Below are 72089 nucleotides of genomic sequence, written 5' to 3' on the forward strand. Positions count from 1 at the left end.
CCAAGTGTCATTTTTGCCAGAACCTTTCACCCACCCTTGGAGACCTGCTCCTTCAAGTGGGGCACAGTGGGCAGTCTCTCCCCGTCAGGCAGTTCTTGGGATGTTTCTGCAGTGCGAATGGAATGCGTACCTCAGGCTACAGGGGGCTGGCTATCAGTCAGGCACTCACTGTTCCAAGGGCTTTACACATGTTAATCCATGCGTTCCTCACCACAACCCTATGAAGCAGGTACCATTTTTACTCCCTGTTTTACAGATTAGGAAACTGAGGCCCAGAGAGGTTAAGTAAAATGCCAAAGGTCATACAGTCAGTAGTGGGGAGATCTGGATCTAGACAGCCTGACTCCCGAGTCCATGCTCTTAACCACTGCATAATCAGAGTGTTTTTACAAGCAAGCTGTGCTTCATGAGGCAAGCCCCTTAGCCTCTCTGGGCTTCTGCATCCCAGCCATAAAATGATCATTCTGAAGGAGCTGGCACACAGGGGAAGCCTGAGCAGCAGCCACCGGGGCTATTTGAAGTTACTGAAGCACCAGCCTATACAGTAGGTGGTTGCTGGCTCCCTTGCTAAGGAAGTGTGGTTTCTGCTGTGACCCATTTCTCAGGCTCTCACACCACCCACATCTGCATCACTAGCCCCATATACCCATTCCACAACTATTCCATGCCTGCAGCCCTGCGGGCCAACAGCTTGGGCTGGGGACAGGGAAGGAACCTATATAGTGAACACTTTGCTCACACTGATCTGATTTCATCATTGTGGGGAGGGAGGTGGTCTCTCGTACCCCATTTTACAAATGAAGAAACTGAACTTTAGAAAGGCATTTTGCCCACAGACTTGTCTCAAAGCTGGAAAAGGGTCTTACTCCAAATCCCTTCTCTCCCCATCTACTTGATACCCTCTCCCACGGGGTCCTTGTCCACCCTGCTTGCAGTGCCTGGCACATGGCCAGGGCTCAGGAACCAGTTATTGAATGAATGAATGGATACCCACACATCTCACTGCTAGGAGTCACTGTGTCTATCCCCCTGCTCTCGGGTCAGTCTGCTGCGAGGTACAGTGGGGCAAGCCTCTTCTTAATGAGCTCTGCAGACACCATCTCATGCCTTCTCATTCCCCTGCTTCCCCAGCATCTAAAGTGTTCTTCCTTGTGTCTATCCCACACCCTCATTTCATGAGGGCCAATTCCTAAGACAATCTTGGGAAAAAGGAAGAGAGAGGGGCTTGAGGAAGGAAGTCACAGCTGTGGAACAATCTATACTCCCAGCAAGGACCAAGCAAAGGGGACCCCCTCCTGCCTGACACCTGTCAAAACAAACATGGATGTGCTTATTTCTCTCTATTCACATCTTATGCTCCCCAGGGTGGTACCTAGTCCCCTTCAGTGCCACCAGCTCAGGGCAGTCCCAGGCAGGCGCCACAGGCTGTGTAGGATGCTTGCATGGTTATTCTTGTTACTCTTCTGGATAATAGCAACTGACATGTGAGCATGTCCGATGGACACAGTGCTGGAAGTACTTCACTCACTGACTCAATGAACCTACACCCTCTGAGGAAGAGACTGTTATTATCCCCATTTGCCCAGGGTCACAGAACTTGAAAGAAGCCAGAACTGTGTGGGTTTGAATGAACATATTCCTCTTGGCTCATCCTCACAACCACCCCATGCAAAGTATAGATTATGATTTCCATTTAGAGATGAAGCACAGAGAAGTTAACATTCCCAAAATCACACAGCTATGAGTGGCCAAGACTGGATGTGAACCTGGCCTGACTCCATGGGCCTGGGACATTGCCACCAGCACTGCAGAGCACAGGGACTGGAGTCAAAGCCATTTGGGAACCTCTTATTTCCTGTGGAAGCCCTGGCTTCCTGCTGGTGGCCTGGCAGCAGCCCAGGGTGGCAATGCTGCCTCCTCCCTCACCCATGGTTGCCCTGGGACCAGGAGCTGTTCCCCTTCACTAACGTGGGGCAGGGCACAAAAATCTCCCAGTAGCACCCCAATCTTTGGATCTGGAGACCAGGCAGACACCTTTCCTCAGTCCTTCCTGAGTGCACTTTAGATTGCAAGAGTGGGGAGTGAGGGGAAAGATATGAAGGGAGAGACCGGGACTGAGGGGTCTTTAGCTGCAGAGAGGCCAAGCCTTGGGGAGGCCCACAGCTGAGATCTCAGGTCTGAGTGACTGAGATAAGCCCCTTCTGGACTGGAGAGATCACTGGCCCCTTTCACAACAAAAACACCCTTGTTATATAGATTCCAACTTATGGCACAGCCATGCATGACAGAGTAGAACTGCTCCAGAGGGTTTTCTCGGCTGTAATCTTTATGGAAGTAGTTCACCAGGCCTTTTTTCCATACAGTGGCTAGGTGGGTTCACACCACCAACCTTTAGGTCAGCAGCTGATCACGAACAGCTTGTGCCACTGAGAGACCTCATTCACCCAGGGCCCACGTTCACATTTAAATTAGATTCTGGAAAGAGTGGTTCCAGACAGCTGGCCACAAATGGATGCATGGAAGGTGTGGTGCTTGGACATGAGTGTCAAGAGGCTCCCCACAGGGGATCGAAGGGTGGGATGGTGCTGGAGCCCCAGCACGCTCTGATCCAGGGACTAAGGAGACCTGGCTTCCTGTGATTCCATTCATTCATTTAGTCTTGAGAGGCAACTGCTTGGAGGGGACCCAAATGCACCAGATGCAGCGGCCTCCCTGCCTTTTCCCTACAACAGCCCATGCTAGTCGCTACTTGGACCCCGTCCTTCAGAGAGACAATCTGGTGGAAGTGTGGTCATTTATCCCGTCGGGCTCCCAACTCCCTCGTGCACCAGCGCCGGCAGCGTCCTCTCCCAGGCAGCCGGGCTGTGGGAAGGCGGGGCCGGGGGGGGGGTGGCGGCCCGGCGCCGCAAGAACGGTGCCGGGCGCCAACCTGAGGCTCCCGGCCTTTCTGGGAAGGTCTCTAGTGCCAACTCCTCGTGACCGGGAAGGGGACGGGCTCAGAGACCCGCCTGCCTGCCCAGGGGCCGCTGTGCTCGCCCGCCACCCCACGGTAGAGGTGTCACTCTACGGAAGGTGAGACGACAGCAGGCCGGGTCTGCTGGCTCCTTGCTGGCCAGCCATGGCTCCTCACTCACCTGCGCTCATGCCGGCTCCTCGCGCTCATCGCTGGCCCCGGCGCTGCGCTGCCCCGCCGCGAAGGCGCGATCCGTGGCCGGGGGGCGGGGCGGCGAGGCCGGTGCACCTGGAGGAACCACGGCCAGAACGTTTAGAAGCTGCCGCAGTCGGTGTCAGAATGCCGCCAAGCCCCGCCCGACCGACTGCGGATCCACGTCCCCAGGCCGCGCCGCTCGGGATGCTGGGACTTGTAGTCCGAGCCAGGCCTCCTGCGGAGGGGTTTTGGGGTAAGGGCTGGTACCAGGCGAGTGCACACACAGGCCAGAATCCGGGGACACAGACAGGACAACCTCACACACACAAGTAGGGCATCAGAGACAGACAACAAGTAGGGCATCAGAGACAGACAACAACCCTTGACACACAAACACACGGGTTATTTCTGCGGTTAGATTCTATGGAATTGGGTCTGACTTACAGCAACAATAGAATGAAACATTGCCCAGCCCTGCGCCATCCGCAATGTTGCCATGTTTGAGCCCATCGTTGCAGCCACTGTGTCAGTCCATCTCATTGATGATGTTCTTTTTAGCAACTCCTCTGCTTTACCAAGCATGATGTCCTTCTCCAGGGATTGGACCCTCCTGGTAAAACGCCCAAAGTACTTGAGACAGAGTCTAACCATCCTCCCTTCTAAAGACCGTTCTGGCTGTACTTCTTCTGAAACAGATTTTTTTTCATTCTTCTAGCAATCCATGGTATATCTAATATTCTTTGCCAACACCATAATTCAAAGGCATAAATTAGTTATTTTTCAGTCTTCCTTATTCATTGTCCAGCGTTCACATGTGTATGAGGCTATTAAAAGTATCATGGCTTGGGGGAGGTGCACCTTGGTGCTCAAAGTGACATCTTTGATTTCTAACATGTTAAAAAGGTCTTTTGCAGCAGATTTGCCCAATGCAATAATCGTTTGATTTCTTGACTATTGCTTCCATGAACGTTGATTGTAGATTCGAGTAAAATGAAATCCCTGATAACCTCAACCTTTTCCCTGTTTATCATGATGTTGCTTATTGGTCCAGTTGTGAGGATTTCTGTTTTCTTTATGTTGAGGTGTAATCCATACTGAAGACTGTAGTCTTTGATCTTCATCCATAAATGCTTCAAGTGGAGCTTCCAAACTCAGACAGATTAGGAAGAAGGACCGGACAATGTACTTCCGAAAAAACTGGCCAGTGAAAACCTTAGGAATAGCAGTTTAACACTATCTGATACAGTGCCATAAGATGAACCTCTCAGGTTGGAAGGCACTCAAAATATGACTGGGCAAGAGCTGCCTCCTCAGAGTAGAGTCGACCTTTTGACATAGATGGAGTGAAGCTTTCGAGACCTTTGTTTGCTGATGTGGCGTGACTCAAAATGAGAAGAAACAGCTGCAAACATCCATTAATAACTGGAACATGGAATATACAGTCTGAATCCGAGAAACTTGAGAGTTGTCAAAACTGAAATGGAACACATAAAGATCGATGTCCTAGGCATTAGTGAGTTGAAATGGACTGGTATTGTCCATTTTGAATCAGACAATCATATGGTCTACTATGCTGGGAATGACAAATTGAAGAGGAATGGTGTCACATTCATTGTCAAAAAGAACATTTCAAGATCTATCCTGAAGCACAACCCTGTCAGTGATAGGATAATATCCATATGCCTACAAGGAATACCAGTTAATATGACTGTTATTTACACATGGTACACAACCTCAAATACACACACACACACCCTATGTGTAGAGCTGGCCCCAGCTGAATGCCACAGTGGTTAGGGGCACTTCATGCTGGTTTCAAGCTGGCCTCTGTCTCTTCCAGATTGTGTAACCTTACTACTTAACCTCTCCGGGCCCCATTTCCTTATCTGATGACATTTGCAGTGCTAGCTTTATAGTGTTGTTGTGGACGGTCACCTGAAAAAATACATGTAAAACACTTGGAGCAATGCTTGGCATTGGTGGTAGCAGAGGGAGCTCAATAAGGAAGACCTACCTGCCCAGAGGCTCACACTGACAGATACAACTCACAGAAATACCTGTGGACATGGGGGACACCCTGTGGTGATACTCAGGAGGTCTCTAAAATGACACAGAAACAGCAGAGCTATAACCCAAGCCCTAGAAGCCTCACAGACACACCTTCAGACATACCTGCACAGGTGGGATACATGGAGATCCCTGAAATGTGCTGGAGGTGCCATTCTTGTATGTATCATTTACTGCCTGCCCCATGGTGACAGACATGGACACTGTCTTCCTCTGACCCTGGGGACATTGGCCTCTGGGCAGAGAAGCTCTAAAGGAGAAGGGTGGATCAGTGAGACCCCGAGCCAAGGATGGAACTAGGCCTGATCCACCAGTCAAATATGTGATATGAATTTATGAAATGCCAGACACTGTTCTAGGAGCTGGGGACCTGAAGGCGAGTAAGAAAGACATGGCCCTGGGGAGCAGCCAAGACAAGGCAAGCAAAGGAGAGCTGACAGTTATTTCTAAGTGGAAAGTGCTAGAAGGAGACAGCTGCAATAGAGAGTGATGGTGGGAGGGACCCCAGAAGAGGAGACAGGGAAGGCGTCCTCAAGCAGGCCCAGCCAAGCTGAGTCTGGGAAGGAGCAGAGTTCCTTGGAGAGGGGACAGAGGTGAGTAGGCCTGAGAAGGGAAGGGGCTTTTTTTTTTTAGCAGAAACTCATGAGGCTAGAGGCTGAAGAGAGGAGGAGAGTGGAAGACAGGGAGGCTGGAGCAAGGAGGCCAGGTCGGGAGGCCCCATGGATCTTGGGGGGGCTGGAGTTTCATCATACGTGCAATGGGAAGTCACTGAAGCAGTCACATTTTTATTTTGTTAATTAGTCATTGTAAATATGTATGTATATAACACAAAATCTGCCAAATGAACATTTTTCAGGTGTACAATTTCATGTCATAAAGCAGTCATTTTAAGCAGGAACATGATATATTGACGTGACTTACATATTTTTCAAAAATCAGTCTGGCTTCTGTAAGAAGTGACCAAAGGTGGAAGCAGAGGACCAGCAGGGTGTTGTTGCAACGAGCCATGTGAGAGGAGGCAGTGGCTCAGACCAGGGCAGTGGTAGGGGAGGGGTGAGAAGCGGACATGTTTGGGAAACTTGGGAGGGACCTGCTTCTCCACCCCCACCAACGCCTCCACACCCTGTGACCTCTCTGACTACAGCTGTCCCCCCTCACTCAAGCCATCCCAGCTACACCAGAGTCCCAGATGATCCTAGAAAACCCCAGGCCCACTCCTGCATACGTGCTGCCATCTCAAACTTGGACACGAGCTGTTCCTGCTGTCCCATATCCCCATTCATTCATTCACTGAATGTTTATCAAGGGCTTTTTATCTATTCTGTTCATTGCTGTACCTCAAGGACTTTGGCAGTACCTGAGATATCATAAGAGCTCAATTAATATTTGATAAAGCCTGAGGAAGAACTGATGCAAATTGTGGTGTTGACAAATACTGAATATACCAGGGACTGCCAGAAGAATGAACAAATCGGTTCTGGAGAAATTACAGCCTAATTCTCCTTAAGTGAGCATTAAGTGAGGATGGTGAGATTTCATCTTGCTTAACATCATCAGGAGGGTCATGATGTTCCTGGAGGACATCATGCTTGGTGTCTTAGGCTGGGCTCTCTAGATAGAGGAGTAAAACCAATGAGGTGTATATAAGGAACTCCGGTGGCGCAACGCCTAAGGCGTTTGACTGCTAACTAGAAGGCTGGCGGTTCAAACCCACCAGCCACTTTGCAGAAGGAAGACTGGGCAATCTACTTCTGTAAAGATTTACCACCTCAGAAAACCAAAGGAAGTCTCTATGAGTCAGACTCGCAGCATATATAAATAAATAAGTAGAGAGAGAGAGAGGGATTTATTTCAAAGAAATGCCTCATGCAGTTGTAGAGGTCAGCAAGTCCTAAATCCATGGGTCAGGCATCAGGCTGGAGGCTTCTTCTGACTCATGTGGTTGCAGAGACTGACATCCCAAAATTGGCAGGTCAGGCTGCTGGCTTACATCCCAAGAACCAGAGCTCAAAGGATGATGAGTTAGATGTAAGATTGAAAGTGAATTAGCTTTGCCAGAATCTCCATACATATTGGATGCAGGCCACACCCCCAACGAAATTCCCCTTACATTAATTAGATCACAGAATGGAGGATAATTACATAATACTGGGAACTGTGGCTGTCTTGACCCTCTACTGCTGCTCTAACCAAAATACCACAAGTGGGTGTCTTTCACAACCAGGGATTATTCTTTTATAGTTTGGGAGGCTAGAAGTCTGAGGCCAAATGCCAGCTCAAGGGGCTGGGTGAAGGCCCCTCGACCTTGGGCTTCAGCTTTGCTTCTTGCTCCCTGCCCCTGGAGCTGGAGGCATCTCTTACTCTCTCTCTTTTTTTTTCTTTAATTGTGATTTGGGTGAAAGTTTACAGAGCAAATTCATTTTCCATGCAGCAGTTCACATACACTTTGTCTCATGATATTGACTGCAATTTTCTACAATGCAATAGCTCCCCTCCCACTTCCTCCCCATGGTTACTTCTTCCCTGTGTCCTTCCCTCCCATGCACTCCTGCCCCCCCCGAGCTGTCTCCCTGTGCATACACAGCCCTTCTGTTCTCCCATGACTGATCTATCCAAGGTGTGTATCTACCTAATGTCAATGTTCAGCTCATATGATTGTCTTTTGTTTGGCTGGAAGTCACAGGAGTGGGTTTAATTCCAGATCTGCAGGGCAGCTAGGGCCATAGTCTTAGGGGTTGCATCAGGCTCTATCAGACCAGCAAACCTGGTCCCCCTTTTTCTTTTTCCTAATGATTTTGAGTTTTGTTCCACGTTATTCTCCCATTCTATCCAGGATCTCCTACATAGATCCCCCCACCCCAAGTGGTTGACAGTTGTAGCCAGACACTATTTAGTTCTGGTCTCATAGTCATATAGGCTGAGGATCGCATGGTATACCAGTCACTTGGCCTAATTGTTTCCATGAATCTTTGGTTTTCTTCATTCTTCTTTGCTCTGGATGAGTAGACACCCATTGTTGCATCTGGATGGCAACTTGCAAGCTTTTAAGATCCCAGTCGCTAGTTGTGGAGGCTCTCTTAACTCAGGCAGCTGCTGGCTGCTGAGGCTGACCAACCTAAGGTCGACAAGTAAAATGGCACAGTCCCAAGATTAGCAGGCAACATGTCAGGCTGCTGGCTCAAGTCCAGGGACAATCCCAAGATCGGCAGACAACATGGCAGGCCATTGAGATGAAGACTCGGCCAAATGCAGGCTCCAGATGTGCCAAAAAGCTAGAGACCTTCCTCAAAGCTTCTCCTTATATACTGGAAGCAGACCACATCCCTAAGGCAGCTAATCAGCTGCTCACAGTAGGTTGCACCATGGAGCTGATTATCAGTGTCATCACGGAGAATAACTACATCCAGCTGCCCAGCCACTCAAAACCAGGCCCAGCCAAGTTGACACATAACAACTATCACACTTGGTAAAGTAGATGAAGGGTTAATAAAATCAAACCTCACAATAATTAACACTCAGCCAAAATGGAATGTTACAAATAATAATAAAAATATTCCAGACTATCAGACTTCTGAAAATAGTTAATGACTACTGTCTGACTCTTGTAAAATGTTATCTTTTTTTAAAAAAATTTAAGATTTTGATTTACATTCAACATCACATGTACATTTAGTTTCACTCTCCATTTACCATCCCCAGCTCTAACCCAGTCTCCTCCCCTCCCTGCCCAGTAAACCACCACCACCACCCAGCTACATGGTGGCTGTGACAATGGGCTCAAGGATCATGGAGCTGGCGCAGGATCGGGCGGTGTTTCGTTCTGCTGTGCATAGGGTCACTATGAGTCGGAGATGACTTGACGGCACCTAACAACAACAACCCCCCCATGCCCCTCATAATTATACACTCCTGTGTGTCCTCCATTTCCTCTGTGCGAATGTTGCCCCTCTGGTATCTTATGGGATACCATGACTGCAAGGAAGAAACAAACCGACCAAAAGGAAAGAATGGGCTGATTGTGGGACTTGGCTGAGTAAACCCTATGGTGTCTTAAACCTGGAGACAAAGGAATGAGAAGTTCAGAGAGAAGAATAAAAGACCCTAACTCAGACAATCGTTGGTTGGTCTCTCTAGCGTGGAGAGCCAGCCCATTTGCTTTGATGCTTGCATCTCTTAAATAGATTCTCCTTTTCTATTTCTCTGGCCTGGTTTCTCTCAGCATTGGCAACCCAACCTTATTGTAGAGGGTCAGCGAAAAAGAGTTGGATCCTTAGTGAGATGGATTGACACAGTGGCTACAATAACGGGCTCAACTAGCAATGATTGCGAGGCTGGCACAGGACCAAGCAATGCTTCATTTGGTTTATACACAAGCTTGCTATGAGTCAGAGCTCACTCAACAGCACCTAACAACAATAACAATGACAAACAATAAATGTTGGCAGGACTTTCAGATGGGGGTGTGGTGAGGAATGGGTGGAATCAGGGATGCCTGTCTCCTGGAGTTTTGCCCCGAGTAGCTGGGGACAGTGGAGCTGGGAAGGGCTGTGGGTGGAGCAGGTTGGGGGCCATTCCTGTTGCCCACTTGGGGAAAGTGCCCCAGCTTCACTCAGGTCAAGTGGGAAGACCCCTTTCATCCACAGGAGACACTTCCAGAGGGGGGCGGTGACTTAACTTCTCAGAGGCCCCATTTCCTCCCCCAGCCCAGTGCCTGGCAGACCACTTAGCCAGGGGAACTGAGACCCCCAGGGCAAGCAGATGGATGGGTTTAGATATCTGGCTCCAGTGGCCTTTCAAAGAGTCAGAGTGATACAGTGGCAAGGGGCTGGGCTCTGGCATCAGATAGACCTGGATTTGAATGTGCATGGTTTGCTTTCTGGCTGTGTGACCTAACAAAAGTCACTTTCCTTCTCTGAGCCTCTCCCCTCCTCTGTAAAATGGAGGCTGTTGAGAGGATGAAATGAGATGAGGCATGTACAGCAAGCTGCTTTCTAGACATCCTGGAGTTGGGTTATAGGCTTCATAAAAGTTGGGGGGTAGGGCTTGGGGACTGTACTGCAAGGTTGTCCCGTTATTCTTGGCATCACTAATGCTGCTTGGTATTAAAGAGGGTCCAACCCCTGAGTCATCTGGGAATGAGCTGACCACCTCAGCTCCACCTCCTTCCAAACTGCAGAGGATGTGGGAGGACCTGCCGTCTGCCCTGGTTACCTTTGGGGAAGTGGCTCTCACTGTGTGGTCACTGGGCGGTCTGTGGGCTGGGCTCTCTTCCCAGATAACCTTTTCTAAAATTTCCAGTCACATGTAGGTATGGAGTAATTGAGGTGCTTCCCTCCCAGGCTGCAACTCCCTCTGGGTGCGGGCATAAGGAGGACATCCTATGCCTGATCCAAGTGAGGAGAAGCCTGAGAAATCACTGACTCGGGCCAGTTTATTCCAGAACACAGCCTCACTTCTCAATTTCTCTAGTCTCATGAGGAGATTTGTGCAGCAAAAGAGGATTTTCTCCCCCAAGTGACAAGTCCCGTGAGAGGATTATGGCTGTAAAGTGGAGCTTCAGCACTTATATGTATCCTGAGGGCAGGAGGGGGAGGGACCCCAGAGAAGCTGAATGATGGGAGTCACTGGGCAGCACTCCCTGTCTACAAGAGCCTGGTTCAGTGTGACATGACGAGAAAGGAGCATTACAACTTCCGCAGAACTGGCATTTGCTGAGCAAGGGGCTGCTAACCCACCATTCACACCAGAAATACACCAAATTGCCCACTCCAGAAGGGCTGGGAATGAATCACCTTGGTAGTACCTACAGAAACGCTGGTGGCACTGTAGCTAAATCATTGGGCTGCTAACCAAATGGTTGGCAGTTCGAACCTGCCAGGTGCTCCACAGGAGAAATGAGGCAGTCTGCTTCCTAAAGATTTACAGCCTTGGAAACCCTCTGGGGAGTTTACTCTGTCCTCTAGGGTTGCTGTGAGTCAGAATCGACTTGACAGCAGTGGGTTTGGTTTTCCGTTTGGTTGTCCCTGCAGTGCCCAGCAGAAGGCCTTTCCTGCAGAACGTATTCAAGACAAATCACTGAAATTGAGTTCACGGAGCATGTGTTCCGCTTCTGGCTAGCTGCTTTCCCATCTCCTGTTTTACTTAGACCTCCTCACAATTCTGAGGGGAGCTCTGGTAGCATAGTGCCTAAGGCACTTAACTGCTAACCAGAAGGCTGGCAGTTCAAACCCACCAGCCACTCCTTGGAAGGAAGATGGGGCAATCTACTTCCGTAGTGATACTGCCTCGGAAACCCAAGGAGGGGTCGCTATGAGTCAGGTCCGACTCTATGGCACAGAACAACAACAACAACAACACAATTCTGAGAGGTGAATGCTAATTACCATTTTTGTCAATGAAGGCACATGGTCTGGGCGGTAGGTCGGGGCACAGAAGTAGCATAAAGGACAAAATACCGTCTCTGCTCAGGTCTACAGTTTTTTCAAAAAAGTCTTGGTGACTGTAGAAACAGAGCATTTGCCCCCAGTCTAATGAAAGATTAAATAAGCAGTAAATGGAACTATCAGTTGATAAGATATTCCAGTTTAGCTCGAGTTGAAATGTCCTTGTTCGATGGACAGTGGCCTAGCATGGCCACTGGACAGCTGATGAAGAGGATTTGAGGTGGCAGCTCCCCGGCTGGCCCAGCCTCTTCTCAGTAGCCGAGACTGCAGAACTCTTTTTTACAAGCCATTAACTTATTCATGAGAAAAATCTATCTTTCCCTACAGATCTTGAGAGGAGAGGCAAACTCCGTCTCCATGGAGTGGGGCCGGCCTGGGGCTGACAGGAATCCATCTGTCTGAAGGGGGCGAACAGCTGTCTGCAGAGCCGGGCGGCAGCTTTGGTCCCCTGCTTTCCAAGCCCGTGGCGTTGGTGTCTGCCTGTTTTCTCAGTTCTCAGTTTTTGTAAGCTGTAATCCCCGAGGGCTGCAAATGGTACGGTCTTGAGAGACACACCACAATCCTGAGATGCTAGACCGAAGGGCAAAGATCGTTCTCTGCATTTCTAATAATTCAGTATTTATTCCATTTTGCCTACTGACTTGGCTCCTACATGACAGGGAACAAATCTTGCTCATCTTTTCCCATCAGCACCACGCCTCTCACTGTCTGGAACAAGTGCTTATTGAATGATCCCTTCGTAAAGCCAGAAATGCTCATTTAAGGTTCATTCTCTGTGAATCAGCCATGTTTCTTAGCTGCCTGCAAGAAGCCTTCATATCCTAGGGGGTCTAGTGTCACTGTGGCAACTTAAAAAGCAGCCTTGGGTTATTCCTAAGAGGGGCCCAAATATGCATTAGCAGGGGAATGGTTGAATATGCCACAGTGCATCCACACCACAGAATACGGTGCAGTAGATAAAAAAGGCTAAGGTGGGAACATAGTTGTTTGTGTTTATGTATGGTGAAACCTGTGGGAGACGGACTCAACAGGACTGCCTTGGTTTTCCAGGTCTTACAAGGTCTTTGCCTTTGACAGGGTGCAGTCTTTTGCACTTTTCTATCACTATTGTTGTTGTTGTTGTTATTAGGTGCTGTTGAGTCGGCTCTGACAGAGTGACCCCTCTGTACAACAGAACGAAACACTGCCCGGCCCTGCACCAGCCTCACAATCCTTGCTATACCTGAACCCATCGTTGCAGCCACTGTGTCAATCCATCTTGTTGAGGGCCTTCCCCTTTTTTGCTGACCCTCCACTTTCACTATTGCTATTACTGGAAAGTATTTGAATTTTCCTTCTCTGGAATTTTCCTTTCCACCTTACGCAGGTTCCCGCTTTCACAGGTTTTCTGTATAAACCAAAAAACCAAACTCACTGCCATCGAGTTGATTCTGACTCATAGCGACCTCCTTTGGTTTTCCAAGGTGGTAAATCTTTACAGAAGTAGAGTGCCCAGTCTTCTTTCCTTACAGTGGCTGGTGGGTTTGAACTGCTAGCCTTCTGGTTAGCAGTCAAATGCCTTAGACACTACACCACCAGAGCTCCTCTGTATGTATACTTATATGTGTATTGTTGTGTGCCGTGGAGTTGACTTCAACTCATGGTGACCCAATGGGACAGAGTAGAATTGCCCCATAGGGCTTCCCAGGCCCTTCTGTGGAGCTGCTAGTGGGTTTGAACTGCCATCCTTTTGGTTAGCAGCTGTGTGCTTAACCATTATGCTGTCAGGGCTCATTCTATGTATGGATGTATGCATGAACACATGTGGTTATGTGTTCATACATAACCCAAGTTATGTATGGATGTGTACACACACAAAGGTAAGGTTTTATTAGCAACAAAAAGTCCTTTAGATACTGTTGGGTACAAATAGCTCTCTAACAGATTGTATAGTATTTGTATAGTATTTTTTAACGGCAAAGGTTTTATACATGCCACACATTTGTAATAACATAAAGATCCAGAAGGTTTTATATATGTGTGTGTGTGTGTGTATATGATATGTATATGTGTGTGTATATGTATATGTGTGTGTGTGTGTATACACACACCCCAACTGGGACTCTGGGTAGTTTGGAGGGATTTCTATTTTATACCACTCCTCTGAAGGATACTTTTGTATTGTTTGATACCAGAAAGATGTTTACTTGTGTTATTTATCCATTTATTGTGATTTGGGTGAAAATTTACAGAGCAAATTCACTTTCCATACAGCAGGTCACATACACTTTGTCTCATGACATTGAGTACAATTTCTCACAATGCAACAGCTCCCCTCCCACTTCCTCCCCATAGTTAACCTCTTCCCTGTGTCCTTTCCTCCATGCACTCCAGCCCCCTGAACTGTCTCCCTGTCCATACACAGCCCTTCTATTCTCCCATGATTGTTTTCCCCAAGGAGTGTATCTACCTAGTATAAATATTCACCTCATATGCCAGTCTTTTGTTTGTCTGGAAGCCACAGGAGTGGGCTCAATTCCAGACCTGAAGGGCAAATAGGGCCCAGAGTCTCAGTGGCTCCATCAGACCAGCAAACCTGATCCCTTTTTTTTTCCCCCAAATGCTTTTGAGTTTTGTTCCACATTGTTCTCCCTCTCTATCCAGGATCTCCTACATAGATTCCCCTCTGAGTGGTTGACTGTGGTAGCCGGGCACCATCTAGTTCTTCTGGTCTCATAGTCATATAGGCTGAGGATCACATGGTGTACCAGTCACTTGGCCTAACTGTTTCCATGAATCTTTAGTTTTCTTCATTGTTCTTTGCCCTGGATGAGGAGAGACCCATCATTGCATCTAGAAGGCTGCAAGCTTTTAAGATCCCAATCGTTACTCACCAAAGTAGGAGGTGGAACAATGTTTTGAATAGCATGTTATGACAATAGAGTTTGATGTCCCCTGCAACTATGGTCCTGAGCCCACAGGTCCAGCTCCTCACTCCCTCTGGGTAGCTGGCTGTGACCAAGAAGTGACTACAACCTTGTCCCTTGTCACCTCTACTATATACCTGGGAATTCTTACGTAACATACCAATACACTTGTAGAAACACTGCCTGCCAACCCTATACATGGTCTTGGGCACACTCCCCTCTGCATAGGCATACCTAATAGTTCAGCCTGTCCACCCATCTATCACTCGGATATCCATGTTTGTCTTCACTGGCAACACAGTACTGAATGTGCAAAAGGGTTCATCTTTGTACCTCCCTGTACCTCTGTACCTCTTTAGGTCTTTCTCTTCCTCAATGCCACTGTGTTGATCACTCACATGTGGTACAGTGCCCTTCTCTTCACCCAGATCAATACTTGTATCTACCTATCTGACAGTATTCCCTCCCCTACCTTCCCACCCCTGGTAACAAACAAAAAAATTTTTCTTCCATATATAAACCTTTCCTTGACTTTTTACAATAATGGACTAATACAATATTTGTCCTTCTGTGATTGACTTATTTCACTCAGCATAATGTCCTCCAAGTTCATCCATATTATGCGGTGTTTTGCAGATTCTGCATTATTCATTAGGGTTGCATAGTATTCCATTGTGTGTATGTACTATAGTTTGGCTATCCATTCTTCAGTTGATGGGCACTTAGGTTGTTTCCATCTTTTGGCTATTGTAAATAGTGCTGCAATGAACATGGGTGTGCATATATCTGTTCTTGTCCTGGCTCTCACTTCTTTAGGTTATATACCTAGTAATGGAATGGCTACTTGTGTTTTATTGACTATGCAAAAGCATTTGACTGTGTGGATCACAACAAATTATGGATAACTTTGAGAAGAATGGGAATCACAGAACACTTAATTGTGCTCATGAGGAACCTGTACATAGACCAGGAGGCTGTCGTTCGAACAGAACAAGGGAACAATGCATGGTTTAAAATCAGGAAGGGAGTGTGTGAAGGTTGTATCCTTTCACCATACTTATTCAATTTGTATGCTGAGCAAATAATCCAAGAAGCTGGACTGTATGAATATAAATGTGGCATCAGGATTGGAGGAAGACTCATTAACCACCTTCAATATGCAGATGATTCAACTTTGCTTACTGAAAGTGAGGATGACTTGAAGCACTTACTGATGTAAGTGCTACAGTCTGCAGTATGGATTACATCTCACATAAAGAAAATGAAAATCCTCACAACTGGACCAAAAAGCAGCCTGACAATAAATGGAGAAAAGATTGAAGCTGTCAAAGATTCCATATTGCTTAGTTCCACAATCAACATCAATGGAAGCAGAAGTCAAGATATCAGATGATGTACTACACTGGGTAAATCTGCTGCAAAAGACCTGTTTAAAGAGTTGAAGAGCAAAGACATCTCCTTGAAGACTAATATGTGCCTAACCCAAACCATGGTATTTTCAATCGCCTTGTATGCATGCTCCGGAGAGCTGGACAATGAATAAGAAAGACAGAAGAAGAGTCGATGCTTTTGAGTTGTGGTGCTGACGAAGAATGCTGACTGTATCCTGGACTGCCAGAAGAACTAACGACTCTGTCCTGGAAGAAGTGCAGCCGGAATGCTCCTTGGACGCGAGAATGGCCAGACTTCGTCTGACCTGCTTTGGTTATGTTGTCAGAAGGGACCATGCTTTGGAGAAGGATGTCATGCTTGGTAAGGTGGAGTGTCAATGAAAAAGCAGAAAGCCCTCAACAAGATGGACTGACACAGTGGCTACAATGATGGGCTCAGGTATAGCAAGGATTGTGAGGCTGGCACAGGACTGGGCAGTGTTTTGTTCTGTTGTACACAGGGTCTCTGAAAGTCGGAGCCGACTTGATGGCACCTAACAACAACACTTACTACTTTTGCAATTAATAAAACCCCCCAAAAAACAGAATACTTTGGAGCAAAAATGAGTGAAGAAAATCAAAGATGCAAGGAAACAATCTAAAGGATCAATGGACAAAATGAACCCCAGCCTCTACAACCCTGAAATCAGAACTAGATGGTGCTGGGATACCACTGCTGACTGCTCTGAAAGGGATCACAGTAGGAGGTCCTGGATAGAGTGGGAGACAAATGTGGAACAAAACTGAAAATCATAAAAAAGACAAGGCTCACTGGTCTAATGAAGTCCGGTGGAACCCCTGAACCCATGGCCCTTACACACCCTTCAAGCCAGGAACTCAATTCAACCACTGTGGCTTAACTTTCAGCCAAATGATACAGACAGGCCTGTAAGGTGAACAATAACACCAGGAAGGTGTTAGAATAATCAACCATATGAGTTCAAAAGTGCAGCATTTACTCGGATAAAGCTGAGGCAGGAAGGGAGAGGGAAAAAGGATGAAAGGAAATGGTACACACAGGGGGTAAGTGGGAAGAGTGCTGTTAACATTGTGGGGATTGGAGTGAATGTCACAAAACAAAACATGTGTGACTTGTTGATGGAAAACCAATTTGCTTTATAAACTTTCACCCAACTCACAATAGTAAAAAATAAAAATGAAAAAGCAGAAAACTCCAGCATCAAAGCTGGGGAAGCAGTGGTGAGGAATGAATATTTGGAGAGATCTCTCTGAAGTCATTTGTGGAACTAATTCGAGTTCGTAGCTCACCTGGGTTATTGCTCTGTGCTGGAAGAATCTGGAACTTTGCCTCAAAGAGGCATTTCGTTTTAAATACAGGCAGTCCTCATGTTAGGTCCAATTTACCTCCAATTTTATGTAAAACCCATTAAGAACCAACCCCTGTAAAGCCTATTAAAAATCTGAGGTACACATCATAGTTTATAACAATACCTACTCTTCACATATCAACTATCTCATTACCTGGCATTTTGCATTTATGACAATAAAAAATCTACCACCCAAGTATTTTGTGCATTAATGATGTACATCTGGCAGTAAGTCAGCCCTGGGACCAGCAGAAGGCAGAAGTTTGCATGTGCGGGGACAGGCTGCAGTAAGCCAGCCCAAAGAGCAGTGGAAGGTGGGAATTTGTGTGCGTGGAAGCAGGCTGGGTAAGTGAGCAGGGTGGGGGAGACCAGGAAATGAGCAGAGCAGTTTGCAACAGCTAAGGGAGACAAACTTATCTGTCAGTTTGTCACACTGCGGTGGCTTGACTGTTGCTGTGAGGCTGGAGGTCATGCTACTGTTGTTCCAAATGCCAGCAGGGTTACCCACGGTGGACAGGTTTCAGTAAAGCTTCCAGACTAAGACAGACTGGGAAGAAGGAAGAGGCCATCCACTTCTCAAAGAATTGGCCAGTGAAAACCTTATGAATAGCAGTGAAACACAGTCTATTACTGGAAAACTTCATGAATAGCCCTGAAACACTGTCTGATATAGTGCTGGAAGATGAGCCCCTCAGGTCAGAAGGCACTCAAAATATGACTGGGGAAGAGCTGCCTCCTCAGAGTGGAGCTGACTTTAATGATGTGGATGGAGTAAAGCTTTTGGGACCTCCACTCACTGATGTGGCACATCTCAAGATGAGAAGAAACAGCTGCAAACATCCATTTATAAACAGAACTTGGAATGTACAAAGTATGAATCTAGGAAAACTGGAAGTTGTCAAAAATGAAATGGAACACATAAAGATCAATATCCTAGGAATTAGTGAGCTTAAATGGATTGGTTTTGGTCATTCTGAATCAGACTATAATATGTTCTACTATGCTGGGAATGACAAATTGAAGAAGAATGGCATGGCACTCATCACCACAAAGAATGTATCAAGATACGTCCTGAAGTACAATACTGTCAGTGATAGGACAATATTCATACACCTACAAGGAAGACCAGTTAATACTACTAGTATTCAAATTTACACACCAACTACCAAAGCCAAAGATGAGGAAATTGAAGACTTTTACCAACTTCTGAAGTCTGAAATTGCCCAAACATGCAATCAAGATGTATTAATTATCACTGGTGATTGGAACGCAAACGTTGGAAATAAAGAAGAATCACCAGTAGCTGGAAAACATGGCCTTGGTGATAGAAACGATGCTGGAGATCACATGACAGAATTTTGCAAGACCAACCACTTATTCATTGCAACTACCTTTCTTCAACACAAATGGCAGTTATACACATGGACATCACCAGATGGAGTACACAGGAATCAGATTGACTACATCTACGACAAGAGGCAATGGGGAAGCTCAGTATCTTGAGCCTAAACAAGGCCAGGAGCTGATTGTGGAACAGACTACCAACTGCTCAAATGCTAGTTCAAGTTGAAACTGAAGACAATTAAAACAAGTCCACGAGAGCCAAGATATGACCTTGATTATATCCTTCCTGAATTTAGAGACCATGTAAAGAATAGGTTTGATGCATTGAACACCAATGACCGAAAACCAGAAGAACTGTGGTATAACATCAAGAACATCATCCATGAAGAAAGTAAAAGGTCATTAGAAAGACAGGAAAAGATGAAAAGATCAAAATGGATGTTAGAGGAGACTCTGAAACTTGACCTTGAATGGAGAGTAGCTAAAACAAATGGAAGAAATGACAAGATAAAAGAGCTGAATGGAAGATTTCAAAGAACAGTTTGAGAAGACAAAGTCAATTATTATAATGAAATGTGCAAAGACATGGAATTGGAAAGTCAAAATGAAAGAACATGCTCAGCATTTCTCAAGCTGAAAGAACTAAAGAAAAAATTCAAGCCTTGCATTGTAGTACTGAAAGATTCTATGGGCAAAATACTGAATGATACAGGAGGCATCAAAAGATGGAAGGTATACACAGTCACTGTACCAAAAAGAACTGGTCAATGCTCATCCATTTTAGGAGGTGGTATATGGTCAAGAACCAATGGTACTGAAGGAAGAAGTTGAAGCTGCACTAAAGGAATTGGCAAAAAAACAAGGCTCTGGGAATTGATGGAATACCCACTGAGATATTTCAACAAATGGATGTTGCACCGGAGGCACTCACTTGGCTATGCCGAGATTTGGAAGATAGCTACCTGGCCAACTGACTGTAACAAGATCCATATTTGTACCCATTCCAAAGAAAGGTGATCCCACACAATGTGGAAATTATCGAACAGTATCACTGATATCACATGCAAGTAAAATCTTACTGAAGATTAAAAAATGGTTACAGCAGTATATTGACAAAGAACTTCCAGAAATGCAAGCTGGATTCAGAAGGGGCTGTGGAGTGAAGGATATCATAACTGATGTCCGATGGATCTTGGCTCAAAGCAAAGACCAAAAAGATGTTTACCTGTGTTTTACTGAGGCATTCGATTGTGTGGATCATAACAAATTGTGGATAACTGAAAGAATGGGAATTCCAGAACACTTAATTGTGCTCAGGAGGAACCTGTACATAGACTAGGAGGCTGTCATTCAAACAGAACAAAGGGATACTGCGTGGTTCAAAATCTGGAAGGGAGTGCGTCAGGGTTGTATTCTTTCACCATACTTAATTCAACCTGTATGCCAAAAAAACATTCACTGCTGTTGAGTCAGTTCTGCCTCAGAGCAACCTCTCCTTAGGTTTCCGAGGCAGTATCTCTACAGTAGTAGAGACTGCCCTTGGTATCAGGATTGGAGGAAGACTCATTAACAGCCTGACATATGCAGATGAGACAACTTTGCTTGCTGAAAGTGAGGACGACTTAGAGCACTTACTGATGAAGATTAAAGACTACAATCTGCAGTATGGGTTACAACTCAGTATAAAGAAAACAAAAATCCTCACAACTGGGCCAATAAGCAGCATTATGATTAATGGAGAAAAAGTTGTCAGAGACTTCATATTACTCGGTTCTACAATCAACGCCAATGGAAGCAGCTGTCAAGACATCAAAAGATGTATTGCAGTGGGCAAATCTGTTGCAAAAGGCCTCTTTCAAGTGCTGAAGAGCAAAGATAACTCCTTGAAGACTGAGATGTGTCTAACCCAAGCCATGGTATTTTTCAATCGCCTCATATGCATGGGAGAGCTGGACAATGAATAAGGAAGACCAAAGAAGAGTTGATGCTTTTGAGTTGTGGTGTTGGTGAAGAATGCTGAAAGTACTGTGGACTGTTAAAAGAACTAACAAATCTGTCTTGGAAGAAGTGCAGCTGAACTGTTCCTTGGAAGCAAGAATGGCCAGGCTTTGTCTCACCTGCTTTGGTCATGTTGTCAGAAGGGACCATTCTTTGGAGAAGGATGTCATGCTTGGTAAAGTGGAAGGTCGACGAAAGAGGTGAAGGCCCTCAACAAGATGGATTGACACAGTGGCTGCAGCGATGGGGTCAGGTATAGTAGGGATCATGAGGCTGGCATAGGACGGTGCAGTGTTTCATTCTGTTGTACATAAGGTCCCTATGAGCTAGAGATGACTCAACGGCACATAACAACAACAACAAAATCTGGCAGTAATGAACACCAAAGTGCTAGGTGAGAGTAACATGGCTGTGCCGGTTAAGTTTATGTATCAGTTGGCTGGGCTATGATTCTCGGTGGTCTGGCAGTTATGTAATAAATAATGTGATCATCCTCCATTTTCACAATGCTGATTTTCACATAACGACTGACTCTTTGGAACGTAACCATGTTGGTAAGTGAGGAGTGGGTGTAGTATGTTAAAGATGTTTTAGTGTTATCTTGAAATGTTTCTTTAATGTTTTCTTATACATAGAAAGGTATACTATATATTAAGACAGATATTTGACTGACATTAGTTATGAAACATACCTAACCATTCTGACTTAAATACCAAGTAGACTTAAAGACAAAGACAGACTCAGGAATGGAATTTGTTTGTAATCTGGGGACTACCCATAATTCTACAGGCTGTAGAAACTGGGATGCTGTTTAATAATTAAAAAAACTCACTGCCGTTGAGTCGGATCCGACTCATAGTGATCCCCCCTCGGGTTGCCGAGGCAGTATCACTATGGATGTAGATTGCCCAATCTTCCTTCTGAGGAGTGGCTGGTGGGTTTGAACTGCCAGCCTTCTGGTTAGCAGTCAAATACCTTTATTGAGCACTTAGAAAAACTACCAGGCATTCTCACTCCAGGTGTGTGAGGCAGGTACGATTATGATGCCCATTTTACAGATGTACAAACATAATAAAGAAGCAAAGGAACTTGTCCAAGGTCAGTCAGCTGGTGAGTGGCAGATCTGGACAGAAGTGCCAGGTCCTATCTGATACTACTTCCATGACCATGGCCACTGTACCTCCAGATGGCATAGTTCTGGGGCTCTGTCTACCTCTCCAAGGACAAGGGCTCCTTGTTCTGGTTACCTAGTGCTGCTCTGACAGGAATATGTACCACAAATGGGATGGCTTGAACAAACAGGAGTTTATCCTCTTACAGTTTGGGAGGCTAGAAGTCCGGGTTTCAAGTGCCAGGCTCTAGGGGCTGTGTGACAGCCCCTCGACCTTGGGCTTCAGTTCACCTCCTGCTCCTGGCCCACTGAAACTAGAGGCATCTCTTCACTCAGGTAGCTACTGGCTGCTGAGGCTAACAAGCCAAGATGGACAAATAAAATGGCACAGTTCCGATGTTACTAAACTACATGCTGGCCATTAATTCAAGTCCATTGGAAGTCCCAAGGTCACCAGAGCATGGCAGGCTGCTGAACAACGACACAGGTACATGCAGGGTTCAAGTGTACCATAAGCTAGAGACCATTTCCAAAGCTGCTGCTTATATACGGGAAGCAAACCACATCCCAAAGGCTCAGCTGCTTGTGGTAGATCCCACCATGGAGCTGACTGCCGGTCTCATTATGGGAAATAACTACCACCACCTGTCCAGCCACTCAACCAGGCCTAGCCAAGCTGACATACAACTTTAACTATCACACACCTCCTGCTACCTTCACATTCCTCTGCAGCAAGTAAAAGAATAGGGTTTTCTTTGTTAATAAAGTAGAATAACATTTATTTATTTCTTAAAGTGTTTAATTACACATGCTGTATTCATGGGAAATCAAGACCCTGAAAGAGCTCAAATTAGATATAAACTATGTTCAGCTCTGAGCTGATTACAAGTTCTGGAGGAAAAAATAAAAAAGCCCAGAAACAGTTAAGCTAAAGCTTTCTTCTCCTTATAGGTCACCATCATTTTCTTGATCTCAGCAATAGCTTTCCCCGGATTCAGACCCTTGAAAAAAAGAGAAGAGAATCAATACCAAAAGACAAGTGAGACTGATAGAAGAAATCTGCGACCTTGAGTGAGACCACTTCACCAGCTGGTGCAATTTCAAAAGGAGATGAATAAACATCAATTCACTTAAAACAAGCGACTTGGGTTAAGAGCTTTCGTCTGTCCCTATTTTTAGCCATTTAAAAATGCTTAGCTCTCTCTGATAAGAGTCCTGCCATGCTGAATCCCTCACTGTAGCAGGTGAAAGCTCCAGAAAGAGCCACATTTTCTGACCGTCCAAAGAGATCAGGATACAGCGTCTCTTGTGCGACTACAGAGCAATGCTGAAACTATCCAGACATCTCGAAATCTTGAGAAAACCAGAAATTCATGCCATTACCATTATTATATTATTAAATCAGCACCAGCAGAAAAAGGACAGCCAAGTTCTCAAAGGAACCTGGGAGAAACCACACTCTGCTAACCCTTCACAAATACCAGGAGCCTGGCTGGAGCTGGCCCCACTGCTGTAATGTCTGTTCTGTGGAAGGCATAATTAAGGCCGGCGACAGCCAGGCTCACAGGAGGAGGCAGGGAACAGGCAACTATTTGGCAAAATTAAGCAAGGACTCACCTGTTGTTACTGAAGGGCCCCCTCATTTTAGAACAACTTTAACTAAAACTAGAATGTTACAAAGAAAGAAAGTGGGGGGGGGGGAAGAAAAAGGAGGAGAAACGCAGGCAGACAGGTATTTCATTGACAGGTATCCCCCAATTTTTAAGTTTGCTTTACGCCACTTTGCGTTTATGAAAGACTTACATTAGCACCTGTTTTTGCTAACCAAAAGAAATATGAAGATTTTTGCTTTTACAAAAAAAAGGCAAAAAGTGAAACTAGCAGTCAGTGTTTGTTTTGCAGAGGTAGCACCGCCCCCGCCCCCAGCAGCCAGAGTGGTGTCACCAAGCTCCCTCCCCAGGCACCACACTGTACCTATGTTATTTCTACTTCATATAGGCTGTGTATTTACTGTATCATTCCTGCTTTTATGACATGTGAGTGTTATTTTAGATTTTATGAATTACTTGGTATGATTTGGTAGGTTATCTTTTGGGTCTAGGAGAGCACAGAAATTTTTCCCATATAAATGAATGGTGACCGCGTCTTTGCTTAAGGCTGCCTCGGCTTACAAAAAGTTCCGCAGGACCAGTCTACTTCTGCATGGTGGGGAAACCTGACCCGATAAGGATGACCTCCAAAACAATGGTTATATAAAAAATGCACATGAGTGTGAAGACGTGCAACCATTTACATAAAAAAGCTACACATGCATAAAATGTCTCAGAAGAATATACAAGGAGGTGGTAACACGAGCTGCTCCAGGGACAGGGTGGGATGGAGAGTTGACTCAGTATGTCCTATTGAATAGTGAACCATGGGACTCTTATCCTCTCATCCCCTAAAGTAAGTTCATCAGAGGGTTTCACACTTAGAAGCTCAGTACATGGTAATATACCTACTCCAGGGCCAGGAAGAAGGCAAGCTGGGTCAGGAGGCAGGAGACCAGCTTCTACTGTGTCTAGTCCTGCCCTGCCACCAGCTGAGGGTGACTTTGGGCCAGCCCCTTCATTTGGGTCTCCGCTCCCCTTTCTATAAAATGAGTTTAACTGTCTGATCTTTATGGTCCCTTGCAGCTGCAATGATCTGGACCTGTGTCACCCAGCCTCAACTTGCACCCCCTTTTCATGGAAGGGTAGGGGGAGGCCCAGAGAAAGGCCACAGAGAACCTCTGTGCAGTTGACCCGACCAGCCTCCGCTGCCCCTCAGTGTACCTCAGAACCACCTGTGGCGCTTTTAAGAAACACCCAAGCCAGGCACACCCCCCTTGGGGATGCTGTCCCTTACTGTGCTCAACACCCTGTTTCACATTAACAGAAGGTGAATTTCTTGAGTGCTCATCGTGTGCCCTGCACTGTTCTAAAAGCATTAGCTGCAGCAACTTGCCTCCGATGTCAAAAAATTCTGAGACCTGGAGGGGAAGCCAGGCTTGCGGACACTGGAGCCCAGCAGGCTCCCAGCTGATCCTGACGTGCTACCAGTGCACAGCTCCATGGCAGAGGGCAGGGCACAGGGCACACAGCTGGTTTCCAGGCAAGAAACAGGGAATTACCCAACCTGGACTTCATGTTTTTAAAGTTATGCTGCCATTCCTCTCTTACACTATTAACTATTCCAGAGTATTCCACCTTGCTGTCTGCTTACTCACTGTGCCTTTTGTGGACTCCATGACCCCGGCTCCCCCTACACAGGCCAAGGCTGACTGGACTAGGCTGTGCCTGATCCAAGGGCAGCCAGTCCAAAAGCCAGCCACCAACCTCTGATGTGAATTGGCATGAAAAACTGAGCTGGACCGATTAGATTCCCTCTTGGGAATTTGAACTAAGAAATGCTGAGAGAAGACAGACAGGTGGCTGAGGCTGAAAGGATTCTGTGAAGCACTGTTCAGGCCTGAGTGAGCCAAGAGAGGCCCGAGTAGGAAGATGGAGTGAAAGGCAGGTAAGCAGGTGCTGTGGCACAGAGAAGATACACTATAAAGTAGAGGGAAAGGACAAGCTGATTGCTAGAGAGCAGAACAGACTAGCAGCCTACACTATGAGACAGACTGAGAGAATCTGGCCCCCCAGCGACCTGGGTTCTGACGCTTTCACCTCCTGCTTCCTATGAAAGCAGGCCGAACTCAGGTCCTGCTGATGGGTCCCGTGGCACGCTTGTCTCCCTACCAGTCAACCCTGCTCCTGAGGAGGCCCGAGTGAGACTGTTCCTTGCAACTAAAAAGCAAGCTAGCCCCTAGGCACACAGAGATGACTGGGCATGCCCTGCCCCCGTGCCCTCAAATGACCAGGCCTGCTGTCAACCACCTCTTCATGAACACATGCCGCTCTGACACGTCAGTGCTGAGGTACCTTGGGACAGGTCAGTGTGCAGTTCATGATGGTATGGCAGCGGTACAGAGAGAAGGGGTCCTGCAGCTTGGCCAGGCGCTCCTCTGTGAAGTCGTCTCTGGAGTCGATCATCCAGCGGTAAGCCTGGAAAACCAGGGGCCCATTAGCCGAGCCATCAACCTAACGGCCTAGGGTTCTGCGCCTCGGTGTCTGTGTCTTCACTCTTTAATTCTTGCCCATCCTTTGAGGTAAAGTTCCCAATTCCTCTGTAACTCCTCTTGATGAATGATCCCCACTAACCTCTCCTTTGCACCACGCTGCTCCTGGTGCCCTGGGGCTTTAATTATGGCATATAGGCATCATCCTCTACTTTTTTCATGTTGTTCAATAGCTTCCTAACCAAATATTCTACAGTGAGGACAAGAACTGAATCATATGACTCTTTTTATCTCTCTCTCCATAGTTCCTACTCAAGCTAGCTGATCACTGCCTCTGAATTAATTGATGACTTAACGGGCCTGTCTAAGAGATAACATTTGTTCCACTCACTGTTTCCTGCCATTTGTAACCCATCCTGAGATCAGCAAGCTGACAGTTGATTAACCACAGGATCACTGGACTAGCTCTAGCAGAGTTACTGGAAAGAGGACTTTCACATTGCCCAACAACTCAGATCATCTGGTGCAAGCACCAAGGACAACAGTTCCCTGTTCATCAGTCTTTAGTATGACTGGGGATCTATATGGCTAATGTGGTCACATAACCACATAACTTCTCTTTTTGTGGAAAATGAGAAATAAGAAGTTGCGTTTTTTTTTTGAAGTTGCGCAAAAAAATAAATAAATAAAACAAAAAAGCTACTGTCATCAAGTTGATTCCGACTCATAGAGACACTTTAGGATAGACTAAAACTGCCCCATAGGGTTTCTAAAACTATAAATCTTTCTCCCACGGAGTGGCTGGTGGGGTCAAATGGCTGACTTCCAGTTAGTGGCTGAACACTTCATCACTGCGCCACCAGGGTTCCTTTGAGTTGCTCAGACTCTATGCAAAGCACTAATCACAAATCTGAAAAACACAAGCTTTCTGTGAACAAAGGGAATGACTTTTTTGTAGCCAATTATACATATGGTGAAAGGAAATGGAAAACAAAACTAATGTTTCTGAGTGACCTGTAAACCTGGTCTCCAAAAGGTTTTCATCAGCCTGGAAACATTCAACCTTGCAGCTTGGCAGTCACCCCTCAGATAAACCTCTCTTTCCTCTCTGCCTGCACATTAAACAACCTTGTACGAGGGAGACGGGGCCTTCTGTGATGCTGCACTCTGGGACGGGGTGGAGGGGTGGACAGCCAGCCAGCTGCACAGGAATATGTTTTAACATCTGCAAAGTAGGATCTGCTAAGAAACATATACGTACCTGTTAAAGTGACCCTAAGTGCACTCAACTAAGGAGTGACGTCCTTGCTCTACTTACAGCCAAGTGAAGAGAACGCAACCAACTGCCTTACACCGGATGCACGGAAGGAAACCTCACCTCTCAGAACAGCTGGGTTGTAGTAATGAACAGACTTTGTGGATTTCTGGAGTTTTGCATTTCAACTTTTCTTAAAGCAATGAAGGAGTACCTTACCTGCATAAGAACTGCAGGTCCCAAATACTTGTCTCCATTCCACCAGTAGCTAGGACAGCTGGTGCTGCAGCAGGCACAGAGGATGCACTCATAGAGCCCGTCCTGTGTGGAGAGGCAGAGGCATCAGGGAGGAGACTGGGCCATGTTTGCAGTTAATGAAGTGTGATGTTAGGGTCAGTGCACCAACAAAGTGTCTACTCCATCTGAGTTTTCTTGGCAAGGTCAACAAGCACAGATTTATCAGATTCATAGAAAGATTTTGGGGTTGAAATGTAAACATCTGCTAGACAGGAATCAAGTTCTAAAATCTAAGGACAGTGTACCTACCCTTCAATACACAGTAACTCCCCACTCTTCTCTAAAAAATAAATAAAGATAACAGAAACAAAAACAAGAAAAAACTTCCCACCCCCCAGTGGAGAGAGAAGAACCCAGAGAGGCCTGGAGCTGGAGCCCTGTGTTAGTCTACAACAGGTTTGGGCCTGGCCCAGCACAGCCCTCAGGTTCCCACGGGACACCCCCATTGTTCTAAATAACAGGCAGCCCCTGCTGGGCACCTCTGTCCTTAATGTCCTTTGAGTGTCACAATGATCCTTCCAGGTGCAGGTGCGTACTATCACGATTCCCATTTTAGAGATAAGGGCTCAGACAGGCTCATTAGGTCATCTGCTAAAGGTCACACCACAGCAAGTAGCAGAGCTGAGACCCACGCGTCTGACTCTGTAATCCCTGCTCTCTAACACTGGCCACGCCGATTCCATCTGCCCAACCAGTTCTAACAAATCAGATTTTCTGGTTTTGGCAACAGTAGAAACTGATGAAAAGCAGTAAAGCAGTAGGGGCATGCTGACATGAGAGGTGACAGTTGATAACAGGGGAAACAGTTGATGGTCATGACTGTAACCTCGATTTTTCAAGGAAATCTTTATTAAATTGTGTTTAGACAGCAGGTGGGAATGTAAATTGGCTCCACTGGTCTAGAAAGCATAAGGTCACAGGATTAAGGATCTTAGTAATGGGCAAATTCTTTAATCTACTTTTAGAAAAAGCTATGACAAGAGATTAATTGGAATTTTCTGGACAGAACTTGCAGGATAAAGATATTAAAACACTGGATGGAACCAACTTCACTGTTCATTAATTGTGGAGTGGCTAAACAGTGCCTGGTACACATATCTGAAGAAGCATTAAGCAAAGTTTAATTAATGCTTATGAAGAATTTTTAAGAACATGGGAAAATGCTCATAATAACATGATGAAGAAAGCAGTATACAAGTGCACATTTTGATCCCAACTATCTACAAATATAATATATTACATCTATAATATATAGAACAATATAGGAAATTAGAAATATTAATAGAGACTATCTTTGGGTAGAATTATAGATTATTTAAAAACCAGTTTTCTGTATTGTTTCATTTTCTGCAATGAGCATCATGGCTTTACTCTCACCAAAAAAATGTTATGTTTGGCATATTAATTTTGGAAGCAAAAAATTAGCAAATTTTGGTTATCTTGAAAGCATACTCAGGAGGACTCATTATTCTCTAGTAGCACATCAACGAGTCATTCATGAATGTAGGCATGTAAGATGACTAGCTGGCTAGAGTGGCCAGTTCTACCCTGGACCCTGGGAATGTGTTAAGACTCTGGGAGTTAGAAATGTAAGGGCAGAGCTATGTCCTGGGAACCAGAGAGCCCTGAGAGCAGTCCAAAGCTAACTCTGAGGTTCTCACAGTAATGCGCCGACCCTCCTCACTGCCACGATGATGGAGCTGGGCATGTTCATAGCACTCTCCTCTCTTGACTTTTATGGGGAAGAGGAGAGGATGCTAAATAGCTCAGGACATAAACCACAGAATTCATTTACTCATTCATGCAACTCATATTTCTTGATAAAGTAACATGTCCCAGGGTCTAGAGATCCAGAAAGGAGTAAGACACAGCCCCTGGCCTTGAGGTGTGCCTGGTCTGCCAAAGGGATAGTCATGTAAATGATTATGTAAGGAAAAATGCTGTACTGGAAGAACATTCAAAGTAGTCACTCTGAGACAGTATGTGTCCTTGACCCCGTCCCTGTGTCAGGCACATAACTGGGCTCCATCCCATCTCTTGGTCCCCATCCCATCTCTTGGTCCCCATCTCATCTCTTCTTGCCACTAGACAACTAAGCATGCAGAGGCTGACAGTGCAAGTTAGAGAAGACTTCTTGAAGGAGGTAAACACAGTGTAGAAGGAGACCGAAAACTTGACAGTGACTCAATGTTTTACCAACAGTTTTAAAGACTGTACCCAGGACTAGCAACCCCAAGACAGAGAAGAGGCCACATGACAATCCTACACACCAATTACCAGAAGTGTGGTATGAAGAAAAAACACCAAGCTTCTGGTCCCAGTTTTGCCATTAACTATATTCCTTTCCTCTGTAAAACAGGGTGATGGTAGCAGAGATTGAGAATGGCCAATAAATGTATTTTGTTTTGCTCACAATGTTTAAGAACTGATTTAGCTGTCAACTTTTAAAGACGGCTCTCTTTTGACAAAGATGAACATCTGGCAAGAATCTGCCCCTCACAGGCATGGGTGCTCCAGCGCCATGGTCTATCCTGGACCCCTCACAGACTCACATGACCCACCTGGGGCTGTGAGGGTGGGTGTCCAGACCCTTGGGCCAGATGCTCTTGAAGTTCCTTTCCAGTTTTAACAATCCACAACATATGCTCAACGGTCTGCATTAGCTCATGCTGTCATCCCCAAACCACACTCCTGGCAACCATCTTTAAAACGAAACACCTCAGATCAGTAAGAGTATAAGAGAACGTCAAGACAACAAACGAGGACTAATGACCAGTTTCTCACGATCTTCTACGGATTGCAGGTACTGCTGCTTGCCTTCCTGGGACTCATCCTTCTTCTTCAGATAAGGCTCAATGGATTTGTACTGAGCAAAGAAATTGCTCAGATCCTGAAGTTCAGAGGAGGAGGAAGAAGAAATGAAGGTCAGATTTCACCATCAACTCAGCTTTCTTATGTGTCCTGTTTTTTAGATACTGTTTACTTTCCTGCTCTATGACAGACAGAAGCCAGACTCCCTTAAATACATGCAAAGATTACAAAAAAAGAAATGGGCACATGTCAGGAAAGGTTAGGAAGTCTCTTCCTCATCCACCAGGAGAAAGTTCCAATCCCACAGTTTTTTTCTGTCCACCCCACCCACTCTTGGAAACACCAAGTCAGTGATGAGGGTCAAATATAGGGAGGCAGAAACTAACGTAAAACTCAAACAACGGAGGCATTCCCAATTGCTATTTTCCCATGAATTCTTTGTAGTGTTGGCCAAATTCTTCACGGCTGGGACAGTTCCAACTCTCAAACTCTGTGCCCTGTTATTCCCAAACAAATCTCACCAAATGAGCTGCTGAAGGATCTTCTAGGGGTGTTTATCTTCCACCATTCAAATGCTTTAATTAAACTCAGGCCACATTGCCTCAGATCCGGGGATTTTCACAACCCTCTAAATGACACTGTGGTTTTCCTCTTGCCAGGGAGACAGGCCCATCAGATTGTTCTACCTCCTGACTAGAAAAGTAGCTTTAAATACAAAAGAACTAATACCATAACATGTGTGCAGGAAATTAAAAAAAAAAAAAAAAAGATGCACAAACTCACAGGAACAAGATCTTTTATCACATACATATGTGGAAGAGGGTAGATTTTGGAGACTTTATTGAGGTTGGTGTCAATCCTGCGAGTGCAAGCTAGAGTGTTGCGTCCATTGATGTTCATTGCACAAGAGCCGCAGATACCTACGAGAGAGCAAACACACCCGACTGCCTCACCCACACTCTGCTTCAGACCAGCCTCCAAGCCCTTCTTCTGCACCATCACTACTCGCCCACGAGGAGCAGCACTGACGTGGTGGACACCTGTGGCACAAGTGCCTGTCTGTCTGTCTATGCTCCTTCTTCCTGCCTAGAATGTGGATGTAATGACCGAAGCTCCAAACACCATTCTGGGACCAGGAGGCCACCTCGAGGTTGGAAGCTCCACGTTCAGGATGACACTGGAGGAGGACAGGGGCCTAGGGTGCTGCTGACATTACGGACTTCCCACGCCAGTTCTAGTCTCACACATGATGTGTTTTCAAAGAAAAACAAACCTCCATTGTTTAAAAGCCACTGGTATTTGAACCCAACCCCCCAAAGATACAATACTCAAAAGCAAATCAACATTATCTTGGGTCATCTTAAGGTTGAGGGTGGCTCTTACTCTGCGTCTCTAAAACTAAGCAGGAGCATGGTTAGCTAGTGCCCTGGGGATGCGGAATCCACGTTAAGTTGACTGAGGATGACTTTCCAAGGAAAAGAATGAACTAAAGACATTAGAAAGAAAACAAAACAAAAATAAGGTGCTGACCAAAGGCCCTGAAATGAGAATTTTCTTAGCATGGACTTATTTGCTAGGTGCTTCAGAGTTTAAAGCCCCCCTAGAGACGAGATATTATTAATAAATGTATGTGTTCCTGGCATTCAAGCTAAGCAGTGTGTTCTTTTATAAGAAAGGGCATATGATTTAAACAATACAGCTGCTGAGCCTTCTCTTCAAAAGGTTCCTCTGGAAATTTTCTCAAGAAAACAAACAAGAAGGGAATAAAGAGGATGGCAATGAACAGAGGTCTGCCTCATATTTCCTAGTCCAGATGGGCCACAGCTTCTGTTCTAGGCCCTGAGACAATCCTGCAGGAAAAAGGCAACTGAAGAGCATGTGTATTTCCTGTGTTGCCAGGACCTTCATGGGGAGGCCTGGGGTTTAGTTACAGCACGGTGCTCCCTGAGCAGCAGGACTCAGATGACCATCAAGACATCCGACAGCAAGTGCCACACTAAACTATTTGTGTAAGATAAGCCAAGTTGAAGCATGCCTTAGAAGCAGGACTTTAAAAGCTTGAAACGTACAATGGGGCAGATAAAAAGAAATAGGCCAGTATCTACAGTGACCTTTCCTTTACTGGAATGTTGTTTTATGAAGAAAGTCTTCCCATAACTTGGGGCATCAAGTTATCCTCAGTTCACGTTTTATTCTAGGTTTTTGTGTCCAGTCGACAGAGTGCAGTGTGAGAGACTGCTGGCCCAGAGTCTGACTGCTTGCATTGACTCCTGGCTCCCCAACTCACTATCTCTGTGTCTCGTACCTTCCCTGAGCCTATTTTCTCATCTGTACATTGGGAGTGAACACCACCTACATCTACCTATCTGCCTCACGTGAAACCAGGAGAGGCCAATCTGATTTCTGCCACATCTGAGCACCACTCAATTATTTAAAAGTTTTCTTCAAATCAATTTGTTTTTACTTTCCATCAAATCACTGTCATTAGTAGTTAAGTGTTTCTAATATAGTAAAATATTAGAAAAGTAAATGCAGTGTGATCATCAAAATAGAACTGTGTGGTACTTTAAATCTGTAAGAATGTGCAAAAATAAAACTATGGAAAAAATCTGCATGACTTGAGAAGGCCACACGGGTAAGAAAAACAGCTGATCCATCCAGCCATTAAAAATAGGAAATGTTGGTCTGCAGGCCTCCTCAAATACCCTCACGTGGCTCCAGCAGCACATGTAACCACACAGTGGGAAACACTGCTCCAGCCAACCCAGACCCTATCTCCTGAGCATCTGCTTGGAGCACACGGAATGCTGGGAACTGCAGTAGGGCACTACCTGGCCCCCTCCCATCCCCCACCTGGCATCAGGACCAGCTACAAACTCCCCACTGCCTTCCAATAAATGAGCTCAGCAGAGCAGAGGGGCCAGCTAGCATACCCAAACTAGTCCTTAACGGGTGCAGCAGCTCACAGGAACCATCAGATGCAGTAACCACACAGCAGAAGCTCAAAGCTCCCAAAGAGAAATAAACTCAGAAACCAGAACCTGCACCAGGGCTTGCGTTTCAGCCACATTTACCAGAAGAAAGGAGCATGACACACCTGGTAGAGTGCCTGCAGCTGTTCTCCTGGCAGCGCTGCCAGTAGAGAATCGGAATATTAGTTTCCTGGGCCTAAGGGGAAGGAAACTCCTACCTTCTCTGCATGATCTTCGGAAGGTCAAGGTAGCATCCATTTCATTTTTAATCTTGATCAAAGCATCCAACACCATAGGACCACATCTGACAAAGAAAAGAGTCCAGTTGTGTACAATCTAGACATCTAGATGGATTGGCTGCTCTTCCTATCCATGTGGCCTTCTCAGGTCACATGCAGATATTTTCCATAGCTTTAGTTTTTCAGTCTTAAAAATTTTAAGTACTGCACAGTTCTATTTTGATGATTCCACTGCACATACATTTCTTAGAAATGGAATGCTAAAGAGACAGAGAAGTACTTAGGTTAGAAAACTTCCACACCCTGTTCAGTTTTTGTTGTTACTTTTAAAACTCCCTGTATAGTTTTCCTTAAGTATTTATTTGAATTTTTAGCTTTATTTTTAGGATCTAAATAAGAAATAACAATACCAGACAATGTGATACAGAGAATGAGAATAAATCAATTACTGATAGTCATGACTCAGGTCTCTCTTGAGTGTTCTGCTACACAGGGGGCAGTGGTGTGGCGGCATGGACCTGAGAAGATAAATTTCTGTTCTTTAAAGCCACTTGCATGTGGAATTCATGTTACAGCACTAGCTAATGAAGTCATCCACAAATTCCTTCCCAAGGAGGTGAGTTTTCAGCTCATACAACCACAAACAACAGTATTTTTCTTCAGCCTGAATAACTGCTGGCATTTCACGGAGTGCAGGTCTTCTGGCTGTAAATTCTTTTACTGTTTGTTTTTCTGAGAATGTCTTCGTCTTGAAGGATCTTTTAACTGAATTTGGAATTCTGGATAGACAGTGTTTTACCTTAAGCACAGTGAAAATGCCATTTCACTGTCTTTTGGCCTTGAGTTTCTGACGAGAAGCCAGTGACCGTTCCTATTGCTGTTCACCTGTATGGTACGAGTTGTTTTTCTCTGGCTGTTTTCAAGACTTTCTCTTTACCAATTTGACTATGATGTGGCCGGGTGCAGTTTTCTTTGTATTTATCCTGCTTGGGCATCACTAAGCTTTCTTGAATAGGTAAATTACATTTTTTCACAAAGGAACTCTCATGGTGTAGTGGTTAAAGATGCTAACCAAAAAACTGGTGGTACGAACCCACCAGCCACTCCACGGGAAAAAGATGAGGCTTCTGTAAAGATTTACAGTCTTGGAACATCTATGGGGAGTCCTACCATGTCCTATAGGGTTGAGATGAGTCTGAACTGACTTGGTGGCAATGAGTTTTAGTTTGGTTCACAAAGCTTGGGAAATTATTGGTCCTTGTTGTTGTTGTTGCTGTTGCTGTTATGTGCCATCGAGTCAGATCTGACTCACAGTGAGCCTCCTTGGGTTTCTGAGACGGTATCAATACGCACGTAGATTGCCCATTCTTCCTTTTGAAGAGTGGCTGGTGGGTTTAAACCACCAGCCTTCTGGTTAGCAGTCAAATGCCTTAGGCACTACACTACCAGAGCTCCCATTGGTCCTTAGTTCTTCAAATATATTTTCTGCCCTATTTTCCCACTCCACTTCAATTACATGTATTTTAGATCTTTTTATATTATTACACAGATGACTGGAAAATGTTTCTCTCTCTCTTGAGAACAGTTCATTTCTACCGATTTAAGTTTACAGGATCTTCCTGCAGTCAATTCTATCTGTTAAGCCCATCCAGTGAACTATTTATTTCACATATTGTATTTTCAGTTCTAGATTTTCCATTTGATTTTTCTTCTAATAGTTTCTATTTCTCTGCTGATGTTTCCTATCTTTTTTATTTTTTTAAGAGCTTGTTTTACATTCAACATAACACATACATTTTGTTTCATTTCCCATTTGCCATGTCCAACCCCTAACCCAGTCTCCTCCCCTCCCTACCCTGTAAGCCTCCCTCTGGGCCCCTCATATTTATGTACTCCTGTTTGTCCTGCATTTCCTCAGTCTGAATGTTGGTCCTATGGTGTCCCAGAGGATTTCTATTGGATTTTTCTCCCATAGTGTCTGGTTGTCTGTGAGGGATTACTCTGTGTCTGTCTTCTATTGTTTCTGTAAGCACTGCAGGTATTTGTATCACTGGTGTCTGTGTAAGATTAGCCTCAGCTGAATCTATCCTTGGTCTAGAGGATACGTCTGTTCACAAACCCATCTGATCATCTCAGGTGTTTATGTGTTTATCTGTATAGCCTAGTGTTTGGTGTTAATAGCAATGAGGTATTGTGGACACATTGGTTGGTATTAGCATCTCTGCTGATGTTTCCTATCTTATTATGAGCATATCTTCCTTTACCTTTCCCCATAGAGTACGTGGTGCATCATCCTGGGTTGAGTGGTCTGTGTGTACATCTTGTTAACTATTGGGCTGAGAACCTGCCCCTGCGGGTGTTTTATTCCAGGCACAGAATGTATTCCAGGGCCATAGTATTGGGAGTCTCACCAGATTTCATCTGACCAGTAATTCTGGTCATTATTGAGTTTTTGGATTTTGTTCCACGTTTTCCCTCCCACTCTATACAGTATCTCCAGATTTGATCCTTTCCTGAGTGGTTGTCATTGGTAGCCAGGCACCATCCAGTTCTTCTGGTCTCAGGGGCCATCGTGTCCTAGGGCTGATTGCTTCTAAACGCCTTTGTGTGTGTGTGTGTGTGTGTGTGTGTGTTCTTCACTTCCAATGCTAGGAGATTGTTAGTTGCATCTTAGATGGCCACTTGAAAGCTTTTAAGACCCCAGTCGCTACTCACCAATGTAGGATGTGGAGCAATGGTCTTATGTATTTTATTGTGCCAATTGAGTCTGGTGTCCCCCAGTACTATGGTCCTGAGGTAGTAGATCTATTGGATTTCACTACCATAGTGTCTGGTTGTCTGGGAGGGATTACTCTGTCTGTCTTCTATTGTTTCTGTAAGGACTGCAGGTATTTTGTATCACTGGTGTCTGTGTAAGATTAGCCTCAGCTGAATCTATCCTTGGTTTAGAGGATACGTCTGTTCACAGACCCCTGTCTGATCATCTCAGGTGTTTATGTGTTTATCTGTATAGCCTACTGTTTGGTGTTAATGGCAATGAGGTATTGTGGACACATTGGTTGGTATTAGCATCTCTGCTGATGTTTCCTATCTTATTATGAGCATAACTTCCTTTACCTTTCAGATATAAAAACAACACCAAAAACCAAACTCACTGTGGTTGACTCATTTCTGACTCATAGAGACTCCTCCTTGGGTTTCTGAGGCTATATCTCTATGTAGATTGCCCAATCTTCTCTCCAAGGAGTGGCTAGTGCATTTGAACCACCAGCTTTCTGGTTAGCAGTCAGATGCCTTAGGCACTATGCTTTACAAATCCTTTGCTAATTCTAACAACTGGCTCACCTCAGGGTCAGTCTCTACTAATTGTCTTTTTCACTTGGATGTGGATCATATTTCACTGTTTCGTCATATGACTAGTGATTTTGGAATGTATGTTGGACATTGTGTATTATTTGCTATAGAGACTCTAGATTGTGTCACAGTCCTCAGAAAAGTGTTTATCTTTTTGTTGTTGTTGTTCTAGCAGGCATTAAATATGGCTGAACTCAAGAACTGGGTACAGTTCATAAAAAGAATTTAGGGTCTCCTTTTGTGGTTCTCTTCTTTCTATGATTTTTCTCCTCAATTTCCAGTTGTGGTGGTAGCCCCAAAATATATTCTCTGATTATTTCTATCCACGTTTTAACTCTTGTACTCCCAGTACAAAATGAGGCCTACCAAAAATAGTTACTCATCCAGTGAGATCCTTTCTTCCAACTCTCAACTCCCCACAAGTATCTGCCTACTCTTGGTTACTCTCCAGTGTCCTCAGGTAGCTGGTTCTTCTGTTTTGTCCAGAATTATAGTTATTTGTGGGTTAGTCTGGTGAAAGCTACCCTGTCAATGCTAGATGTGGACCCAAACATTCTTAAGAGTCATGAATTTAACACTTCTAGTTTTAGTCACATTGGATTTGTAATGTTTTTACTTTCTAAATAGTTGGTAATATTTTTTATATTTTCCTTGGTCAAATAGTTATTTTGAAGAATGCATTTACATTTCCAAGTAGTTAGGGTCTTCTGTTTATATTTTTAATATATATTTTTAGTTTTATTGTATTATAGTCTATAGTAGTAACACTTTTGTATCATAGTACAAATGTGATTTGTACCATTTACATTTCTTTGAATTTTACAAAGCGTTTTTTGTTTGCTGAGTATTTTATAATTTTGTCTATTTGAGAAGATGATATAATAGGGGACAAAGTATAATATACATCAATTAATTCTACTTTATGAATAATATTTATGAGTTGACACAGAAAGTCCAAAAAAGTAAACTAACCCTTGGATAAGCAAAGCACTACTGAAGAACAATAACAAAGTAGGAGACCTCAACTCCGGATCTCAAAACACAGTAGTCAAAACAGCCTGGTACTCGTGCAACGATAGACACGCAGACCAGTGGAAGAGAACTGAGAACTCAGAAATAGGTTCATACACCTACGGTCAATTGATTTTTGGCAAGGGGCCAAAATCTATAAACTGGGGACAAGATAGTCCCTTTAACAAATGTTGCTGGCAAAGCCAGATATCCATTTGTAGAAAAATGAAACAAGATCCATACCTCACACCATACACAAAAACTACAGATGGATCAAGGACTTAAATGTAGAACCTCAAACTTTAAAGTTCATCAAAGAAAAAATAGGGGCAAATTTAGGGGCCCTAATACACAGCATTAATAGACTACCAAACATAATTGAAAATGCACAAACAGCAGAAGATAAACTAGATGACTGGGACCATCTCAAAATTAAATTCTTATGTGCAACAAGACTTTTCAAAAAGAGTAAAAAGAGAACCTACAGATTGGGAAAAAATATTTGGCAATGACATACTGGACAGGGACTAAACTCTAAAATGTATAGAAAACTCCAACACCTCAACATCAAACCGAGAAACAATCCAATTAAATAATGGGTAGAAAACATGAACATACATTTCACCAAAGAAGATACTCAGGCAGCCAACAAATATGTGAAGAAATGTTCATGATCATTAGCCATTAGAGATGCAAATAAAAACAACAATGAGATACTATCTTACCTCAGCACTAATGGCAAAGTTCAACAAGACAGAAAATAACAAATGCTGGCAAGGATGTGGAGATTGGAACTCTCATACACTGTTGGTGGGACTGTAAAATGATACAACCACTGTGGAAAATGTTATGGTGATTCCTTAAAAAGTTGGAAATAGAAATACCATTTGATCCAGCAGTCCCATTACTAAGTATATATAACCTACAGAAGTGAGAGCCAGGGGTCTTCCAGTAAGATGGAGGAATAGGCAGACAAGTGACACAGACCCTCTTCAACAAAGAAAAGAAAAACCAATTGACAGAGATACAGAACATAATCCTGGAGCCCTGAGCTTTGAAAGGAACTATACAGAAGTGAATTAGACACCAAGTGGAAAAACCTGAAGGAAAACAGTGAGTACAGAGATGGTCAGAGCTGCGGACTGTTAGCTACTCTGATGGGACCAACAGCCTGAATATTTCCAAGTGGTGTTGGGACCTGAGAATTGACCTAAAGATCAGCTTGGTCACCAAGGGCTGCAGGGACGACTGCACTGGTGGGCTTATGACTAGGAAGGGAAACAGCAAGGAGGGAGACAACCTGAGCTGTTGACTTTCTGCTGTCTGGAGGGTGCAGTCATTTTGACTGTTTATACGTGGCAGCCATTCTGGGTATTTAAAATGACCGAGGGTGCAGCCATTTTGAATGCTTATGTGGTGATCATTTTGGATATTTAAAGCGACAGAGGGTGCAGCTGTTTTGGATCTTTACAAGTGGCAACCATTTTGGATTTTAAAGTGATAGCACTCTCATTCAGATTCCAGGGACCTAAGAATAGGCTCTGTTTGCCAAGGTTGGCAGGGACCCACAAGAGGCTGACAACAGGAAAGGAGACAGGTGGTGAGTGTGTAAATGCTGTCAACTAGTGAATAGAGGAGCACAGTACCCTGCTTGTGTAGATAACATACAAACAAAACAAAGAAAATGAAAATCATGGGCAAGTCACACCAATATACAATCACCAATTAAATATAAACATAAAAACATCACAATGCTTTGGGAACAACAGAGCATCACAGTCCACACAAAGAAGCAAGATAAAGGAGGAGAAACAAGGGACCAGGATACAGACCCAAAACACATCCTGAGGAAGATGAAGCATTGGAACTCCCTGAAAAGGATCAAAAAAGAATTATATTTAGGTATTTTCAACGAATTGAGAGACAGATCAAGGAAAACACAGAGAAAACCCTAGAAGAATTTCGGAAGAAAATACAAGAATAAAATGACAAAATAAATGAAAAATTAGAAATGATACAAAATCTACACACAGAAATCCAGAAGATTAATACTAAATTTTCAGAAATAGATAAGACATTGAATGCGCAAAGGAGCAGAAATGAATCAATGGAAGACAGAATTAGGGAGACTGAAGGCAAATACCTGAACACTTCTTTGAAAAGGGATAAATCAGAAAATGAAGAAAGCCTAAGGTTCATGTGGGATACCATCAAAAGGAATAACCTACGTGTAATCAGAATTCTAGAACAGAAGAGACAAATAAAATCACAGAGAAAATTGTCCAAGATTTGTTGGAAGAGAATTTTCCTGGTATGATGAAAGATGAGAATATATCCATTCAAGAAGTCTAATGAACCCCAAACAAGATAGATCTCAAAAGAAAATCACCCAGACATATCATCATCAAACTCACCAAAACCAAAGACAAAGCAAGAATCATGAGAACAGCATGGGAAAAACAAAAAGTTACGTACAAGGGGTAACCAATAAGACTAAGCTCGGGTTTCTCGACAGAAACCATGCAGGTGAGAAGACAATGGGATGGTATATATATAAAACTCGGAAAGAGAAAAATTTCCAACCAAGAATTATATACCCAGAAAAACTGTCCCTCAAATATGATGGTAAAATTAGGACATTTCCAGATAAGCAGAAATTAAGGGAATTTGTTAAAACCAGACCAACCTTACAAGAGATGCTAAAGGGAGCCCTTTGGACAGAGAAGTGACAACAGCCAACAACAACTGACCATCAACACACATGATGATATAACCCAGAAACCAACCCAGCTATGGAAGTATCCAAAGTCAATAATTTGCTAAGTATACTTTTTATATGAACTACACTCAACACCTCAGCATCAAGCTGCCATAGCTCTGAACTGTGTCTGTAAACACTATATGTTAAGTGTTATTTTAGGTTTTATGTGTTATTTGGTATGATTTGGTAGGTTATATTTTGGTCTGGGGAGCTCTGGTAGCATAGTACCTAAGGCACTTGACAGCTAACCAGAAGGCTGGTGGTTCAAATCCACCAGCCACTCCTCAGAAGGAAGACCAGGCAATCTACTTCTGTAGTGATACTGCCTTGGAAACCCAAGGAGGGGTCGCTCTGAGTCAGGGTTGACTTGACAGCACATAACAACAACAACAGCAACAACATTTTGGTCTGGGAATGCTCAAAAATGTTTCCCATATAAATTAAGGGAGATTGCTGCTTTGCTGTATGCCACCTTGGCTTATGAAAGGCTTCACAGGAACAGTTTACTTTCAGGTAGCAGGGAAAACCTAAACAGTAAATAAAAGGTTTTCTGCAGTGCAGAAGTTAGGTACACTTATCACTTTAGTTCCCCAATGAAAAGCTACAGTCTCACCAATATCAGGAAAAATTAAAATTACAGGCTGTGGTGGGCAGAATAATAACCCCCCAATAATGTGGCAAACAACAACAATAATGTCCAAGTTCTGATCTCTAGATCCTGAGAAAATATTACCTTATAGGACAGCAGAGAATTTGCAGATATGATTAAGGATAAGGACCTTGAGATGGGTTTATGGTCCTGATTATCTGGGTGGGGTCAATGTCACAAAGGAACACGAGCGGTTCCGAGTGACGTGATGTGAAGAAGGACTTGATGAGCTGTTGTTGGCTTTGAAGACGGAAGAGGGCAACAAGTTAAGGAAGGCACCAACCTCTAGAAAATGCGAACAGCCTTCAGTTCAGAGCCAGCAAGAAATCAGGGCCTTGATCCTACATTGCCAAGGAACTAAATTCTGTCAACAACCCGAATGAATAGGAAATGGCTTCTCCCCATGTCTCCAGAAAGGAAAGCAGCCTGCTGATACCCTGATTTTAGCCTGGTGAAAACTGTACCAGACTTCTGACTAGAGAAGTATAATGTACGTCCCTCAGGCTAAGTTTGTGGTAATTTGTTATGGCAGCAACAAAATACTAATGCATAGGGCCAAAATAATTTTTAACATTTTATCTATGTCCCCACCTTGTTCTTTGACCACCCCAGCCAAGTTTATGGTGTTTATTATTATAGGATACATAGATATAGAAAATGTACATGAAAACATTTAGCATTTTTTAAATGGATAATGTGTTAAAGACTTCAAATACTATGCATAAAAACAACTCTACTGGCATTCTTAGAAATTTGCCAGAATTTCATTTTGGAGAAAGAAAGGGATTTTACAAAAGTTATTTTTCTTGCTTTACTTTTTGAATTTGGTACCTACTTCTTTCTTGTTTTAAAAACACAGGACAAATTCCAGCGGTAACAGGCAACTTCAGAGGTTGTTAACTCTTCTGAGGTTGGAAAAAGCATATCCCTGAGGCAGATCAAGAACTCACCTTCAAAGAGCTGGCTTTCACAGGGATACTCACTTATTCAGATCAATTTCATAAGTCTGCATACGAGGTTTATCTCCAGCCTTATCTGGATCCCACCGGTAGATGGCAAATTTCTTGATTCGAGGAGCTATGGCTGCAGCAGCTGTTTGGGCCCCACGGCAGACCTGAAATTTTCAGGTTCACAAGAAGGAAAAATATAAGTACTAAAAACACAAGATAAATCCTTCCATTTAGCACTATAAACTACTCAAAAAACTCACTGCTATTGAGTCGGATCTGTCTCACAGCGACCCCTCTTTGTGTTTCCCAGGCAGTATCACTACGGAAGTAGATTGCTCAATCTTCCTTCCAAGGAGTGGCTGGTGGGTCTGAACCGCCAGCCTTCTAGTTAGCAATCAAGTGCCTTAGGTACTACACCAGCAGAGCTTCTCTATAAGCAATAATACTGCATAAATCTTTACTGGGTAAATACATTACTGACACAAAATCTATTTTATCCAGTAAGAATAAGCATCTCTCACATACCAGGTATGGTGCTAGAGGCTGGTGATACAGCACTTAATAAAACAGACAAAATCTTTGCCACCATAGGACTTACTTTATAGTGAGCAAGAGAGATTAAATATTTACAATAAAGTGTGAAGAGTGATATTGATAGGTCAGCACAGGGTGCCTGGATGAACACAGTAGAGACTTACAGTTAGCAAAGGCATCGCACAGTGTAATTAAACTGAAGCTTGATGAATAGAGATTAAGGGAAAGGAGAAAGGGTTTTTTGTTTTTCTTGGTGGTGGTAGGGGGTTTAATGGCATGCTGGGGCAAGCACTGTGCATCTGTGAGGAACTAAGTGCAGCAAAAGACAGGTGGCTTCAGTATGGATAGCGTGGCAGAGGTGAGGAAGTTAGGAAGGACTTACAAGTTAAGTTTTGCTTTTAACCCTAATAGCAATGAAACAGGAGCTCTGGTGGTGTAGTGCCTAAAGTATTTGACTGCTAACCAGAATCTTGGTGGTTCATGACCACCAGCCGCTCCATGGAAGGAAGATGGGGCAATCTGTTTCCGTGAAGATTTACTGCCTCAGAAACCCAACGGGGGTTGCTAAGCTAAGAAAAATTTTAATCAGAGGAATGAAATAATAATTTTTATTTTTTGAAAAAAATCCCAATCTCACTGGTTTGATAATTCCCTGGAGAAGGATATCATGCTTGGTAAAGTAGAGGATCAATGAAAAGAGGGGAATGTCCTCAACAAGATGGATTGATACAGTGGCTACGACGATGGGCTCAGGTATAGCAAGGATTGTGGAGCTGGCACAGGCCCAGGCAGTGTTTCGTTCTGCTGTACGTAGGGTTGCTATGAGTCGGAGACAACGTGATGGCACCTAACAACAACAATGGTTTGAAGGAAGAACAGAGATCTATCAGACTTGATCTGGGGCAACCAATTAGAAACTATTTCTGTTGTCAAAATGAGATATGATGGTATCTTCAGCTGAGGCAGAAAACAAAATAGAGAATACTGTATGCAAACACAAGTTTAGGGACTGAACAGCTGAGTCCTTCTTTCTATGATGATTCTACTACATGGTCCCAGCATTTAGTTTCTGCCACTGTGCTTCACGCAGTGGGTCAAGGAATCCTGGAGTGCCACCTCAGGGGATGATGTGAGAGGGTCAGGCTCAGCTGTGGGTCTCCGCCTTGCTTAAGAACAAAGTTTTATCTCTAAATCCAAACTCAATTTTCAAAAAAAATCTTACTGTGATTTGGGTGAAAGTTTACAGAGCAAATTAATTTTCCATATAGCAATTCATATACATTTTGTTTCATGACACTGACTGCAACTCCCCACAATGTAACAGCTCTCTTCCCACTTCTTCCCCATAGTTACCTCTTCCTTATGTGCTTCCCTCCCATGCACTCCCATCTCCAGATGCAAACACTGCCCTTCTGTTCTCCCACGATTACTCGTTTCAAGGAGGGTATCTACCTGATGGAAATGTTCACCACATATGCCTGACTATTGTTTAGCTGGAAGTCACAGGAGTGAGTTCAGTTCCAGACCTGAAAGGTATCTAGGGGCCACACAGTCTCAGGGGTCTCACCACAAACTCATTTTTAAAGCCACTATTTACCAGGAACTGTGTTAAATGTTTTTCATTAATTATCCCACTGAACCATCATTTAAAAGATGAGAAAAATGAAGCTTAGAGATCATGTGATGAGCCCACAATGACAGAGCTGGTGAGTAGAGGAGTCAGGATTGGAACCCTTGTCTGCCTGGCTCCGGGCCCCATGTTCCTAACTGCTGCACTATCTTGTTTATCTGTGAATATTAATATTCTCAGGTCTCTTCTTGGTGCTGTCTTCTCTTTAATTAGGTCCTAAACTCCTTGAAGGCATGGAACTGGTTGTATTTTATATCTCCTAACATACCTTTTGGGAGCTCTGGTAGCATAGTGGCTAAGACACTTGCCTGCTAACCAGACGGCTGGCGGTTCAAACCCACCAGCCACTCCTCGGAAGGAAGGTTGGGCAATCCTACTTCCGTAGTGATACTGCCTCGGAAACCCAAGGAGGGGTCGCTATGAGTCGGGGCTGACTCGACGGCACATAACAACAACAACAACAACAACAACATACCTTTTAAGAAATTCTGGTGGTACAGTGCCTAAGGCATTTACTTGCTAACCAAAAGATTGGCTGTTCTAACCTACCAGTTGCTCTGTGGAAGGAAGACAGGTTAAGCTACTTCCATAAAGATCTACCACCTTGGAAACCCATGGGGCTCACTATGAGTCGGAATCAACTTGATGGCAGGGGGGAGCATACCTTGTCCAGGCCTCTGCACACAGCAGCTCAATCCATGGTTAGGAAAAATGGAAGAAATGAGCAAAAACTGAGCATCAGACTAACATAAGCACGTGGCTTACTTTAAATGTACCTTAGAAGGCTGAATAAACCCACTGCCATCAAGTTGATTCCAACTCAGTGACCCCCATTGGGTTTCCAAGGCTGTAAAGCTTTATAGAAGTAGACTGCCTCATCTTCCTCCTGCAGAGCAGCTGGTGGGTTTGAACTGCCGACACACAGGTTAGCAGCCAAATGGCTTACCCACTACCCACTAGAGCTCCTTAGAAGGCTGAACAGAACAACTTACAGTAAGCCATTAACAAACAAAACAAAAGCACCCTTTGCATATGGCACTAAAGAAGCTCTGGTGGTGCAGTGCCTAAGACACTTGACTGCTAACCAGAAGGTTGGCGGTTCAAACCCACTAGCCGCTCTGTGGCAGGAAGATGGGGCAATCTACTTCTGTAAAGATTTGCTACCTTGGAAACCCAGCGGGGGTTGCTATGAGTTGGAATTGACTCAATGGCAGTGGGCTTGGTTTTGGTGTTTTATGTGGCATTTACTTATGGTAAGGCAGCAGCTAAGCTGCCCCACACTAGAGTCCTTGAAGCCCTCTCTCACTTAAACAGCAGAAACAAAGCATAGACCACACCAAGTGCTTCTACTACAGGGATAGAGAGAGGATTCCTGTTCATCAGTCCAAATAGTAATTATATTTGTATACAGATAAATTCAGACTGTATTCCAAGCCAGCTAATTGTCTTTATAAACTGTTAAAGAAAATAAAAACTCTGAAGGTTAACTGACTTATTACAAGAAACGTCACAGTAAGAAGTACCCACAATTAATGAAGCTGAAAACACAAATATTAGTGAGTGCCTGGGTACTGCAAGTGTTAAGGAGTTTGGCTGCTAACCAAAGGGTTGGAAGATTGAATCCACCCAGAGGCACCATGGAAGAAAGGCCTGGTGGTCTACTGATAATCCAGCCATGGAAAACTCTATGGAGCAGTTTTCCTCTGACACACATGGAGTCACCATGAGTAGGACTCCACTACACAGCAACTTTAAACAAAACAATCAGTACAGTGAAGAAATGAAAGTGAAGGTGATGATTAAAGCTGTTTGCCCAGGCACAAGCTCAATAAGATAATCAACAAAAGGAAAGCCATTTCACAAACGTGTTTCTCACTGTTAGTTACTGTCCGCTCTGACTCAAGATGCAGGACATTTTACAAAATGGGAAACAGGTGGCTAATGCCCCCTTGTGGTATTTAATAGGAAATGAAGTGAAACCAGGAACCCCTAGCAGCCACTAATCTGTCCCTCATTTCCATAACTTTATCATTTCAAGAACGTTGCATAAATGGAATCATCTGGTATGTAATCTTTTGGCTTTTTTTTCCTTCAAGTTTTTATTGTGATTTGAGTGAAAGTTCACAGAGCAGATTAGTTTTCCATTCAACAATCCATACACATTTTGTTTCATGACATTGATTGCAATCTTGTTATTGGTTTTTTCATTCAGCATAATTCCCTGGAGATTCATTCAAGTTGCTGGGTGTATCAACAGTTCGTTCCTTTTTATTGCTGTGTAGTGTTTCATGGTATGGATGTAATAGTCTGTTAACTATTCACTTACTGAAGGATCTGGGTTGTTTTCAGTTTTAGGCTGTTATGGATAAAGTGACTATAAACGTTCATGTACAGGTTTCTGTGTTAATATAAACTTTCAAGTCTCTGGGATAAATGCCCAAGAGTGCAGACGCTGCACTGGATAGCAGCTGCATGTAATTTTTAAAGAAACTGCCAACTGTTTTCCAGAGCTGGTGGCCACTGTGCCTGGGACAGGTGGCAGGCATAGAGGGCAAAATGTCTTTTAAAAAATGTTTTTTTACCTAAACATTAATACAACTTGGACTTTAAACAGAATCTGTGCTTTGGTGTTCCTGGCCAAAATTCTCTGGTTCAAAAGTCTGATCCAGTGGTCCCGTCTGTGCTCAGCATCCAGATCTACAAGCTCAGTGTCACTCCTACAAAGGCCTGTCAAAGGTGACTATGGCTACCTGCAGCAGGTCCTCACTTCAACACTTCCTTCCAGTACTTAAATATCTGTATCATGTCTGGTCTACAAAGAAACTTGACCATGCATATCTTTCCCACAGAAGTTAGGACTGTTTAAAAATCATAAAGGAAAAGTCTTATCATGTGAATGTAAAACAAAAGCCATGTTGGGATGCATTACTGAATATGATAAAGGCATTATCAGTCTTCCTCTCCCAAAAACAATTCAATTAAATTCACTTTTGAGTTAACAATATATGTTACATGATATTGGGTGGCTTGAGAGGAAGTTAACAAGAATGAAGAGAGAATATCCTGAAATCAAAATGACCAGAGGTCATGGTTTAAAAGTGATGAAGTTTTGCTCATGTTGAGGGCTACACAGAGTAAAGAAATCTAAAAATCAGTTACATAGGTGTTCTGGGAGAACTAAAAGTGGTAATAGTAACAGCTTCCATTCATTGAGCCCTCATTATGTGCCAGACACTGTGCTAAATTATCTCTACTCTTCATGTTTCCACAAGGAAAGCTGATTACTCTCAGTTAAAAGATGAGAATAAGAGCATAAAACAAAAGAGCCAGGATTCCAACACAGGTCTTGTGGTTCCAAAACCCAACCATTTAGACACCACTGCAGCAGAGAAAATGCAAACATAAAACAGAACAGCACACAACGATCATTCCTTTCCCAAAGTGATCCAAGGAACAACAGAAACTTACTTTACTCATTAATCCAGCAGGATCTTAGGCAACAGCAGGCCTAGATATACATATATTTTTAAATGTATTTCATTGAAATTATGTACAATGAAATACACAAAACTAAAGTGACATGGGTCAATGCATCTTTTTTTTTTTTTTTCTCCATTCCCCCCTGGCAACCAACAAAGAAAGTTTCCCTCCATATATAAACCTTTCCTTGATTTTTTACAATAATGGACTAATATAGTATTTTTTCTTCCGTGACTGACTTATTTCACTCAGCATAATGTCCTCCAAGGTCATCCATGTTATATAGTGTTTTGCAGATTCTACATTATTCTTTAGTGTTGCATACTATTCCATAGTGTATGTACCAGAGTTTGGTTATCTATTCTTCTGTTGATGGGCACATAGGTTGTTTCCATCTTTTTGCTATTGTAAATAGTGCTGCAATGAACATCGGTGTGCATATATCTGTTCTTCTCCTGGCTCTCACTTCTTTAGGATATATAGCAAGTAATGGGATTGCTGGGTCAAATGGCATTTCTAATTCCAGCTTTTTAAGGAATCATCATACTGCTTTCCACAGTGGTTTTATCATTTGACAGTCCCATCAGCAGTGCATTAGAGTCCCAAACTCTCTGCATCCTTACCAGCATTTGTTATTTTTTGTCCTGTTGAACTTTGTCATTAGTGCTGGGGTGAGATGTTATCTCATTGTTTTGATTTGCATCTCTTTGATGGCTAATGATCATGACCATTTTTTCAGGTACTTGGTGGCCGCCTGAATATCCTCTTTGGTGAAATGTCTATTCATGTCTTCTGCCCATTTTTGAATTGGATTGTTAATCTTTTTGTTGCTGAGATATTGGAGTTTTCTATAAATTTTAGAGGTAAGTCCCCTGTCAGATATGTCGTTGCCGAATATTTTTTCCTAATCTATAGGTTGTCTTTATACTCTTTTGGCAGTGTAATTATTGACAAGTATGAATTTGTTGCTGTCATTTTGTTATGTGCTTTTTCATGGTGTTGCTGATTTCTAGTTCCATATAATTTTCTATGCTGAGCTTGTTTTGTTTATGAATCATATTATCACATTTTTTGTTGGTATTGTTTCAGTATTTGCTAAATATTTGTGCTAGTCTTTTTTTTTATTTTGATGTGAAGGTTTATAATTTTTCTTTGAGGTTACCCTGTGATTTAAAATTTTCTACCCAAGTTTAGAACAGTCTGTTCTATCTTGCAGTTGTCTTGACTTCCCTACCATTTAGAAGTTCTGTAACTACACAATTTTTTCCCTCTTTTTGGTTTGTAGTTGTCCTCATTTGTCAATTGATGTCTCTGGTTCCCTGTTTACAATCTTGTAAGCTTATTTACTTTGGATACCTCCATAACTGGGTTGGTTTCTGGGTTACATCATCATGCGTGTTAATGGTCAGTTGTTGTTTGCTATTGTTGGTTCTCTGTCCAAAGGGCTCCTTTTAATTGTCTTTTCTACGGTTGGTCTGGTTTTAACAAACTACTTTAATTTCTGTTTATCTGGAAATGTCCTAATTTCATCATCATATTTGAGGGACAATTTTGCTGGGCATATAATCCTTGGTTGGAATTTTCTTTCAGGGTTTTGTATATACCATTCCACTGTCTTCTTACCTGCATGGTTTCTGCTGAGAAATGCAAGCTTAGTCTTACTGGATGCCCTTTGTAGATAACTTTTTGTTTCACCTGTGCTGCTTTCTTTCTTTGTCTTTGGTTTTGATGAGTTTGATGATATGTCTTGGTGATTTTCTTGGGGTCTATCCTGTTGGGGGTTTGTTGCACTTCTTGAATGGATATAGTCTCATCTTTCTTCATACCAGGAAAATACTCTTCCAACCAATCTTTGACAATTTTCCCTGTGGTTTCTGACTCTTCCTGTTCTGGAATTCCGATGACACGTAGGTTATTCCTTTTGATGGTATCTCACATGAACCTCAGGCTTTCTTCATTTTGTTTTGATCTTTTTTTTCTTTCTTTCCAAAGAAGTATTGAGGTATTTGCCTTCAATCTCACTAGTTCTGTCTTGCATTGATTCCATTCTACTCCTTTGCCCATTCAATGTGTTATCTATTTCTGAAAATTTAGTATTACTCTTCTGGATTTCTATCTGTAGATTTTGTATCATTTCTAATTTTTCATTTATTCTGTCATTTTCTTCTTGTATTGTCTTTCAAAATTGTTCTAGGGTTTCTCTGTTTTCCTCAATTCTATCAGTGTTTTCCTTGATCTGTCTCTCAATCTGCTGAAGGTACCTACATATAATTCTTTTGAATTCTTAACAGGGAGTTCCAATGCTGCTTCTTCCTCAGGTATGTGTTCTGGGTCTGTATCCTGGTCTCTTGTTTCTACTGCTTTACCTTGCTTCTTTTTGAGGACTGTGATGCTCTGTTGTCTCTGAGACATTGTGCCGTTTTTGTGTTTATATTTAATTGGTGCTTGTATGCTGGAGTGACTTGCCCACGATTTTTGTTTTCTTTGCATATTATCTACGTAAGCAAGGTACTGTGGACCTGTAATCACTAGTTGACAGCACTTATACACTCACCACCTACCTCCTTTGCCATTGTCAGCCTCCTGTATGCTCCTGCCATCCTTGGCAAGCAAAGCCTATTCTTAAGTCCCTGGAATGTGAATGAAAATGCTGCCACTGTAAATATCCAAAATGGCCACCACTTATAAACCTTCAAAATGGCTGTGCTGTCAGTCACTTTAAATATCCAAAATGGCTGCTGCTTGTAAACTATCAAAATGGCTGCACCTTCCAGACAGCCAAAGTCCACAGCTCAGATTGTCTCTCTCCTTGCTGTTTCCCTTTCTAGTCACAGCCCATCAGTGCAGTTGTCCCTGCAGCCCTAGGCGATGAGGGTTGATCCTTAGGTCAATTCTCAGGTCCCAACACCCCTTGGAAATATTCAGGCTGTTGGCTGCCATCAGAGTAGCTGACAGTCCACAGCTCCATCCATCTCCATTCTGTTTTCATTCAGGTTTTTCCACTAGTTGGAGTCTAATCCACTTCTGCATAGTTCCTTTCAAAGCTCTGGACTCTAGGGTTATCTTCTATATCTCTGCAATTGGTTTCTCTTTTCTTTGTTGAAGAAGGTCTGTGTAGGTTATCTGCCTAGTTCTTCATCTTACCAGAAGTCCCCTAGATATGTCTAGATATGCTATCATACATTCCTTTACTTGTTTAATAAATCATTGTGGAGTGCCTACTACATTCTAGGGATTGTTCTAGGCCCTGTCAAGTACAAATAAGACAAATATTCCAACCCTCAAGGAGTTTATACTGTAATTGTGAGAGAGACACAAATAAAATCTATAGTAAGTCAGGTAGTGATAAGTGCAATGGACAAGGAAAAAAAAAAGACGGATGGGGTCCCAACAATGGGGATGCTAGAGTCCTAAATGGGGTGGCCAGTGAATACGTCACTAAAAATGGAAGAGTTAAGCAAAGCCCTGAAGCAGGTAAAGACTCTATTTCCCCAACCCCCTCCCCCTGGTAACCACTAATCTTTTCACTCCATTGTTGTTGTTGTTGTTATGTGCCGTCGAGTCGGCCCTGACTCATAGCGACCCCTCCTTGGGTTTCCGAGGCAGTATCACTACGGAAGTAGGATTGCCCAACCTTCCTTCCGAGGAGTGGCTGGTGGGTTTGAACCGCCAGCCTTCTGGTTAGCAGTCAAGTGCTTTTAGCCACTATGCTACCAGAGCTCCTTTTCACTCCATAGATTTGCCTATTCTAGATGTTTCAAGCAAGTGAGATCATATAATTATCTGTTCCTTTGTTTCTGACTTATTTCACTGAGCATGTTTTCAAGGTTCATCCATGGGGTGGTATGCATTAGAACTTCATTCCTCTTTTTGAGTACAGACCACTTTTTGTTTATCTATTCATCTGTTGATGGACACTAGGGCTGTTGTTTCTACCTTTTGGCTATTATGAATAGTGCTGCAATGAACACAAGTGTACATGTGTCTATTTGAGCTGCTGATTTCAATTCTTTTGGGTAAATATCTAGGCATGGAATTGCTGGGTCATATATATTTGACATTTTTAAGAACTGTTAAGTTATTTTTCACAGCAGCCGCACTATTTTACATTTTACTAGCAATGGACGAGTATTCCGGTTTCTTCATACCCTTGCCCAACACTTGGTGTGGTAAGTTTGTGTGTCACCTTGGCGAGGCCTGGTTGAGTGGCTGGGCAGCTGGATGTAGTTATTCCCCATGGTGAGATTGGTAATTAATTCCATGGTAGAATGTACTGTAGCAGCTGAGTAGCTGTTTTAGGGATGTGGTCTGCTTCCTGTATATAAGCAGTAGCTATGGGAATGGTCTCCAGCTCATGGCACGCTTGAACCCTACACATAGCTGAGTTGTTCAGCAGCCTGCCATGCTCTGCCAACCTTGTGACTTTCAATGGACTTGAATTAATGGCCTGCCCTGTGGTTTCATAACATCAGGACTGTGCCTTTTTACTTGTCAACTTTGGCCTTGTCAGCTTCAGCACCCAGCAGCTGTCTCAAGTGAAGAAAAGCCTCCAGCTTCAGTGGGTTGGAGCAGGAGGCAGAGCTGAGGCCCAAGGTTGAACAGCTTTCACCCAGCCCCTAGAGGCTGGTACTTTGGACTCAGACTTAAAGCCCCCAAACTGTGAGAGAATAAACTCCTGTTTGTTCAAGCCATCCCATTTGTGGTATATTCCTGTTAGAGCGGCACTTGTTGTTATTTGCCACCGAGTCAGACCTGACTCATAGCGACCCCTCCTTGGGTTTCCGAGGCAGTATCACTACAGAAGTAGATACGTAACCAAAAACACTTGGGATACTCTTTTATTTTTTTAATAATAGTCATCTTAGTGGGTATGACCCCCAAGGAGCTGCTATGATGGGCTCAAGCACAGCAACGATTGTGAGGATGGTGCAGGACCAGGCAGTTTTGTTCTCTTGCATATGGGTTGCTATGAGTTGGAACTGACTTGACAGCATCTAACAACAAGAAGTAGGTGTGAAGTGGTACTGCATGGATATGTTTTTCTAAGACAGGAGAAATTACGACATGCTTGAGGGCTGAGGATATTGATCCAACAGAGAAGGGAAAACTAGTAAGGCAGAGGAAGAGGACAAGCACTGTAGAGGTACCCTTCAGTAGTGAGGAAGGCCAGGATCTAGTGTATAGGTGAAAAGATGGGAACATTGCTAGTTCTCTCCAGTAACAGGAAGGAAAAGAGGGCATATGAGTAGAGGCAGGCAGATGGGAAATAATTTGTGTTTTTTTTTTTTCCCCCTTGTTGCTTGCTCAGCAATTTATACCATAAGCCCATGGTGAAGGAGGGTTATATAAAAGCTTGTCTATTTCAACCTACAGTACTAATGAGTATTCAGGGCAGACAGCACATTTCCAGGAAATCTTGGATTTAATATCATAGTTTCTAATTGAAGGAAGGAAGCAAGATCACTAACAACTGGACTGAACTGGACTACAGAGGATGAGAAGAGTAGACTCTGGGTCATGCTGTAGGCTGGTGGTGTTCCTCCAGGAAATCTTTCTTAGGGAGCAGGCCTGGCGCTAGACAGAACAGATACAGATTTGGAGGCAGGAGAGGAAGGCGAGGACAAGTGAGGAAGGCAAGGGGTTCTGTATGAAGATAAGCCTGCCTAATATAGGAAGTGCAGGCTTGTTTCTGAAATGTGTGAGTGACATTGTATAATATTCAGAACTCAAGTTCTGGAGCATGAGAAACCTGAGTTCAAATCCAGACTCAACAAATTAATAGTTGTGTGACCTCTGGCAAATCACTTAACCTTTCTGATTCGATATGGTTTGTAAATGTGTGGGGGATATTAATATCTCCCTCATAACGCTAGCAGTCTTATGATTAGCTCCTAGCATAGCTTAGAAAATAATTTCTGCTTTTCAATACTGGCAAAATCATTTATTTTTGTATTATTCTGATTGGCAGATTGGTATCCCAAGCCCTGCCAGTGCTAGGAGTAAGGAGATACACAACTGTAAACAGGTGGTCCTTGCCTTGAAGGAGTGGCTAGATGAATAATAAATAAGGCAACAGAAACAACAGTTAATGTATTACAGTAAAACATTTAAAGACAGAATTGTGGTTCAGACTATATACATAAAAGGAATCCAGAATAAATCCTACTGTGCTCTAGTGTCTTAGGACACAGCTAATACACCAAGCTTATTATTGGTTTCTTCTGAGGTGGCTTTTCTGGGTCTGAACGGACACTCCTATTTGAGGAGGCTCTGAAACAGCCTAGTCAGGAATTATAACACTGACCTACTGGGGTGCAATGAATTACTTGGTATGTTTTTTTCTAGCCATACCATTGTAACTTCCACTGGATTTCTGGGTGGTTCCATGCAAATAAGATATGTAGAATTCTGATGTTGGGATTGGTTAGTTTTGTCACTCTGCCAGGCTTAAAATGAGCCTTCCTAGAGACAGAGACAGGAGCTCTGGTGGTGTAGTACCTGAGGCATTTGACTGCCAACTGGAAATTTGGTGGTTCAAATCCACAAGCCACTCTGCAGAAGGAAGACTGGGCAATATAGTTCTGTATACTGTATATTGTAGATTTACCATGTTGGAAACCCAAAGGGGGTTGCTATGATCAGAATCAATCGATGGCTGTGAATTTTTTTTGTTTTATTTTGGTTAGAGACAGAGAAGTGGCTATTGCTGCTGTCAAGAGAGCAGAGCTAGAGGTGAAGTAGAGTGCATCCTTGGACCCAAGATCCCTGCACTGGACCTCCTTGGCAGAGAAAGACATCTGGCAGAGAAAAGGTCTCAGAGGAACCAAGACGCACAACTCAGAGCAGTAGGTTACCTGGCCCACAGAGCGAGAAAGCCAAGTGCCCTTTGGCAGAAGCCTTGCTGATGGAGTGGGGTGCACCTAGGTGTACCTATCAGCAGAACTAAAAGAGCTTTGTAACACTTGCCCAAGGAGGGCAAAGGCCAGGCCAAGGGTCATAAAGGTATGTCTGAGGCAGAGCAGAGAGGAGACAATTGAAAAATTGTATTCTGAGCATGTTCCTGAACCTGAATTGTAGCCTACTACTTCCCTAATAAATCCCATGGTCATGAGTATTGTCTGTGAGTTCTGTGTGGCCATCACAACGAACTATCGAACCCAGAAGAGAAGTAGTGAGTGCCGTGGGAGGTATGGTTGGTGTCAGGATTGGTAAAAGGCTGGAGGGTGGTGGCATGTCTGGCCTCATAGGAATAAGCTGTGGGCTGCTGATGGTGATTCTGTCTTCCTCTTGTGAGGTTAGAGGAGGTCAGAAGATGCTGACCCTGTGCCCTTTTTGCACCTATGATACAAGCTTTCTTCATACTTCATTCTTGAAGAGGGGCCTGAGCTTTAGGACTCACTCTCATTGGTAGGGCTCTTACAAAGCAACTGTTTGTTCAGCATCTATAAAAGGAGTTGGTAAACAAGGAGGCTGTCGTTCGAACAGAACAAGGGGACACTACATGGTTTAAAATCAAGAAGGGAGTGCGTCAGGGTTGTATTCTTTCTCCACACTTATTCAATCTATATGCTGAGCAAATAATCTGAGAAGCTGGACTATATGAAGAAAAACGTGGTATCAGGATTGGAGGAAGAATCATTAACAATCTGAGATATGCAGACGATACAACTCTGCTTGCTGAAAGTGAGGATGACTTAAGGCACCTACTGATGAAGGTTGAAGAATGCAGTCTGCAGTATGGATTACATCTCAACATAAAGAAAACAAAAATCCTCACAACTGGACCAATGAGCAGCATCACAATCAATGGAGAGAAGATTGAGGTTGTCAAGGAATTCACATTGCTTGGTTCTACAATCGATGCCAACGGAAGCAGCAGTCAGGACATTAGACGACGTGTAGCATTGGGAAAGTCAACTGCGAAGGAACTGTTTCAAGTGCTGAGGAGCAAGGATATCTCCTTGAGGACTAAGGTGCGCCTGACACAAGCCATGATATTTCCAATCACCTTGTATGCATGTGAGAGCTGGACAATGAATAGGGAAGACCGAAGAAGAGTTGATGCTTTTGAGTTGTGGTGCTGGCGAAGAATGCTGAAAGTACCATGGACTGCTAAAAGAACTAACAGATCTGTCCTGGAGGAAGTGCAGCCAGAATGCTCCTTGGAAGCAAGAATGGCCAGACTTCGTCTCACCTATTTTGGTCATGTTGTAAGAAGGGACCATTCCCTGGAGAAGGATGTCATGCTTGGTAGGGTGGAGGGTCGACGAAAGAGGGGGAGGCCTTCAACAAGATGGATTGATACAGTGGCTGCGATGATGGGCTCGAGTATAGCAGGGATTGTGGGGCTGGTGCGGGATCGGGCAGTGTTTCGTTCTGCTGTGCATGGGGTCGCTATGAGTCGGAAACGACTCGACGGCACTTAACAACAACAACAAAAAACAAGGTCACTCAAACCAAAACCAAACTCACTGCCATCCAGTGGATTCCAACTCATAGCGACCCCCACTGGGTTTCTAAGATTGTAAATCCTTATGGAAGCAGACTGCCTCATCTTTCTTTCATGGATCAGCTGGTGGGTTCAAACCACCAACCTTCTGGTTAGCAGTCAAATGTCTTAACCACTGCACCACCAGGGATGCTTAAACAAGGTCACTATCAATCATTGATTTTTTTCTCCCATTTTATTGTGCTTTGCTTTCTTGAACTTTGTAGATACTGTGTTCTACAAATTGAAGTTTTTTTAAAACTGTGATTTAACCACTATGCCACCAGAACTACTTGTGCAGCCACAGCAAGCACTTAAGATACAAATCTCATTTAAGTGTAAGAGACAAATCTGTCTTGGAAGAAGTACAGCCAGAATGACCCTGAGAGCTGAGGATGATGAGACTTTGTCTCGCTTTGTTTGCACATGTTATCAGGAGGTTTCAATCCCTAGAGAAAGACATCATGCTTGGTTAAGCAGGTCAGTAAAAAAGGAAGAACCTCAAGAGATGGACTGACACAATGGGGTCAAACACAGCAGTGACTGTGGGGACGGCACAGGACCAGAGAATGTTTCATTCTGTTGTACACAGGGTCACTGGGAGCTGAAACCAACTCGATGGCACCTAACACAACAGTAAGTTCAGGGAGAAGGGAACTAGTATTTCTTCTATGCCTAACACATGTTAGGATCTATGTTAGGAGTTTTTCAGGTATTGTGTTTAAAAGAACTAAGTTTAAGCCCTAGATTTACCAACTGTTGAGTGTGGTATTTTGAGCAAGTAAAAATATATCTTTCTGGAGCTTCAGTTTTTGAATCTTTAAAGAGGTAAGGATTCCTGTTTGCCCACCAATGGGTTGCTGAGGAGCTCAGAAGAAGAAATTCAAAAGGCATCTGTAAATCCTTAGTCTCTTATTAGGGAGCCCTAGTGGTACAGCAAGGAGCTCTGGTGGTTTAGTGGATAATGCACTTGACTGCTGTCAGGTCAGCAGTTCAAACCCACCAGCTGCTTCATGGAAGGAAGACAGGGTGATCTACTTCTGTAATGATTTACAGCCTTGGAAACCCAATGGGGGTTGCTATGAGTTGGAAACAACTTACAGCAAATGAGTTTGCTTTTTTTTTGGGGGGGGGGGAGTGGTGCAGTGGTTAAGTGCTCATTTACTAACTGTAAGGTCAGTGGTTTGAACCCACCAGCTACTCTGCAGGAGAAATATGTGACAGTTTGCTTCCATAAAGATTTACAGCCTTGGAAACTCTATGGGGCAATTCCACTCTATCCTTAGGGTCGTTTTGAGTTGGACTCAGTAGCAATGAATTTGTTTCCTTTGGGGTCTTAGTCCCTTATTAAGGAGCCCTGGTGGCACAGTGGTTAAGTGCTAGGCTGCTAACCAAAAAATCAGTGTTCAAACACATAGCTGCTCTGCAGAGAAAAGATGGTAGTCTGTTTCTGTAAAGATTTATAGCTCAGGAAACCCTATGGGACATTCTATCCTGTCCTATAGGGTCACTATGAATAAGAACTGACTTGATGGCATGGGTCTTTTTTCCTTCCCCTTCTTAGTCCATCATGAAATGGTAATTTTCTTTCCCCTTCTAAGTGAGAAGGAAGCAGACAGAAGTGTGTAGTTCCCTGACAATACAAACCAAAAAACAAAACTCACTGCCATCGAATTGATTCCGACTCATAGTGACCCCTTTTGGGTTTCCGAGGCAGTAAATATTTAAGGAAGCAGATTGCCCAGTCTTCCTTCCGCAGAGTTGCTGGTGGGTTTGAACCAGCAACCTTCTGGTTAGCAGTCAAATGTCTTAGGCACTATGCCATTGGAGCTCCTTTGACAACACAAGGATCTCAGAAAATTGATGACTGCACACTGAATTGTGGATGAGAACAGCACCAAGTTCTGTACTTACGTGATCCCCTGACAATTCTATGACATTGGTATTATTATAACCTTTTACAGAAAGAACTGCTAACCAGTAGGTGGCCGGTGCTCGGCAGAAGAAAGATGAGGCAGTCTGCTTCAGTAATGATTTATAGCCTCGGAAACCCTTTGGGACAGTTTACTCTGTCCTACAGGGTCTCTATGAGTTGTAATCGACTCCACGGCAGTGGGTTTGGTTTTACAGACAAGGGCACTGAGAGGATTGTTGTTGTTGTTATTTGCCGTCGAGTCGGCCCCGACTCATAGCGACCCCTCCTTGGGTTTCCGAGGCAGTACCACTACGGAAGTAGGATTGCCCAACCTTCCTTCCGAGGAGTGGCTGGTGGGTTTGAACCGCCAGCCTTCTGGTTAGCAGTCAAGTGCCTTAGGCATTACGCTACCACAGCTCCTACTGAGAGGATAGTACTGTAATTTTGGGTGACACTGGTTGAAGGAACCCAGTCTTGCCTGCAGCCCTATACAGGGGGAGAGGTCTGGATCCTTCAGGGGCTAGAGGGATTTTCTTCCGTCTCTCCCTTCCCATGCCCTGTCCCCAGCAATTCACCCGTCCTTTCCCTACCAATCCCGATCCAATTCCTCTTTACTGAGTCCTCAACCTTGCATCCTGGAGGCATGAACTAACTTCCCAGTTCTTATCCCTCACACTCCTGCAGGTCTTCCTTTTCCACAGTGGCAGGAAAAGGGCCCGGAACGCAAACGGTTGGACTCAAATTCTAGTTTCAACAGTCACTCATCTGCCATTTGACCTTGGGCAATTCAAATCCTATCTTTGAACTTTTTAAAAAAAATTCCTAAGACATCGCCTACGCCTGACCAACTAACGGGCGCCTGCGAGGCACAGAAGCGTAAGAGATCAGGATGTTCCAGGTCAAAACCGAATCACGGTGCGTACGTAGGGGGTCTTTCCTTTCCTGAGGCCTTGTCCTGTGCCCCTCAGCTTCAGTTTCTCCAGTTACCCCGCAGCTCCAAGCAATCTCCGTGACCTTCAAACCTCCCCTCTCCCCCAGGTCCCAGGACTAACCAGCAGGCAGGTTCCGCCAAGAGTCTTGGCCGGGAACCCACGCCTCAAGGAGACTCCAACCACGGCTGCCATCTTGGCTCCTGACGTCGAGCCCCACCCCTTAACTCTGAGGTCGTTGTTCGCCCGCGTCCCGCCGAACACCGCGGCGCCGAGCCAGCGTACTCCCAGGTCCTGCTAGCCGCGTAGCAGCCACCGAGTCCTAAGTGACTTCCTGTTTCTCGGTGGAAGGAAAGAAGGCCGAGAAAGTCAAAGCGAGCATGCGCAGATGTGGACGACCCCCGCGCATGCCCATTTGGACTCCTGGCCTCTAGAGTTGCTAAGGTGACCTTCCCAGACAAAAGGGGCTGAGTCTGAGAGGGAGGAAGGCCTGAAGGGGTGGGACTAAGACCAAGAGAAGACGGAGTCCTTACTTCGTTCGACTTCTTGCCTCGATTTTAATCCATTTACCACTGAAAACTGGGCAGTCACATCACTCATTTCTGATCCTCAGTGGCATTTGTTAGACATATCTGTTAGATACAATGCTGTTTGCCCTGAAGCCACTCAGTCTCGGATAAATGTGGACGGCTGGTAAATGAACTGAGATTATTTCAGATGACTGGCAAAGCTGCTATTCATTCTTGCGTTCATTTCTTAAAAAAATATGTATCTAGCATCTATTATGTGCCAGGCACTAGACGCTGGAATGTTGCACTGAGCAAGCTGAGTGCATCCACTGCCCCTAGTGAGATGGAGATTGACAATTACAATTGGCAATTACAGTTCAATGAGCCCTGTTCTGTAAAACAGGTGAGCAGAGAAGCGTGCTCAGCCTTTGGGGGCTTAGGTAGCCATTTGGCATCAAACCATTTTTCGAACACCTAAAAACAGACAAACAAACCCAAACCAGTCGTCTCAAGCTTATCTTTACTCACGACTGCGTGAGAAGATCTGTGCACCATAGGGTTTTCAGTGGCTGCTTTTTTGGAAACAGATTGCCAGGCTTTTCTTCTAAGGGGCCTCTGGGTGGACTCGAACTTCCAGCCTTTCAGTTAGCAGCTGAGCGGGTTAACTATTTGCACCCAATGTGTACCAAACAGGAGCTCTGGTAGCCTAGTGCCAAAGGCATTTGACTGCTAACCAGAAGCCTGGCGGTTCAAACCCACCAGCCACTCCTAGGTAGGAAGGTTGGGCAATCTACTTCCGTAGTGATACTGCCTTGGAAACCCCAGGAGGGGTCACTATGAGTCAGATCAGACTCCACGGCAGTGAGTTTGGGTTTGGTTTGTGTACCAAACATGATCCATCATCTCACTTAATCTTCACAACAGTCCTGTGAGAGAGCACATTTTCAGTCTTTGTTTTTATTGTCTCAGCTGCCTTTTCCAGACCCTCAATGGTTCACCTCAGAGCCTGCCTCACTTCAGGGACTTAATTATCTTGGGCAGGGCACCTGAATCCTTCAAGTCTTTTCGGTCACCTCAGGCATTTATGTAGGTAGATAACTTTGCAAGTATCTGTATTTCCCAGGAATGATGTTTTTCTCTGTCAGTTTTTTTTTTTTTTTTTTAAACATAGGAATGTCATCTTTTTGTAGTTTTGGTTTACAGATTCACATCTAGTAGACGCTGCTGGAGAAATTAAAGGCTAGATGAATGGGTTAGGTAGGGCTGAGATTCTGGATTCCTTGGCTGGAATCTGGCTCCATTGCTAGTGTAGCCTCCCCAGAGGAAGTGTGTAGTGAGGCTATGTTGTTGTCGTTGTTAAGTGCCGTCGAGTCGTTTCCGACTCATAGCGACCCCATGCACAGCAGAACGAAACACTGCCCGATCCCATGCCAGCTCGACGATCCCTGCTATACTTGAGCCCATCATCACAGCCACCATGTCAATCCATCTCGTTGAAGGCCTTCCCCTCTTTAGCTGACCCTCCACGTTACCAAGCATGACATCTTTCTCCAGGGAATGGTCCCTTCTGAAAGCATGACCAAAGTAGGTGAGATGAAGTCTGGCCATTCTCGCTTCCAAGGAGCATTTCGGCTGTACTTCCTCCAGGACAGATCTGTTAGTTCTTTTAGCAATCCATGGTACTTTCAGCATTCTTCACCAGCACCACAACTCAAAAGCATTAACTCTTCTTCGGTCTTCCCTATTCACTGTCCAGCTCTCACATGCATACGAGGCGATTGAAAATATCATGGCTTGTGTCAGGCGCACCTTAGTCCTCAAGTAGACATCCTTGCTCTTCAGCACTTGAAAGAGTTCCTTCACGGCTGACCTGCCCAGTGCTACACATCGTCTAATGTCCTGACTGCTGCTTCCATTGGCATCGATTGTAGAACCAAGCAACGTGAATTCTCTGACAACCTCAATCTTTTCTCCATTTATCATGATGCTGCTTATTGGTCCAGTTGTGAGGATTTTTGTTTTCTTTATATTGAGATGTAATCCATACTGCAGACTGTATTCTTCAATCTTCATCAGTAAGTGCCTCAAGTCATCCTCACTTTCAGCAAGCAAAGTTGTATCATCAATGTACCTCAGGTTGTTAATGATTCTTCCTCCAATCCTGATGTCATGTTTTTCTTCATATACTCCAGCTGCTCAGATTATTTGCTCAACATATAGATTGAGTAAGTATGGGGAAAGGATACAACCCTGACACACTCCCTTCTTGATTTTAAGCCATGTAGTGTCCCCTTGTTCAATTCGAATGACAGCCTCCTGGTCAATGTACAGCTTCCTCATGAGTATAATCAAGTGTTCGGGAATTCCATTCTCAATGTTATCCATAATTTGTCATGATCCACACAATCAAATGCCTTTGCATAGTCAATAAAACACAAGTAAACATCTTTCTGGTATTCTTCGCATGGAGCCAAGATCCATCTGACAGCAACTATGATATCCCCTGTTCCACGTCCTCTTCTGAATCCAGCTTGGAAGTTCTCTGTCAATATACTGCTGCAACAGTTTTTGAATTATCTTCAGTAAGATCTTACTTGCGTGCGATATTAATGATATTGTTCAATAATTTCCACATTCTGTGGGATCACCTTTCTTTGGAATGGGTACAAATATGGATCTCTTCCATATTTGAACTTGAATCTTCCCCTCATAGCTGTGTGACTTTGGACAAGTCCCTTCCCATATCTGGCCTGTAATTTTCTTGCCTGTATCATCAGGTATTGGTCAAGCTGATTTAAGATTCTGTGACCCATGTGGCTGCTCTGGGGGACTGCGTTGCAGGTGGTACCTGGTGACAAGGTGAAATCTCGACTTTTCACTGCAACTGACCCAGCATTGGAATAATCCTCTGTGTCTGCCATGAGCGACCTCTCAGGTTACCCAAATCAGCTGAAATTGAGGAAGACCATCATTCTCCCTCTAGCCCCCTTTCTGGTTGAATTATCTTGTTTTCTGAGATGAAGAAAGAATCCCCTCTCCTGCTAAGGGACATATTGTTAGAGAATCAGTCCTTTTGGCATTTTCAGAGTTCTTTCATCCTCAAAGCAGATGCCATCCCTAGGTACCCTTCTGTTTTGCCCAGGTCACCTTGGAAAAAACAGTCTGAGTCCAGTAGAAGTGAGACCTTGATTTATGGAGGGGCTGTCAGTGCCAATGAACCACACACCCTGCAGTAACAGCATTCCTGGGCATCATGGGGATTTTGGGAGATCAAAGTTATGGAGAAATAAAGACCTGGGTGGCTGCACCTCCGCCCTGAACTTTGGGATTCCAGAAAAGCACAGCTGCAGAGAGATAGACATTTCCATGGCCTAACCCTGACATGTCTTGCCAAGGTGCCCTTGTGATAGGACCCAAGGTTCTTTTGTTTGTTTCCACTTGTCTATAGAATGAAATATTGTTTTTCACCAGGCTGGTAGATATTTTATGTTTATGCTGAACCTCATCATTTACAAATGTCTTTATATAAAGTTACATTTAGTCCTCACAGCAATTCTTTTGGTTTGGAATGACTATCCTCATTTTAAACTGAGCAACCTGGGTGGGAATCTTGTTTTAGGAACTCTTTCTTCCCCAAGGGTGGGAAATTATGTCCAGAATTAAAGTTAAAGCCCCCCAAAACAAAACAAAACCAAACCAGTAGCTCCATCAAGTGCTCTTGTATAATCAGGTACATTTCTAGTATCTTGTAATTTAGGGCAACCTAGTTGTTTTCTCCCCAGCTAGAGGACTAAGGACAGTGGGATTTCAGGGGAAATGTAGGATAATTTTATTGTCTGGTAGGAGCTCTGGTGGCGTAGTGCCTAAGGCATTTGATTGCTAACCAGAAGCCTGGGGGTTCTAACCCATCAGCCACTCCTCGGAAGGAAGATTGGGCAATCTACTTCCATAGTGATATCACCTCAGAAACCCAGGGAGGGGTGGCTATGAGTAGGCTCTGATTCAACAGCACATAACAACAACATCCATAATGCGCTCTGGTGACATAGTGCCTAAGGCATTTGACTGGTAACCAGAAGGCTGGTGGTTCAAACCCACCAGCTACTCCTTGGAAGGAAGTTTGGGGAATCTACTTCCATAGTGATACCACCCCAGAAACCCAAGAAGGAGTTGCTATGCGTGGGATCTGACTCCACGGCAGTGCGTGGGAGACTGAGATTTATTTGCCTTTTAGAAAAACCCATCTCCTCCCACTTGATACTTATGGTGGGACTTCAGGGCCTTCTTATGCAAAATTCAGGATTTCATTTGCCTTCTCCCTGTCTCTGGATGATTCTCCTGCTGTATCCAGCTGTCTCCTGGGCATCTTCATCTAGGTGGCCCAATGACCCTTAAATTCAGCCTGTCCCAAACTACACATGTCACCTGAGGAGTTTACAGCTTGCCCCCTGACCAACAGCACCACCATCTGCCCAATCTCCTGGCTGCAAGTCTGGTGATTTCCTTGATGCTTCTCTCCCCTGCTTCCAGACTATCATCACCTCCAGCCACAGCCTCCAAGGTCCTTCAGGAGTGGCCCAACCCATAGGCCCTCCAGTCTTAAATATTTCCTTCCCTGTGGCAAAACTCCTTCTGTTCCCTCTTGTTCCTCAGTGTCATGACTTTGCTGATGCTGTGGCTTAGGCCTGGAGCACCTTTGCTTATTTTTTGCAAGGCCAATTCGCCATCATTAAAGATTCAGCTCTGGCTTTCTCCTCCCTCGAGAAACCATCCCTGACCACTCCCTCTGCACATGGCATCAATGCACATAACACTTGTATAACAATTGCCCATTTATATGTCTATCCAGGCTGTGGGCATTTTGAGGGTATGACCTATACATTCTATATTATATTATTTTTTTATATAACTTACTGCTATCTGAAAGTTTACTTTTTATTAAAAAAAACCTTTTCATGATAAAATATAGCATACAGAAATGAACATACAACATATGTGTTCAGAATATGAATAATTATAAAATGAATACTAGTATAACCGCTACCACCTAAGCTAAGAAATAACAAAAAACAAAACAAAACAAAAAAAACCTTCAACCAGCTGCTGTTGAGTCGTGGTGACCTCCTGGGCCCCATTTGACTTTCAGGGGCTAATTTTTCAGAAGTAGATCACCGGGCCTTTCTTCTGAGGTGCCTTTGGGTGGACCCCAGGCTACAACTTTTTGGTTAGCATCTGGGTTTGTTAACCGTTCAAGTTTACTTTTTAAAAAAATATTTTATTGTCCTTCTGTGAAAGTTTACACAGCAAATTAAGTTGAACAATTTTTATACCATTTGTTCTGTGACATTGGTTACAATTTCCACAGTGTGTCAGCATTCTCATTATTTCCATTCTGTTTGTTCTGTTGCTGTTGACCTAGCTTCCCTACCCCTCCTTACCTTCTCATCTTGGCTTTTGGGTAAATGTTGACCATTTGGTCTCATATAGTTCATTGTTTAAGGAGAACATTACTCATGAGTTTATTGTTTATTTTATAAGCCAAACTATTATTTGGCTGAAAGATGACCTCTAGATACAGCTTCTGTTCCACATTCAAATGGTACTTTAGTGTGATATCTTGGGGGTTCCTCTAGTCTTTATCAGTTAAGTAGATCTGGACTGTTTTAGGAATTTGAATTTTTCTCACATTCTGTCTAGGACCTTCTATTGTATCCCTGGTCAAAATCATCAGTAGTGGTAGCTGGGTACCATCCAGCTCTTCTGGTCTCAGGTTAGAAGAGGCCATGATTCATGTAGGCCATTACTCCTGTGGACTAGTTTCTTCTTTGAGCCTTCGATTTCCTTCACTTTTTTTTTCTCCACAAGAGTAGTGACCAATAGTTAGTTGTATCTTAGATGGCTGCTCACAAGTTTTTAAAACCCCAGACACTACTTACCAAACTTGGATATAGAACATTATCTTTATGAACTAGGTTATGCCAACTGACTAAGTTGTCCCCCAAGACTATGATCCTAAGCCTTTTATCCCAGTAAACCAATCCCACGAGTTGTTTGGATATTTCTAGGAAGCCTCCATGTCAGAAGGAAGGTTGGGCAATCTACTTCTGCAGTGATACCACCTCAGAAACCCAGGAGAATCTGCTATGAGTAAGATCAGACTCAATGGCAGTGAGTTTGGTTTTTTTTTTGGTTATGTGGTTTGTTATATATGTGGATATATAATAAGCACACAGAAATGTGTATTTACATATGCCTACAGATGTATACATGCATGTACATTTACTCGCATATGCCTTACACATATATGTGCATACATATACTATGTAATCACATATATATCTTTTGGCTGTTGTTACTGTTGTTGCAAAATTATATATGTTATAGCATTTACCAAAATTGTCTCTTTTTCTGTGTATTTGTGAGTGTCTCTTTTTTTTTTTTTACCTTGGTCAAGTTATGCTAACTTCACCCATATTTGGTATTAACTTTCACATCACCAAATATAACGAGTGTCTACCATCTAAAAGGTGATTCTCCCTCCCATCCCTGGTAACTATCAAAGAACATTGCTTTCTGTGTTGCAGTGCAGTGAATTACTTAATATGGCCCCTCTAGCCATGCTCTTTGTGATTCCCACCAGATAACTGGGTGGTGCTATGCAAATGTGAGGTGCTAGTGGCCCACCAAAGGGATTGGATAGCTTGTTAATGATGTAAATAAAGTACATGGCACTCTTATGGGGGTATGGCCATGGAAATAAGGTGTATGGAATCATTACATGGCGATTGGTCAGTTTTACCATCCCACTAGGGTTAAAACAAGCTATCCCAGAGGCAGAAAGGGGGATCTTACTACCATCCATAAAGAAGAGCCAGGACTGGAGTACATCCTCTGGACTGAACCCTGCACTGAACCTCCTTGATCCAGGAGACAGACAGAGAGCTGTAACACTTCGCTCAAATGGTAAGAGACATCCCAGCAGCAGAGACTGGCAGAAGACAAGAGTGGTCAGCTTCTTGGCTGAGTACTTTTGGGCAGGAGGCTTTCTGGTGAGTGGGGTGCCTCTCTGGACACCTATATGCGGAGTTAATAGAGCTTTGTAATACTTGTCCAAGCAGGCCAGAGGCCCAGGGGCTGCAGGCCAAGAGGCTAAGGCCAGAGAGAACTGTGCCCGTAACACAGATGAGAATAAGCTGTCCTGATTGAAGAACCATGTCCTAGTTGTTACAATCTGATCCTGAAGTATAACCTGTTACTTCTCTAATAAACCCCATAATCGTGAGTATTGTCTGTGAGTTTGGTGTGGCCACTGCAATGAATTATTGAACCAAGCAGAGAAGTAGAGAGAGCCATGGGAGGGAAAGTTGGTATCAAAATTGGTAAAAAGGTTGGAGGGTGGCAGCATGTCTGACCTCTGCCTCATAGGAATCAGCCTTGGGCTGTTCATGCTGGTGACAGTTCTCTTTCCTCTTCCTCAAATTAAAGGTGGTCAGACCCACTGCTACAATGCCCTTTTTGAATGTGTGTATATCTATTTCTGACTTTTTATAGTAGTGGGATCATACAATATTTGTCCTTTTGTGATTGGTTTATTTCACTCAGCAGCATTATGTACCCCAGAATCATCCATGTTATAAGATGTTTTGTGGACTCTCCATTATTCTTTATGGTTTCATAATATTCCATTGTATGTCTGTACCACAATTTGTTTACCCATTAATTTCTTGGTGGACACTTAGGTTGTTTCCATTTTTGCTATTGTGGATAATGCTGCAATGAACCTAGGTGTGCATATGTCTATTTGTGTCACTGCTTTTATATCTCTAGGATATATATGTAGGAGTGAGATTGCTGGATAGTGTTTCTATTTATAGTTTTTTGAGGAAGTACCATAGTGCTTTCCATAGTGCTTTTTCATAGTGGTTGTATCATTTTACAGTCCTACCAGCAATGTATAAGTCTTCCAACCTCTCCACAATCATGCTAACATTTGTTGTTTTATATATTTTTTGATCATTGCCATTTTTGTGAGGGTGAGATGGTATCTCATTGTAGTTTTGATTTGTATCTTTGTAATGGCAAAGGATGTCAATCACCTTTTCATGTATTTGTTGGCTGCCTGAATGTTCTCTTTGGTGAAGTGCTGTCCTTTGCCCATTTTTTGATAGGATTGTTTGTCTCTTTGTTGTTGAAGTTTTCTATATGTTTTAGAGATTAAAATCTTATCAGATATGTCACTGCTAAAGCCTTTTTCCCAGTCTGTAGGTTCTTTTTACTCTCTTGGTAAAGGCTTTTTTAAAAAAATTTTATTGATTTTGTTTTTGAGAATATACACAACAAAACATACATCAAATCAAGTTTCTACATGTACATTTAGTGACATTGATTACATTCTTAGAGATGTGCAGTCATTCCCTCCTCCTTTTCTGAGTTGCTCCTCCCTCAATAACATAAACTCACTGCCCCCTATGGTTCTTATCTAATCTTTCAAGTTGCTGTTGTCAATTTGATCCCATATAGGTAGTTCTCAAAACAGTATATTGCTCAGGGCAGATCTTTTTTTTTTTTTTTACTAGTTAAGCTAAAGTATTGCCTGATTTTTAGAAGACTTCAGGGCTATTTTTAGTTTAAGGTTTAAAGATTACCTCAGGACAATAGTTTCAGGGGTTCATCTAGTCAGCCTCCATTGCTCCAGAAAATCTATAGTCCTTGAGACTTGGAAATTCTCTTCTGCATTTTCCCCTTTTTGATCATGATTCTTTTACGGAATCTTTGATCAAAATCTTCAGTAATGGTAGCCAGGCACCATCCAGCTCTTCTGGTCTCATGGCAAAGGAGGCAGTTAGCTGTTCATGGAGGCAACTAGCCACACATTCCGTATCCTCCTCCTATTCCTGACTCTCCTTCTTCCTCTGTTGCTCCAGGTGAATTGAGACCAATTGGATGGTCCCTTGCAAGCTTTTAAGAGCCCAGACACTATGTACATAATGAACTAGGAGGTACAACAGAAGCACAAAACACGTTATTAGGCCAATTAACTGGGATGTCCCATGAAACCATGATCCTACACCTTCAAACCAAGGAATCAAATCCCATGAGGTGTTTGGTTGTATACAAGCAGCCTTAGCAGCTACTCTTATTATTATTTTTTCATTGTTTTAAGTATATCTACCTCACAACTTTTGCCAGTTCAACTTTTTGCAGGTGTACAACTTATTGACAGCAATTACATGAATCAGCGTGCCATTTTACCCTTAATCAATGTGTTTTTTCCGTCATTGTTAATGCCCCTTTTCTCCTCACTCATGCCCTGGTTGTTGTTGTTAACCACTAATAAATTTTGGTCTCTATACATTTGCCTTTTCTTGTCTTTTTACATAAGTGAAGTCGTATAATATTTGTCCTTTTGTGACTGGCTTATTTCGCTCAGCATAATGTCTTCCAGCTCCATTCATACTGTGGCATAGATCAAGATTTCATTTCTCCTACTGGCTGAGTAGTATTACATTGTTATGTATGTACCATATTTTGTTTATCCATTCATCTGTTAATGGGCATTTAGATTGTTTCCTAACCTTTTGTCTATTGTGAATTGTGCTGCAGTGAAAATTAATGTATAAGTTTCTGCTTTCAAGTTTTTTTGGTATATGCCTAAGAGTGGAATTGCTGGGTATTATGGTAGTTCTATGTTTAGTTTTTTAAGGAACTACCACATTGTTTTCCACAATGGCTGTACCATTTTGCATTCCCACCAGCAATGGATAAGCAATTTCCCCACATCCTTGCCAACATGTGTTATTTTCTTTTTCTTTTTTTTTTTTTTTTTATCTTAGCCATCCTAGTGGGAGTAAAATGGTATCTCATTGTGGTTTTGATTTGCATCTCTCTGATAGCTAATGACACTGAGGATCTTTTTATGTGTTTGGTGGTCATTTGAACATCCTCTTTGATGAAATGTCTATTTAAGTCCTTTGTCCATTTTATGATTGGGTTATCTTTTTGTTGTGAAGTTGTTGAAGTTTTATATATATTTTGATTATTAGATTCTTGTTGGATATATGGCTTCTGAGCATATTCTCCCAGTCAGGCTTGTTTTTTCATTTTTTTGGTTGTCTTTTGATGAACAAAACTTTTAAATTTTTATGAGGTCCCATTTATTTATTTTGTCTTTTACTGTTTGTGCTTTTGTTATTATATTAGATCATCCATTGTTGAAAGCTAGGTCTGGCAGTGTTGTCCTTGCTTGTTCTTCCAAGAAATTTATGGCTTTAGTTTTCACATTGAGGTCCTTAATCCGTTTTGAATTTGTTTTTGTGTGTGATGTGAGACAAGGATCCTGTTTCATTTTTCTGCTTGTGGAAATTCAGTTTTTCCAGCACCATGTATTGAAGAGATTCTTCTTTCCCTATCAAATAGACTTAGCACCCTTGTCAAAAATAAGTTGACCATTGGTATGTGTGTTTATTTCTGGACTCTCAATTGTATTCTGTTGCTACATGTGTCTGTCTATTGTTATACTAGTCCCTAGCTGTTTTGAGTACGGTAGCTGTATAGTATGTTTTAAAATCAGGAAGTGTGAGTCTTCCTACTTTGTTCTTCTCTTTCAGCATTACTTTAGCCATTTAAGGCCTCTTGCCTTTCCACATACAAGTTGAGGATTGTTTTTTTTTATTTCTGTAAAGAAGGCTGTTGGGATTTTGATAGGAATCGCATTGAATCTATAGATCACTTTGGATAGTATTGACATATTAACAATATTAAGTCTCCCAAACCGTGAACATTTATTTCTACTTATTTGTCTTTTTTAATCTCTTTCAGGAGAGTTTTATAGTTTTCATTGCATAAGTCCTTCACATCCCTGGTTAGATTTCTTCCCAGGTATTGTATTCTCTTAGATGCTATTGTAAATGGAATTGTTTTCCTATTTCCCTATCAGATTTCTCTTTGCTGTTGTTGTTGTTATGTGCCCTCGAGTCGGACCTGACTCATAGCAACCCCTCCTTGGTTTTCCAAGGCAGTATCACTACGGAAGTAGATTGCCCATCTTCCTTCCGAGGAGTGGCTGGTGAGTTTGAACCGTCAGCCTTCTGGTTAGCAGTCAAGTGCCTTAGGCACTACACTATCAGAGCTCCCAATTGATTTTTGTTTGTACCCTGCAACTTTGCTCAATTCCTCTGTCAGCTCTAGGTGTTTTCTTGTGGACTCTTTGGGTTGGTAAAGTCTTTTGATGAGTATTTAATTTTTAGGAAGTCCCAGTTACCTAATTTATCTTCTGTTGTTTGTGCATGTTTAGTTTTGTTTGTTGTTGTTGTTGTTATGTGCCATCGAGTTGGACCTGACTCATAGCGACCCCTCCTTGGGTTTCCGAGGCAATATCACTACGGAAGTAGACTGCCCCATCTTCCTTCCAAGGAGTGGCTGGTGGGTTTGAACTGCCAGCCTTCTGGTTAGCAGTCAAGTGCCTTAGACACTATGCTACCAGAGCTCCTTTAGTTTTGTTTAATAGGCTGTTCTGCCTATTAAAAAGGACCTAAAAATTAGGTTCTGCCTATTATTAAAGGACCTAAAAATTAGGTCCTTTAGTTTTGTCCTTATGTTATCTTCCAGGAACTTCATAGTTTTAGCTTCAACATTTGGTTCTTTGAGCCACTTTGTCAAGTTTACTTTTAATTCTTTGTGAATACATTTATTTTCTGAATCCCCACACCAGTGGTCAAGGACTGTCTTGTTCACTGTTGTATCCCCAGAGCCTGGCACCACACAGTAGGTGGCCAATAAATAGTTGCTGAATGAATGAATGAATGAATCTGTGTTTCCAAAATGCCTGGCTTGGACCTAGCACATTGTAGGTATATAGCCAATGTTGGTTGGTTGAACGAATGAATGGTAAAAATGGATTATGAACTGTCCTTGTTCCTCTTTATAGAAGGTGAAAGGAGTGACTGGAGGTGAAGGGGTAGTTGAAGGGTGAGGGGGTAGTTAGGAGAGGCGGAAGTCCAGTGGAGACTTAGACGGCTTCATTTCTTAAGGCCAGGACTGGGTGACCTTGGGCACAAAATTTATGGGGTCTCAAAAAAACTCAATAATCAAAAGAAAAAATATTTAACACAATACTTTTAAAAAATAAACATTAATGCAAATAATAAGCAAAATATCAAAATTTTAAATAAAGACAGTATTCTCCAAGAAAAACACGAGGACTGAGTCAGTAAAAATGACTAGGAATCATCTCCGGGTTCTTTTTTATGTTGGTGGAGACCAGACACGACTCTTCCTTTGACTATTTTTTGTACCTTCTCCAGTCGTACAGTACAACCTGCAAAAGGTGAAATCTGTGTAAGACAGAAACCCATCAGAGAACATTTTCCACTAAAACAAGCTATAGAAAAATGGCAAAACTGTACTCTATCTAAAGAAGAAAAGTTGTGAGACCTGGGAAAACAAGGCAG

The 72089-nt window shown here is 43.4% G+C and overlaps 2 protein-coding genes across 2 annotated transcripts in view; both read right to left on the minus strand.

Moving 5' to 3' along the window:
- Positions 1-3163, minus strand: part of ATP13A2 (ATPase cation transporting 13A2) — a 20627-nt gene extending 17464 nt beyond the window's left edge. Inside the window, exon 1 of the mRNA XM_042780257.1 lies at positions 3135-3163. Coding sequence (XP_042636191.1) covers positions 3135-3163 — 29 coding nt within the window. The remainder of the gene's footprint in view (positions 1-3134) is intronic.
- A 19535-nt stretch (positions 3164-22698) lies between these two features.
- SDHB (succinate dehydrogenase complex iron sulfur subunit B) lies at positions 22699-59326 on the minus strand. Its single transcript, XM_007935625.2, has 8 exons — positions 59255-59326; positions 42189-42319; positions 33410-33495; positions 31003-31139; positions 30182-30298; positions 27331-27432; positions 25720-25842; positions 22699-22776 (listed from the first exon to the last, which is right to left on the minus strand). The coding sequence occupies exons 1-8, from the start codon at positions 59324-59326 to the stop codon at positions 22699-22701; spliced, it is 846 nt and encodes a 281-aa protein (XP_007933816.1).
- Between the last annotated feature and the right edge of the window lie 12763 nt (positions 59327-72089).

This window comes from Orycteropus afer, unplaced genomic scaffold, assembly GCF_000298275.1.
Source record: "Orycteropus afer afer isolate SDZICR_OR568_19922 unplaced genomic scaffold, OryAfe1.0 scaffold00031, whole genome shotgun sequence".
Lineage (NCBI taxonomy): Eukaryota > Metazoa > Chordata > Mammalia > Tubulidentata > Orycteropodidae > Orycteropus > Orycteropus afer.

What these genes read in the sequence shown, in the direction of transcription:
- SDHB (XM_007935625.2), bottom strand. Translation starts at nt 59,326, where the DNA reads ATGGCAGCCGTGGTTGGAGTCTCCTTGAGGCGTGGGTTCCCGGCCAAG. An exon ending in TTGGCGGAACCTGCCTGCTG is followed by an intron (nt 42,320 to 59,254) that starts GTTAGTCCTGGG and finishes TGAAAATTTCAG; the next exon opens with GTCTGCCGTGGGGCCCAAAC. An exon ending in CCGAAGATCATGCAGAGAAG is followed by an intron (nt 31,140 to 33,409) that starts GTAGGAGTTTCC and finishes GCTCTCTCGTAG; the next exon opens with GTATCTGCGGCTCTTGTGCA.